At 34.5% G+C, this 72,089-nt stretch overlaps 1 protein-coding gene, 1 non-coding gene and 1 pseudogene across 2 annotated transcripts; 1 reads left to right on the top strand and 2 right to left on the bottom strand.

The window, feature by feature from the left end:
• Window positions 1-26,210: 26,210 nt before the first annotated feature.
• On the top strand, window positions 26,211-30,982 carry LOC139893819 (protein PSK SIMULATOR 2-like; annotated as a pseudogene).
• Window positions 30,983-31,175: 193 nt separating this feature from the next.
• Window positions 31,176-31,284, bottom strand: LOC139895397 (small nucleolar RNA Z279/snoR105/snoR108). Its single transcript, XR_011775850.1, has one exon. It is a non-coding gene; the product is annotated as a small nucleolar RNA Z279/snoR105/snoR108 (small nucleolar RNA).
• A 3,701-nt stretch (window positions 31,285-34,985) lies between these two features.
• Window positions 34,986-39,721, bottom strand: LOC139893818 (endoplasmin homolog). The gene is made up of 15 exons (XM_071877009.1): window positions 39,584-39,721; window positions 39,040-39,160; window positions 38,715-38,868; window positions 38,541-38,621; window positions 38,346-38,457; window positions 38,114-38,240; window positions 37,883-38,021; window positions 37,657-37,783; window positions 37,372-37,571; window positions 37,028-37,243; window positions 36,773-36,938; window positions 36,540-36,681; window positions 36,096-36,246; window positions 35,586-35,990; window positions 34,986-35,442 (listed from the first exon to the last, which is right to left on the bottom strand). The coding sequence occupies exons 1-15, from the start codon at window positions 39,648-39,650 to the stop codon at window positions 35,188-35,190; spliced, it is 2,463 nt and encodes an 820-aa protein (XP_071733110.1). The 5' UTR covers window positions 39,651-39,721; the 3' UTR covers window positions 34,986-35,187.
• Window positions 39,722-72,089: the final 32,368 nt, after the last annotated feature.

The raw sequence follows: 72,089 nt of genomic DNA, 5'->3' as shown, positions 1-72,089 counted from the left end.
AACGATTAAAAAGGGACAAAATATAAAAATATACAAAAAGTTGTAAAAAGTACAATTTTTATAAAAATATTATTTTTATATTATTTATTTTATTAAACTATTAATTTTGTAATTTATAAAAACTAATTAAAATTTTAAATACAAATTAATTAAAACTAATCTAAATAATAAAATAACCTAAACCCTAATTAGGGTTATAATTAATTATAATTAATAATTATACTCCGTAATGATTGCTGGCTGCAGTCTGGCGTGTCAGATGGGCTCATGCGATCGCATGAGTCCTCAGTTGCCCAGCCATGCGATCGCATGGGCTAGGGTTTCGGGCCAAAAGCTGGGCTGCTACAGTGTTCGGGCCGAATTAATTATTATTTTTTTCCTGTTTTTGCTGTAAAATATAAAATATATTTATTAATTAAATAAAACTTATATTTTTACAAACTAAAAAAAATAGAAATAAAGAAACTTTATAAAACTTATTTATTTACCAAACTCTAAAAAAAAATATTTATATTTTTGTTTTTCTTTTTATATTTTCGAATATTTAAAACGTATTTTTATAAAAACGAATTTTAATAAAAGTAAACTAAAAATTCTTTTTTTTTTTTATTAGCGTTGCGCTTCCGGCTTTTAAGCTAGATTGGTCCCCGGCAGCGGCGCCAAAAATAACTTGATGTTTCGCGAGGTGTATATAAAATAGCTTATATTTTTACAGGAAATACTATTAAATACGATACAATTTTACACAAGATATTTATTTATTTAGAGAATGGATATACTTAAACCTTGCTACAACACTTATAGGCAGTGTACCTAATCGTACAGTAGTGTAGTTTTTAGTAAGTCCGGTTCGTTCCACAGGGAAATCTTTAAACAAAGCTTAACGCTATATTAGTTTACTTTTATAAAAATACAAATATATATATAAGTAATATTATTATTATAAAGGGGGGTTTTTACCGTTTAATGACTGGTTTGTCGATTTTAAAACTTTAGTCGCAGTTAAAACCAAATGTAAAATATTAAAAATAAATACAAGACTTAAATTAAAGCGTAAAGTAAATAACGATAATGAAATTGCGAATAATAAAAGTGCGATAAAATAAACTTGCGATAATTAAAAAGTACGAAAATTAAAAGTGTAATTAAATACAATAACAATAAATAAAAATGCGATAATTAGAAGTGCAATTAAATATAAAATAAAGGAAATTAAATATGAAATAAAAGAATTATGCTTATTTAAACTTCCGTAATCATGATGTTTGACGTGTTGATTTTAGGTTTATGCCTATGGGTTAATTATCCTTTGTCCTGGATTATTTAATATGTCCGTCTGGTTTTTGTCCATAACAGTCCATCAGTCATAAATATAAAGTGCGAGTGTCCTCGTCAAATTATCCTTATACCCGAAGTTAAATATTCCAACTAATTGGGGACTTAAACTGTAACAAGATTTTAATACTTTGTTTAATAATTACACCAGGATGTCGACTGAGTGTAATCCAAGGTTTTAATATTTTGTTATCAATTATACCAAGTGTCCTTGTACATAATTTCACCCCTGTTTTAATTATTCTAGTGACTATTAATCCATTCCCGTGTCCGGTTAAATGAACGATTATTCATACATATAAATACCCCGTCCATCGTGTCCGATCGAGTGTATATGGTAATTTATAGGGACGCCCAATTGTAAATCTTTATATTAACATTAACAAACTATCATTTAGTTAAACAAATATAAAGCCCATTAATAGCCCATAGTCTAATTTCCACAAGTGTCGTTCTTTTGTCCAAACCCCAATTATGGTACAAAGCCCAATTACCCAATTTTAGTAATTAGCCCAACATCATGATTACTTCGTTTTAAATAAGCATAATAATAACTTAGCTACGAGACATTAATGTAAAAAGGTTGAACATAACTTACAATGATTAAAAATAGCGTAGCGTTACACGGACAGAATTTCGACTTACACCCTTACAATATTCGCTAACATACCCTTATTATTAGAATTATAATTAAAATTAAAATTAAAATATAAATATATCGTATGAATGGAGAAAAGAGAAAGATAGATTGATCTGTGGTGCACCAAAGCTCGATTTTTATAGGCATGTGGGCTGGAACTGGGGCTCATGCGATCGCATGGATTTATGCCTTCCAGGCCATGCGATCGCATGGCCAGCTGGGGAGGCTCATATTTGGTTGTTTTCTTCTGCCGACGGTTTTATAAATAATATAATATATTAAATAATTATAAGAATTATTTAAATATTATATTATATTTATGTGCATAGTTGACTTGTAATTTTTAGTCCGTTGCGTCGAGCGTTGAGAGTTGACTCTGGTCCCGGTTCCGGATTTTCGAACGTCCTTGCGTACAATTTAATATCTTGTACTTTGCGTTTTGAATCTTGTACTCTTGTAAATTCGAGACGTTTCTTATCAATAGATGGAACCTCTTGGATTGTATTTTGTACTTTTGAGCTTTTTGGTCGTTTGCGTCTTCAATTCGTCGAATCTGTCTTTTGTCTTCACCTTTTATTATTTAAACGAATGTCACTTGTAAATAGAACAATTGCAACTAAAAGCTTGTCTTTCTTGAGGAATAATGCTATGAAATATATGTTCGTTTTTAGCATTATCAACCACCCTTTGTATTAGTTAGGATTTAGACACCAAATGAACTAGTTTTAAGCTCAAAACTCCCTCCTTTGCTGTCCAATATTTCAGCCAGCAGCCTTCCTCATGAGGGAGAGAGTAATTTTTGAACTTTATCACTTGAATTCTTAGTCTCTTACTTGGTTAAAGAGAAGCATGCATGTACATAAGAAGTGTGCACATAGAAAGCAACAACATTAATATGGGTGGTCTTTCTTGGTCACATAAAACTGCCACCTCCCCATTATTTTATACCAAATCAGTTTTTTTTAAACTTGTAATAAAATATCATGCTTATATTATGTTACTTGCATTTTATTTTGTTTTATAAACCAATTTATAAAACATAACACATCTTAATTATTTAAACCTATAAATAATTAAACCCTTTGTAAATATAAATTATCCAAATAATTTATCTCAAGTGATAATATTTTAGAAAACCGATTTACTAAAGTTCAAGTGTCGCGTATTTACTTAATGATCCAATCGTTAAGATTAAACACATATAAAGTGTCGGTAAGCTTGTTATTGGGTATGACCCGACTTGGATCATAACACATTAGCCACATTAATTTAATATGTCTCTCGGGCATATGAAATACCTTCAGTATCGTGTATATGCATTTAACAAATAAGTGTGCAGAGTCCTCATCAAGCTCCTCACAAAATGGGCAAATTGGTTCGATGTCAATACCACGAACCACCAAATTTTTTCTCGTTGCTAGCTTGTCCAGATTTAATTGCCATGAGAAAATATTAATTTTCTTAGGCAAACAAGTCAACCAACTAACTGAGTTTAAATTTGGGTGACACTTAAGAATGTGTGTATCAATAAGCGAGGAAAGATGACTGACTGTGAACGATCCATTAGATTTAAGAGACCAACTCCATGAGTCGTCCTTATCAGATAACATAGGACCCGCAGCGATCGAATCTGAGAGATTGTTTAGATCGCTCAACGCCCTGCCTCGAATCGAATTTGTCCATTCCCAGTATCCCTCCAAACCATGGTTCGAGTTACCAACTCTTTCGGAAACTAGGCAACTTTTATTTGTTTCGAGAGCGAAGAGTCTTGGGAATGTGGAGCAAAGGTTTTTTGTTGAGTTAGGCAACCAAATGTCAAACCAGAAGGAAGTTGTCATGCCATTACCAATAACCCGAGTGAATGAGGATGAGAAAGGGATACCAGCTTTGTCAATTTCTTTTCCTGCTTTTATAATCTTGTGCCATAAACTTGAGGAATTACGAGAAATCGTATCATTTTGGAACCCTCCATCGTCCCCATATAAAGAGGAGATTATCTTGTTCCATAGCGAGTCTTTTTCATTTCTAAATCGCCACCACCATTTAGCTAATAAGCTAAGGTTTTTTGCTCGGAGACTTCCAATACCAAGCCCGCCCCGTGCTTTTGGGTCAAGCACTTTATTCCAATTCACCAACGTTATCGACTTACCATCGAGGTTATTCCAAAAAAATTTCCTCCTCAAGGCTTCAAGTTGATTGATCACACTAATTGGGGCTTTGAAAATTGATATAAAGTAAAGTGGTAAACTGCTTAATACTGACTTTGTTAACGTAGCTCGGCCCCCGATAGAGAGGGTTTTTGCTTTCCATGGATTAAGTTTGGTTAGGAATTTGTTTTTGATTCCCTCCCAAGCGTTTGATTTTGACATTCGGAGCCCGACAGGCAGGCCCAAATACGTAAAAGGAAGAGTACCCATTGCACAATTGAAGGTTTGGCAAATCTCAGCAACCTCCTGAGTAGAAACGTTTATACCAAATATCCTACTTTTAGAGAAATTAATTCTCAGACCAGATGCGTCATCAAAGCATGAAGCAATACTAATTAAGTTGGAAATATTCAATATTGACCATTCACCGAAAAATAAGGCATCGTCCGCGTACTGTAAGTGGGTTAAATTTATTTTTTTGATACCCACTGAGATACCTTTATATAAACCCATATTACTTGCATCTTTCAACACCACATTTAAAGCTTCTCCTACAATGGTGAATAAAAAGGGGGATAGTGGATCCCCTTGTCGGAGTCCTTTTTCTATAGCAAATTCGTTCGCTGGGCTGCCTCGAACTAAAATTGATGCCATGCCCGAGTGTAAACATCCTTTGATCTAGCCTCTCCATTTGTGACAAAAGTTCATTTGCAACATAATTTCATCAAGAAACTTCCAATCTACACAATCAAACGCCTTCGCAAAATCAACTTTGAAAAGAAAAAGTTTCTTCATGTTCTTTTTGAATTCGTTCACCACTTCGTTTGCAATGAGCACCCCATCGAGTATTTGTCGCTCTTTAAGGTAAGCTGACTGAGTTGAACCAATGACTTTCGGCAATACTTTTTTCAGCCTATTCGCCAGGGATTTAGCAATAATCTTATACAAACACCCGATCAAGCTAATAGGTCAAAATTCGCTGAAATTAATTGGGTTTGGCACCTTGGGAATAAGCTATATAAAGGAACAATTGCAGCCCTTGGGAAAGCTGCTTCGATGAGAAAATTCTTGGACACACTTCATTACATCATCTTCTAAAATCCCCCAAAAATTTTTGATGAAACTGAAATTAAAACCGTCGGGGCCTGGGGCTTTTAAGCCGGCACAGCTCCAAACCGCCTTCTTAATTTCATCTTTATCAAATTCTCTGCACAATATTTGGTTATCAAGATCATCTAATCGAGTAAAAGAAGGACTGTAAAAACCTGTGCCACATGCTTCTGATCGTTTAAATTTCTCTGCAAAGCACTTGTATGCTGCCTCTTTGATCTTATCTGGATCAGTGGTCCATTCGCCTTCAACATTGATACCGGATAATCCTTTAGATTTCTCCCTGATTTTTGTAATGGCATGGAAGAATTTTGAGTTTTCATCTCCATCGATTGCCCATCGTATTCTACTTTTTTGTCTTAACATCTCTTTTTTATATTTTTCCAGCTTTTTGAGAAGGAGAAGATCATCCTCATGCTGCTTAATCTTGTAACAACCCTGCTTTTTCCGTCACTTCCGTTAACTTTCTGTTAATTAATTTAACGATGATTACTTGAATTTTATGCGTTTATGTGTAATAAATACATACTTGATCCTTGGAGGGTTACAATAATTAATATGGGTTGATATTAATGCGAATAAACATTTCAGATAAAGAAATACGATAAAAATGATACGGTTTTGATAACTGCTTTTCGAGCAACGAAACGCGCGGGTTTATTTTAATAATTAATTTATTAATTATTAACTTTTTTTTAAATATTTAATTTATTGGGTTTTTAATAAATTAAATGTTTGGTTGCGTTTTAACGATCGGTTTAGCGTTCCGGGCCTTCGGTACGACTAAACGGCACTTGAAACGGACCACGAGTACAAGCTTTTACGTAAAACGAGCCGAGACCCGAGCCCGAGGCCACATGGCCATGACCTCATACATCATCATCATTGATCTCATGAGTAGTCCATGCATGTTGACTATTAGTTTTAGGCCCATGCATGTTGACTATTAGTTTTAAGCTCATGTTTGTTGACTTTTAGTTTTAAGCACTAAATGACTAACTAGATAATTGTCTAGACAATTATTACACTCTCATTCTATCATACATCCACAAGAGTGCAGCTCATTCCTCCTCCCTCTCTTCTTCTTCACTTCAAACACACACATACACAAATCAACCATCAAACTTGCTTGTTTGCTCTTACTCGTTGATCAATCTTGCTCCGATCGTCGTTCTCTACGCGCTAGTATACACAAATTGTGTTTTGAGGTATAATTACACTGATCCCAATTCAATTAAATCTAATTTTATTCAATTACATAGTGTAGTCAAGTCTAGTGCTCAATTGATTGTGTTATTACTCGTTGTTAGTCGTTAATTTGATCAATTGATATTGTTTACATGAAAAACGAATTGTATTTCAAGGATCTGATGAGAGTTCACTTTTGATCTGATCATTTAACATGTTTAGATGTTTAGCTTTCGAAAAACTATTAACTTTAGGCTTTGATTTCACTTGACTTCGTTACCGTATGCTTAAGATATGCTAAATCGAAGTTTTGACTAGTTTATAATTGAAATCCGAATTCTCTGAGATATGTGTTTATTGAATTAGCTAATGAAAAGTGTACTACTGTAATTCTTGTGAAAAATCATGCATGTTAGACTTAAGAATTGCATCAAAAGCTTTTGTAATGCTCCCGATATGTTTAAACGAAGATTCATACGTTAAAGTGTACCGAAACTGTTTTAATGCTAGAAATAATTACCTAGAGTGGACTAGAAATTGATTGAGGCTTTGATATTCTGTATTATGTTATTTCATATGTTCCTTGACATATTTCATTTGCATGTTAACATCTTAAAACGTTAATTGCCATGAGTTATATGTTTGATAATTTGACATGTCTAGTTACTGTCCAAAACTGATAGATCAGTAAAGATCGGTTAGTAGGTACAAATTGGCTAAACAAAAATTGCTCAATTTTTGATATGTGTTAGTTTAACTTGTCCTTGAACCATGGACACTGGTCTTGTATCAATTTCATGTTCCTATCTCCGGTTATAGCCAAAACGAAATCAGTGCGCTGTCAGAAATTGACTTGGCAAACCATAAATATATCCCTTCTGATTCCTGACTTTTAATTATCGTATGAGACTCTGGCCAGACTTTTTGGAATCAATTTTGAGTATACTTATGATCTGGAGTTTTCCATGTTTGCATGAATTTTGTACTATGAGATAATATGCTAAGTTTGCTACATGTACATGAACTTTGTGCACAACGATAAACTGAAATTGTGAAATTGACCATGTATGACCTAGAACGTGTTGTTTGACTTAGGTTTGACATGTTGACCAACATTTGACATGAACCTACTGATGTTGACCTTAGTTGACTACTTTGACCAAGTTTCACTTTTGGTTTGACTTTGGTTGACTTTGTTTGACTTGCATGATCTAGTTGACTATATGTTGACTTTTACTTTGAAAAGCGTCGAGTTGAGCAATAAGACAACTTACACTATGAAACCACATTTGCTTAAGACATATATGTTGACCAACCTGAATACGTATACTTAGGTTGCATTACTCGGCACTAAACCATACAAGTTATTTGTCCACTTTTCAATCCGAGCTTTATTCAAGGTGAGTCTACAGTCCCGCTTTTTACATGTTTTTCAGGGATGAGAATACACGCTGTTATACTTACATTATCAAATGCTTTTGTATTGACACAAGTACTATATATGCATATTGAGTTTGTTCAAAAAGCCTCTAGCTTGAATACTTTAAATACCATCGGTGTAGGCACAATTTAGATGGACGGATCCGTTAGATTGACAACCTCACCCACTATAAAAACTATGGTGCATTTACTTTGAACATTAAGACACTCGAACAAGTGTATAACATTTTATGAGGTAAAGGCGGGTATAGTGGATTCTATACTCGGGTCATTGCTAGTATTCAGGTGCTCATAGATTATGCAAACGTTTCGCAACTTGGAGTTGTACTTGTAAAATCTCGTGGTCAAGGAAATTAAACTATTTTCTGATAACTGTTTTCAGACACTGTTACATTACATTAAACCTGTAGATTCACCAACATTATTTATTGACCTTTTTTTGCGTGTTTTATTCTCAGGTCCTTAAGAGGTAGACTTCCGCTGTGTTTGCTGCATGGTCTGGCCGTGGAGTCAGCATATTATTTAAAGAACATTAATTACTTTCGCATTTAAAACTTTTGTAACTGTTTAAATATTGTTGGCTTGTGGTCACGATCACAACAGTGTTTCTATTTTGGAGTTTATTGACTTATATTTTGAAGTCAATTTTTAATAAAATTAAATGCGATTGCTTTAAACGTCTCATATAGAGGGCGTAACTGTTAACTGTGGGACCTTGATTAACGCGCCATCAGATGGTAATTTGGCGGGGTGTTAAAAATCTAGTCATCAGATGGGGTGGAGATCTCGGCCAAGCTTTCCCAGTTATTGACCTTTTGCTGGAGGTTTTGAATATCACCATCTAATTTCCCAAATTTGTCTCTGGCCCATTGTTTGATCTCTGTCTTCAAAGCTTTTAACTTATTTTTAAAGCATACATCAGCTCGCCCATTGAACGAGTAGCTAGCCCAGGCCCGTTCCACTATAGGACCAAATTCATCATCATCAAGCCAAGTATTAAAAAATTTAAATGGCTTAGGCCCGAAATTTAAAACCTCGTTTAACTTTGAGTCCAGGAGCAGGGGACAGTGGACAGATTCTTTCTTTGGAAGCACAAGAATTTCAAAGTTCGGCCATTGGTTTATTAAGTCTGGCGTTAGCAGAAACCATGAACAACCATGAACCGCTAAGCCTACTAGATACCAGTTACATCGACCAAACTATACTACTCTTGAGAGCTTCAAAACCGATTACCGCCATTTAGCCTAACACTTTCAAATACAAAACTACTTAGTATCACAAGGCCCTTATGGATCATAAGATTTTAAATGATACAAACGATACGGATCACCGTGATTGTGTCCTACGTTCTATTGTACACCACATTTGATTGAGACCCTAATACGCAATTAGCCATTGACTAATTACAACAATCATCATTGAAATAAACCATTACAAACGAAGCTATCATCAAGTCATCCTTTTGTTAAGAATTGATATGCGGAATATTTGATTGTTATTTGATATGATTGAATATTTACAGAAGCTTGAATGCTCGAATTGATAAACACTCAAAGGTTACATTTTTTACTTAGTTGGATTGATTAAACTTGTTACAATGGCCCTATCTTTATACTAGCATTTAAGGCATGGAGCCTTTCATAAATTAAATACAAAAAAGATGTTTATATCTATTTTGGTGACTCCATGTATCCGTTGAAACTTTTGGTGTCATCTAGTGACATGTGACTCTCCTATTCATGAAGATTGTTGACTGATGTCCTGCTGCCTTTGGATCCGTTTATTTGGCACCTTGTTGTTGTTGAGGTGATCTTGTGACTTGTCTAAATTGGGAAAGGATAAAACTAAGTTTCTGATCCCATTAAACCAAATAACCAAACATGGTTATTTTGGTTATTTGGTTATGTTGTTGTTGCGATATCTGATTCCATTATTTTAAATAGTAATCAATAATCAATGTGTAGAGAAAGAAAAAACAATTGGTATAAAAAAGACCAAGTCATAATTTCACATTCAAGATTGCAACCCCATACGGCATTACTTCACTTGTCAAGGGTCCCATTTTTACCAATTCAAAAGCGTCCCACAACATATTTGTTTCTTCATTTTTTATTACCTACGTTTCGTTTCATGCTGGCCGACTTCACATCCATAAATAATACTCTTATCCCAATTCTAATATATATGAGCAGTGTTATAAATAACCTAAACTTGTGATACACAAAAGTAATATTATTGTATTACCTAAACTTGTGATATTTTTGCTATAAATAGCCATGAATGCAAGCATTAAACTTGCACCATTTTCTCACACTTACAAAGTGTTTCTTTCTTTCTCTCCATTATCATCTTTGTTCTTACACTTCATTATTAGCATTCTTAATCAAGAATCAAACCACTAAAGGTAGTTATAAGCCTACTGAATTATAACATCAAGAATCAAACCACTAAAGGTAGTTATAAGCCTACTGAATTATAACACGTTATCAGCACGATAATCTTAATTCTAATTATGGTTGGCGCTACCACCTAAATGATATATGGTCGGTTATACCACCTGAATAATATATGGTCGACACTGTCGCCTAATTATCATTTATGTTACTAACATTTATATTTCTATTATCTAACATTTATATGGTCGGCACTGTCACCTAATTATCATTTATGTTATATAACATTTATTTATGATTGCTTACATATGGTCGACACTGTCGCCTACTTATCATTTATGTTATATTAAATTTATGTTTAATGTTTATATACTTATGAATATAAATTGACTCTAATTTATCATGTTGTTTGTTTTAATTTTTGATAATAGAAAATGTCGAATATAGAAAAGCTTAAATTTACTCCTTTAGAATCAACGGGAAACAACTACATGCCATGGGTTATAAAAGTAAAAATGCATCTTAAATCAATGGGCATTCTTGAAACCATAAATGAAAACAACACTTGTTCTGAAAAAGAACAAGCAACGGCATGTTGCTTTATTCATCAACATATTAATGAATGCTTACAAAATAATTATGTGACTGTAGAAGATCCCCATGTTTTATGGGAAGGTCTCAAAAGCAGATTCAATAATCAAAGAGACATTTTACTTCCAGCTGCTATGGATCAATGGAGAACATTAAGGTTCCAAGACTTTAAGAAAGTAAATGAATACAGCTCAGCTCTGTATAATACAGTCTCACAACTTAAATTCTGTGGACATGAAATAAGTGATGCAGACATGTTGGAGAAAACTTTCTCCACAATGAATGCTGCCAACATCACAGTGCAAAGAAATTTGAGAATGCTAAAGTTCAACACATATCCTGAACTTAATTCATATCTCTTGGTTGCAGAGCAAAATGATGAGCTATTAATGAAAAATCAGCAATCCCGTCCTACTGGTACACTTGCAATCCCTGAAGCAAATACTGCAAATAATTATAAACAGGGACAAGGATGCGGGCAAGGTCGTGGTTATAATAACCATCGCCATCATCATGCCAAAAGCCATAACTATGGTAGAAACCATCCTTATGGTAATGGGAATGGGCGTGGACGTGGCCGTGGTGGTCAAAGAAATAATAATCCACGAAAATATAAATATCAACCACAAAACAAGCCCACTAAACAAGATGTTGAAGAAAATTCTTCTAAAAATTCTGAAGAATCTTGTTACAGATGTGGTAGAATGGGCCACTGGGCTAATACTTGCCGAACATCTAAACATCTTGTTAAGATGTATCAGGATTCGCTGAAAGGTAAAGAAAAGGAAGTAAATTTTGTGGATAATATTAATCCAACAGTCACTGAGCAACCATCTGATTTATATGAAGATTTCTTGAATTAAATTAATATGTTTCTTTTATAAATAAAACGATTTAACCTTTGTCATCATGTTTTCTCAAATGTTTCAGTTCTATATGTTTTATCAAATGTTCCAGTTCTATGTTTGATGTTTCAATTCTATGTATGTCAAATGTTTCAGTTTTATCTATTTGTGTGTAATAAACATTTTGTGTAACATTTATATACTTACTGTTTGTTTCTTATATATGAAGTTTAATATGAATTCTGCTGGAACACAACATCAATCAAGTAGTGGAGATCTCTGTATAGCAGATAGTGGTACTACACACACTATACTTAAATCTGAAAAATATTTCATTGATTTGAAACCAACGGAAGGAACTATACATACAATATCAGGTGCTGCTAACTTGATAGAAGGGATAGGAAAGGCAAAATTCATATTACCAAACGGTACAACATTTTTAATTAATAATGCCTTATTCTCTCCTAAGTCAAGCAGAAATTTATTGAGTTTTTCTGACATATACCTTAATGGATATGATTATCAGTCAGTAACGGCAGAAAATGAGAAATATTTAAGTATCACTAACAAGAATCACGTGATTGAAAAAATGCCAAGACTTAATTCTGGATTACATTATACACATATAAATGTACCAGAAGCACATATGGTGATTAAAGAAAAGTATATTGATCCTGGTGTATTTAATTTATGGCATAACAGATTGGGCCATCCAGGATCAACAATGATGAAAAGAATTATTGAATGTACACATGGACATCCACTGAAGGATAGAAAAATCCTTCATGATACAATGGTTCCATGTATATCTTGCTCTATTGGAAAATTGATAACTAGACCCTCACCACTTAAGGTTGAGAAAGAATCACCAATGTTTCTTGAAAGAATTCAAGGTGATATTTGTGGACCAATTCATCCACCATGTGGACCATTTAGATATTTCATGGTCCTAATAGACGCATCTCGTAGATGGTCTCATGTTTGTCTATTATCAAGCCGTAATGTGGCATTTGCAAAATTTCTTGCCGAAATTATTAAATTGAGAGCACATTTTCCTGATTACATCATTAAAAAGGTGAGACTTGATAATGCTGGTGAGTTTACATCTCAAGCATTTAATGACTATTGCATGTCTATAGGAATTGTTGTTGAACATTCTGTTGCTCATGTGCATACACAAAATGGTTTAGCCGAGTCACTGATTAAACGTTTACAGTTAATCGTTAGACCATTGATAATGAGAACAAAAACTCCCTGTATCTATATGGGGTCATGCAATTTTACATGCTGCTGCATTGATTCGCATCAGACCAAGTGCAAGTCATAAATATTCCCCCCTACAACTTGCTTTTGGTCAAGAGCCAAATATTTCCCACCTTAGAACATTTGGTTGTGCAGTATATGTTCCAATTACGCCACCACAACGTACGAAAATGGGTCCTCAAAGGAGGTTGGGAATATATGTTGGATATGAAACATCTTCAATCATAAGGTATATTGAACCTATGACAGGTGATGTTTTTACAGCACGTTTTGCTGATTGTCATTTTAATGAAACATTATTTCCTAGATTAGGGGGAGAAATAAAAAATAAAGAAAATGATGTTTCATGGTGTGAACCTCAATTAAAGTATCTTGATCCTCGCACAAAAGAATGCGAGATAGAAGTTTAAAAGATAATGCATATACAGGAACTTGCAAATCAATTGCCTGATGCATTCACAGATACAAAAAGGGTGACTAAATCATATATACCAGCAGTTAATACTCCAGCTCGAGTTGAGATTCCAAATCGGAAAACTGATAATGTAGTCACTCAAGAATCTATGCTGTAACATCCCGTGATTTTTCGTTTAATTTATTTTAACACCGTCTTTTTTTTTTATATAATATCTTTCGTTATTCAAATTTGTATCTTTCGTTAACTAACGTTCATAATATTCTCGTTATCTAATTATAAAGTCATCCGTTACTCGAACGTTTTTAAAATATTCGTTGGGTTAATTCCCGCACCCGCTTTGAAACTCGAGGGACCGAGATTGCCAAATGGGCAAACTAGTTGACTAGGTCAACTAGTCAACCTACTTACCACATCCATTCATTTCATCTCCACCTCCCACCTTCATCCTCCTCTTTCTCTCTACTTCCCATTTTTGAACTCAAAACCCTCAAACATAAAATCATCATCTAAATCCGATTGGAGAAGCAAACATCAAAACAAATTACATTTTCGTGATCCTCTCTTCATCCTCTACATTTTGATACCAATATCATCAAGTTTGGGTAACATTTCTAAAACTCTAGATTTCTCTAAATTCTTGTTTTTTGACTTGAAATGGTGTTAGTTAGTGTCTATGGCTCATTGTGATGTCGTGTATGTAATTTGTATGCTCGATTTGTTATTTTTGGTGTAACTAGCTTGAATATGAAAATTGCTTGCTTAATCTTTGATTTTGGATGATTAAAAGTTGTTTAATTGTTAAAGTTCATGTATTAAATGTGTTACTAGCATCATTAGCTTCAAATTGATGTGTAGGTTGATTAAGAAAACTTCAAAAACATGATTATTGATTTTGAGATGTTTGACTAGGGTTTGATAGTTCTTGACATGAATTTTTGGATGCTTGAATGTCATGGAATGTTAATTGTTAGTGTTTAGTAGTAATGTATGCTTCATTACCTTCAAAACGGCATATCATATGTGTGAATTGGTTTCCCGAAACTCAAAATGCAATTGATGAACTTGAAACTTAGGAAATGGACTTTTATTGTTCGCTTGATGAGATTTCGGCTATTGTAAATGATGTTATTGTTGGACCATAAGTGCTTAGTTGTATTCCTCGTCAAAATACCTTTCCAACGATATATGATAGGCATTATAAGTGTTTGCGGGTCAAGTTTTGTGTTAAAATTGATTTTGGCTCGTGCATAGTTTTGCAAAACAGAAAAATGTCTGTACAGGTGGTGGCGCGGCGCGCCCCTTACCCGCGCGGCGCGCAGATTATGCTGGACAGATTCTGACCTCTTGGTCCCAATTCACGCGAAATGTTTGACTAGTTACCGACCTCCGATTCACATGAAACTTGTTTTAATATACTTGTATATGAATAATTAGCATAGAAAATTTGTCCGGGACCCGACCCGAACGTGTTGACTTTTTGTTGACTTTGACCGACCAAAGTTTGACTTTTTGTCAAACTTAACCAAATGATTATGCAACCCTCCTAACTTGTTTATATACTTGTACCTTGCATGAAACTTGACAATTTGATTTCACATGCTACATAATCGAGTCGTAACGAGCCATAGGACTAATTGAACAACTTTGACCTTTCGTGACTATCGTTATTGATACAACCTAATTGTTTAGGTCGAGACTAGCATTGTTCTTTGTACGTTTACTCGTTGAAGTACTTTATTAACTCTTGCGCTCAAGGTGAGATCATAGTCCCACCTTTTCAACAACTTTTATACTTTTAAATCGTGGGCTGAGAAAACATATACTTTGTTACATCTTGTACTACTTACTTTTATGTTTTGAACACAAGTGTGAAAACAAACATTCCACGTGCGAGTTAGAACAAAAATGCCTCAATTCGATTATCATTAGTTACACTTGCAGGGTGTAAGCGAGAACTTATATTGTGTGGCCATACGGGTTTAACAAACCCTCATTCGGACGGTTCGCTACCGTTATGCGGATGAAATATATTTTTGTGTTTTAGTGTGGGTTCTAGCACTGTGTGATGGGGTAACGTTGGTTAAGTTTTGATAATTGAGTGCTCGCGTATAACAACACTTTTGGAATGCAAATGATTTGGATAATCTACGTTATGGAAATACAAAATCTTGTGGTTCAAAAACAACGTTTAATACTTACTAAACCTATGATTTTACCAACGTTTTCGTTGACAGATTCTTCTATGTTTTCTCAGGTTTTGAATGCTTAGTGATACATGCTTCCGCACTCTTTTGATACTTGCTTGGATGTCGAGTATACATGCATTTTGGAGCATCTTTTGAACTTATTTAAACTGTGTCGCATAGTTTTCATTTGTACTTATAACGTTGTAACTTAACTTGTGGTCAATTATCTTTGTAAACTTTGAAACAATCTTTACACTTGAATGGATGCACATATTTTGGGTCAAACGTCTGTTTTAAAGACTTATGACCAGGTAATGGGACCTACGTAGTCGACGCCGTCACTTGACGATTTGTCGGGGTCGCTACAAGTGGTATCAGAGCCTTGGTTGTAGGGATTTAGAGTTCATTTGTGTCCACCCCGAGTCATAGGGTACATAGGTGAATCTAGACTACAACCGGCATATAGACTGAAGTAGGAATTACTTGACTATTTGTGCATTTATACTCGAACTCTTCAATCATATCTAACTCGTATTCGATCTTGATCTTACGTTGATAAATTTTGTTGACGCGCCACCTTGACTTTATGAGGTAATGTTAAATGCACATGAGAATCAGGGTAATATAATTTCCGGGATTATATTACGGTGATTCATATGGACATTCCGACATTATGACATAAAGAATTTAAGGCGAGTCAAGGAAAATTTTCTCTACATCATCATTCCCTATCATGATTAGTATTATTGAGAATACTAATCAACGATATTCTTGTGTCTTGAAGGAACAATGCCTCCCCGTCGCGGACCACGTAATGAAACTTCCGAACAAGCTTTTCAACGCATGATAGCCACCGCCATAGGTGCGGCTATGGCTAGTATCTCCTCCGACATAAATAACAACCACAACCACAACAACCATGGAGCCGGTAATTCAAACGAGGGTTGCTCCTACAAAACTTTCATGGGGTGCAAACCTCACACCTTCGATGGGACCGGAGGACCGGTTGTGCTCACTCGATGGTTTGAGCAAACAGAAGCCGTTTTTAGCATAAGCGGTTGTTGGGACCAAGACAAAGTCAAATATTCCACCCACACTTTTGCCGGTATCGCCCTCACATGGTGGAATACGTATGTGCTGTCGGTGGGTATCGATGAAGCCCACACACTCTCATGGGCCGACTTAAAGAAAAAGATGATCACCGAATACTTCCCGCGCGAAGAGACCCGTAAGCTCGAACACGAACTAAGAACTTTAAAAGCGGTCGGGAATGACCTAAAGGCATATAATCAACGATTTTCTGAGCTATCCTTGATGTGCCCAAACCTCGTGACCCCCGAACCTCTAAGGGTTGAACTTTACATGGATGGTCTTCCCAAGAGCATCAAACAAGGAGTAATGTCATCCAAACCCAGTAATCACCAAGAGGCCCTGAATATGGCCCGTCAATTGATCGAAACGGTAGACGAGATTGAAGTGCCGGCACCTAAAGCCGAGGATGAGTCGGGTGACAACAAAAGAAAATGGGGAGCCCCCCAATCGAGTAACTACAATAACAACTTTTCCAAGGAACCTCTCACCCCCGTCGGCAAGAAAAGTTATGCCGGGACACGACCTTTTTTCAACAAATGCCACAAGCATCATTTTGGTGAATGTGGCAAGCTAATTTGCCATCGGTGCCAAGGTAGTGGTCATATTGCCAAGTATTGTGGAAGTACCGCCCCCGTCACTCAAAAGGGGCCCGACACACCAAAGCCGAGTATTTACTACAAATGTGGCCAATCGGGTCATTTTAGGAATGAATGCCCAAAGAATAAAGCAAAAACCAACGCGCGCCGTTGAACTTACAACATCGACACCTAGGATGCCCGAGACGATGATGGACTAGTCACGGGTACGTTTCTTCACAACAAACCGTATATTTCATACTTATTCGATTCGAGTACCGTTAGACGTTTTATAACCAAGGATTTGACTCGTGCTCTTTATATTCCACCTCTTTCCCCCAGATACTACTTAGACGATTTAAGCGACCAACGGAAAAATATTGTGTGCCTATAAATATTATCGGAGGATATACATTAAGAAATTGAACTCGACACCAATAGAACTAAGGAACTCAAAACCTATTCATTAAGGAGAAATTGTTGCCCTACATTTATGTATAGATTATTGTGAACTAAGAAATTTTCGGTTGGAAACCGATACCCTCTCCCTCGCATCCATGACCTCATGATTATTTGCACGAATCCCGTATGTTCCAAATCGACCTCCGTTCCGGTTATCATCAATTGGGGGTTAAGGGAGACGATGTCTCCTAAGCCATTTTTCCGAACTCGCAACGTTAGTTGTAAATCTCTCTTAGTACCGTTTGATTTATTTAGGACTCCGTCCGTATTCATGAACCTCCTAAACCACGTATGCAACTTATCTAGACAAATCTGTTATCGTATTTATGGATGACATCTTAACTTATTTAAGTAAAGAAGGAAAACGAACAACATCACCATCTTACGCTCGAACTTTGAGAAAAGAGCAACTCTATACCAAATTCTCCGAGTGAGAATTTCTGTTAAACGAAGTCAAATTTTCTAGACCATGATGTTAATGGTCAAGGCATTACAATCAATCTCGAAATCAAGCCACACGTAATCATGAAACTCTCTCAACTCAGACTTGTATTCGTAAAATCTTAGATCTCGCCTGTTATCACCGAAGATTCATTTCTGACTTTTCTCGTGTTACCCGACTTTTAAACTCGTTAACTCACTAAGGGAAAACTTTAAACCTCTCCGTGTTCGAACCTTGAGCGTGATTCTTCACACCAACATTTCTAGTTAAAATCGTATAGCAACAGATGGAACTCAAACATGGAAATATTTCTACATGAACGCCGAAAGGCATACTCTCTCGACTCAAAATTTACGTAACTAAAATTCGTTATTTTGCACGAAGAATTCGAATACTAAATTGTGGATCCGATCAATATTCTTGTCATCACGTACCACACTACATACCTCTGTTATTTCACCGTTACCGTCTGATATTACTGGAAATTAAGATAACACACAATCCAACGATACTTCACTCTTCTTTGACTTAACGTCCTTGTGTTTCTGATAATCGGCCAACTATTATTCAACCCCGAACTATACAATTACGTGTACTATCTTGTTTCTCTTCCAGACTTCAATTTTCGACAACTAGAGGCACGTTATGGCAACCTCGAGATGTAAGCTCATCCTATTCTCAGTCCTCATTTCACTCCTATCTTTATCGCTCGCATTTCCGTTTAAGGAAACTCCTTGTAACATTTCTCCATGGATAGAGAAACTCCCCACATTACATTAGTATTCGCCACGAGGGTGAATAGTCCTAACGAACATTTTTTTTTTGAACCCTAACTAACTTGTTCAAACATATCTTAAGAGATTCTATTCCAACACGGTGTATCCTTATCAATTATTCCGTATCGAAATACTCGTTTCACTTCTAGTTTTACAAGAAACCCTGGAGACCCGCTTAGACATGAGTACCACGTACCACCCACAAACCGATGAACCGAGCAAACGAACGATTTACGTCTTGGAAAGACATGTCACAAACTCGTATTGTCACCTTTAGTAGATCACTCGTACAACAGTAGTTACCACTCGTGTGTTCACCCGCACTTTCCGAAACCCTATATGACCGCTAATGTCGTACCCCTGTTCATTTAACCAACGCATGTGGCAAACAAAACACAGAATCTGAACTCAATCAAGAAACAACAATTGAGATCATTCAAGTCCGAGAAGGGCTCGAGACAACCCATAGTCACCAAAAGAGTTATACCAAACTTAGATGAAAACCTCACAAAATCCCTGTAACAGTGCAATATTGAGAACCCGCACCTTGGAAAGGTGTAATCCGTTTCGGGAATCAGGGAAAGTTAAACTCGCGACACGTTAACCCTTTTGAAACCTTGGGGCGTATTGGAACCGCTTCCTACCGTTTGGAACTTCTGACTCAATTAAGTTTCCGCTTACCCTGTGTACCATGTAACAAACTTAGAAACGTGTCCTGCGGAACAGGAACGTGCAATCCTGCTAGATACATCAACTATCGATGACAAACTTCTCTTCATAGGAAAACCAGTTGAAACCAGGGATCGTAAAAACCAAGCCCTAATACAACGTAACACCCCGACTATCCGGATTCGTGGAATGTCCAAGAAAGTACCTTCAATCATTCGTAGAGTTACTACACTAAGTCTCGAGTAAGAGACATCGACTATTACTTCCAACTAAATTTCGGGACGAAATTTCTTTTGAGGTGTGGATAATGTAACATCCCGTGATTTTCCGTTTAATTTATTTTAACACCGTCTTTTTTTTTTTTATATAATATCTTTCGTTATTCAAATTTGTATCTTTCGTTAACTAACGTTCATAATATTCTCGTTATCTAATTATAAAGTCATCCGTTACTCGAACGTTTTTAAAATATTCGTTGGGTTAATTCCCGCACCCGCTTTGAAACTCGAGGGACCGAGATTGCCAAATGGGCAAACTAGTTGACTAGGTCAACTAGTCAACCCACTTACCACATCCATTCATTTCATCTCCACCTCCCACCTTCATCCTCCTCTTTCTCTCTACTTCCCATTTTTGAACTCAAAACCCTCAAACATAAAATCATCATCTAAATCCGATTGGAGAAGCAAACATCAAAACAAATTACATTTTCGTGATCCTCTCTTCATCCTCTACATTTTGATACCAATATCATCAAGTTTGGGTAACATTTCTAAAACTCTAGATTTCTCTAAATTCTTGTTTTTTGACTTGAAATGGTGTTAGTTAGTGTCTATGGCTCATTGTGATGTCGTGTATGTAATTTGTATGCTCGATTTGTTGTTTTTGGTGTAACTAGCTTGAATATGAAAATTGCTTGCTTAATCTTTGATTTTGGATGATTAAAAGTTGTTTAATTGTTAAAGTTCATGTATTAAATGTGTTACTAGCATCATTAGCTTCAAATTGATGTGTAGGTTGATTAAGAAAACTTCAAAAACATGATTATTGATTTTGAGATGTTTGACTAGGGTTTGATAGTTCTTGACATGAATTTTTGGATGCTTGAATGTCATGGAATGTTAATTGTTAGTGTTTAGTAGTAATGTATGCTTCATTACCTTCAAAACGGCATATCATATGTGTGAATTGGTTTCCCGAAACTCAAAATGCAATTGATGAACTTAAAACTTAGGAAATGGACTTTTATTGTTCGCTTGATGAGATTTCGGCTATTGTAAATGATGTTATTGTTGGACCATAAATGCTTAGTTGTATTCCTCGTCAAAATACCTTTCCAACGATATATGATAGGCATTATAAGTGTTTGCGGGTCAAGTTTTGTGTTAAAATTGATTTTGGCTCGTGCATAGTTTTGCAAAACAGAAAAATGTCTGTACAGGTGGTGGCGCGGCGCGCCCCTTACCCGCGCGGCGCGCAGATTATGCTGGACAGATTCTGACCTCTTGGTCCCAATTCACGCGAAATGTTTGACTAGTTACCGACCTCCGATTCACATGAAACTTGTTTTAATATACTTGTATATGAATAATTAGCATAGAAAATTTGTCCGGGACCCGACCCGAACGTGTTGACTTTTTGTTGACTTTGACCGACCAAAGTTTGACTTTTTGTCAAACTTAACCAAATGATTATGCAACCCTCCTAACTTGTTTATATACTTGTACCTTGCATGAAACTTGACAATTTGATTTCACATGCTACATAATCGAGTCGTAACGAGCCATAGGACTAATTGAACAACTTTGACCTTTCGTGACTATCGTTATTGATACAACCTAATTGTTTAGGTCGAGACTAGTATTGTTCTTTGCACGTTTACTCGTTGAAGTACTTTATTAACTCTTGCGCTCAAGGTGAGATCATAGTCCCACCTTTTCAACAACTTTTATACTTTTAAATCGTGGGCTGAGAAAACATATACTTTGTTACATCTTGTACTACTTACTTTTATGTTTTGAACACAAGTGTGAAAACAAACATTCCACGTGCGAGTTAGAACAAAAATGCCTCAATTCGATTATCATTAGTTACACTTGCAGGGTGTAAGCGAGAACTTATATTGTGTGGCCATACGGGTTTAACAAACCCTCATTCGGACGGTTCGCTACCGTTATGCGGATGAAATATATTTTTGTGTTTTAGTGTGGGTTCTAGCACTGTGTGATGGGGTAACGTTGGTTAAGTTTTGATAATTGAGTGCTCGCGTATAACAACACTTTTGGAATGCAAATGATTTGGATAATCTACGTTATGGAAATACAAAATCTTGTGGTTCAAAAACAACGTTTAATACTTACTAAACCTATGATTTCACCAACGTTTTCGTTGACAGATTCTTCTATGTTTTCTCAGGTTTTGAATGCTTAGTGATACATGCTTCCGCACTCTTTTGATACTTGCTTGGATGTCGAGTATACATGCATTTTGGAGCATCTTTTGAACTTATTTAAACTGTGTCGCATAGTTTTCATTTGTACTTATAACGTTGTAACTTAACTTGTGGTCAATTATCTTTGTAAACTTTGAAACAATCTTTACACTTGAATTGATGCGACATATTTTGGGTCAAACGTCTGTTTTAAAGACTTATGACCAGGTAATGGGACCTACGTAGTCGACGCCTTCACTTGACGATTTGTCGGGGTCGCTACATATGCCACGTCTGAAACGTGGGAGACCAGTTGGTTCCAAAGATAAAAATCCTCGAAAAAGAAAATCAGCTGATAATAAGGTAAAAGAAAGTGTTCAAGAAGAACCACAAATCAGTACTCCTACTGCAGAGGAGATTGATGATGTCAATACAGAAATTGCAATCAATTATGCACATTCAAAAATATTATGGAACCGAAATGAAATGAAAAATCTTGATGAGAAATTTTCATTTAATGTTGCATATGATATCATGAATAATGATGATGATCCAGAACCAACATCTATGGTTGAATGTCAAAATAGACATGATTGGGCTCAATGGAAAGAAGCAATACGAGCTGAATTAGAATCACTCAATAAAAGAAAAGTTTTCGGATCCATCATTTTCACTCCTAAAGATGTGAAACCTGTAGGATACAGATGGATTTTTGTCCGAAAAAGAAATGAGAAAAATGAAGTTACAAGGTATAAAGCTAGACTTGTAGCTCAAGGTTTTTCTCAAAGACCGGAAATTGATTATGAAAAAACTTATTCCCCTGTTATGGATGCAATTACTTTTAGATACTTAATCAGCCTGGCAGTTTCTAAAAATTTAGAAATGCATCTCATGAATGTTGTGACTGCTTATCTATATGGATCACTTGATAGTGATATATATATGAAGATACCTGAAGGATTTAAGGTACCAGAAGCATCAAATGCAAAACCCAAAGAAATGTATTCGATTAAATTACAAAGATCTTTATATGGGTTAAAACAATCGGGACGTATGTGGTATAACCGATTAAGTGATTACTTGATAAGCAAAGGGTATACAAATAACCTTACTTGTCCTTGTTTTTTCATTAAGAAAACAACATCCGGATATGTGATCATAGCTGTTTATGTTGATGATCTTAACATCATAGGTACAAATAAAGAGATCCATGAAGCCATTCAACTTCTAAAGAAAGAATTTGAAATGAAAGATCTCGGAAAAACCAAGTATTGCCTTGGTTTACAAATTGAGCATATGCCTAATGGTTTACTTGTACATCAAACAACATATACTAAAAAGATTCTGAAACGTTTCAATATGGACAAGGCAAAACCATTAAGTACTCCTATGGTTGTTAGATCACTCAATGTTGAAACTGATCCATTTCGTCCATGTGAAGATCATGAAGATATTCTTGGACCAGAAGTACCATATCTTAGTGCAATTGGAGCTCTTATGTATCTTACAAATTGTACAAGACCTGACATTTCTTTTGCAGTTAATTTGTTGGCAAGGTTCAGCTCTGCTCCTACCAAAAGACACTGGAATGGGATCAAACACATATTTCGATACCTTCGAGGAACTACTGATTTAGGATTATTTTATTCTAACGAATCAAAACAAGATTTGGTTGGTTATGCTGATGCAGCTTATTTATCTGATCCACATAAAGCTAAATCTCAAACTGGATATGTATTTCTAAATGGAGGTACTGCAATATCATGGCGTTCTCAAAAACAAACACTTGTTGCTACATCATCAAATCATGCCGAAGTGATTGCATTACATGAAGCTACTCGGGAATGTTTTTGGTTGAGATCAATGACACAAATCATTACTGATTCTTGTGGACTAGAACGCGATAAAAGTCCAACAATTATCTATGAAGATAATGCAGCTTGCATAGCACAGATGAAAGAAGGGTATATCGAAAGTGACCGAACCAAACACATACCTCCTAGATTCTTCTCATACACTCAAAATCTCATTAAGGACAACGAGATTGAAATGAGATATGTTCAATCCAACAAAAACTCTACTGATCTTTTCACGAAAGCACTTCCAACTGCTATTTTCAGAACACACGTTCATAACATTGGTATGAGACATGTTCAAAGATGTAACAACTGAAGCGATGTCTACTTGAGGGGGAGTCAACTCCATGCTGCACTCTTTTTCCCTTAGCTAAAGTTTTTTTCCCACTGGGTTTTCTTTAGCAAGGTTTTTAACGAGGCAGTAACTTACAGTTGATCTTCAACAAACAAAATTGTTATCCAAGGGGGAGTGTTATAATATATAAATATATATATAAATGGATAGTCAATTATTGATACACAAAAGTAATATTATTGTATTACCTAAACTTGTGATATTTTTGCTATAAATAGCCATGAATGCAAGCATTAAACTTGCACCATTTTCTCACACTTGCAAAGTGTTTCTTTCTTTCTCTCCATTATCATCTTTGTTCTTACACTTCATTATTAGCATTCTTAATCAAGAATCAAACCACTAAAGGTAGTTATAAGCCTACTAAATTATAACATCAAGAATCAAACCACTAAAGGTAGTTATAAGCCTACTGAATTATAACAAGCACAAGTCAAATGTTGTTAATTACTCCATACACATTAAGATAATAATTATAGTACTCGTATTATATTAGAGTAAAATTTACCAATTGTTCATATTTTTTTATGAAACTATACCAATTATTTTTAATATTTCGAAATTATTTATTATTGCATGGGATTGTCCATATGAATTCCATGGAATATCACTCATTATTATCTTATAAAAATTACACCGATCGTTTATTACTTAACTAAAAGTGCACATTGATCGTACCTTCCGATAACGTAACTAGTGTTCAAAATTTTCATCAAGTCTTGGCCGTGTGATCAATCCTCTCATTAATAAAATTTTAAAGTACAAGTCACTAGTTCGTCCGTCCAGTTAAATGGTGAAGTTGATGATGGTGTTCGTAGATATCAGCAGTGAAAGTTGCACATGGTCTTGGTATTGTGATCGTACCTCCCACTGAAAGTTGCACTTGTAACATGTGAAGTTGATGGTGGTGTTCGTAGATAAAACTTACATGTAATTTAAGGTTAACATAGAAGTAAATTGTGTAAATCTTGTATATGATATCATTCTCGATAGTTATTTCAAGCTTATGAGAGTTATTTTATTTTATCATTAACTCAACTAACATTATTTAGGTGACAATAATGGTAGAATTATGAAAAAGATACGTTCTACAAATAAAATGTAGTGAAATAAGTTCTACATAAACCATTCAGGCTTGCCTGAGTGGCCATCGAGTTGCCCAATGAAACACACCACCTGGGTTCAATTTCTAGCTATGTCAAATTGTTCAAAAAGGGAGTGTGACTAGAAGGTGCGCATAATGCGCAATTCACCCGGTACCAGGTCTCGCACTCGGGGAGCTTGATTACTCGAGGTTTTACCTTCTATTGGGGAGCCAATGTACTCGTTCATAGAAGGATTTCCTTACTTACCCCAAAAAATAAGTTCTGCATTATTTGCTGAGCACTGGACCGTTCCTATTGATAATTTAAGTACCACCTATCACCTATGTTTAGTTGCACCTATGTTGTGTAATAGAGAATAGAAAATGGTTTGGCGGTATCGAGGTCACTTTTATAACCTTGAGGTTGAGGATTCGAATACTGTTTATGACATTTTTGTAATGTACATATTCGTGTTAGTATATGTGGATGTGTGAGTTTGCCTTTCAAAAAGAAAGAAAAAATAGAGAGTAGAAAATGTAGTCAAAACTAAAAAAAAAGTGAACAAAGACTTTGATAAATCTTACTCTTAAAACCCTTGGAAAGCAATTGTGGGGCCCTAAATACAAAATTTGGTAGAAAAAATATGGAAATTTTAGATAGAACAAAATTTAATAAAACTCCAAATTTTTGAGAGAGAACAAAATACAAATTTAAATATATATTAGAAATAATAGTCAAACTCTTCAATCTTCATATTCTTGTTTTTTGTTTTTCTGTCATCATAAATCTCAATTTCCCCCAAATTCTGAAATAGAGCCCTAATTTATCAATTCTTTGTACATTTTACCATGTTGAACAGTTAAATATAACTAATTTTTTTTTTTTTTACTCCAATTGATTGTGTAATAATGGGAGGTGTGTGTACCGGTGGGACGATGAACTAGAGCGCGGTGGCGGAGTACGGCAGTGATAACGGTAATGTAGGGTTTTCAGGAAAGTTAAAATCAATGAAAAGTTTTGGTAATCATCAGATGAAGAAGAAGAAAAATGAGCATGATGATGATAATTATGCACATCATGATGATGATAATGATAATGGTAATGATGATGATTTTTATAATGGAAGGATTACATCTTATGATTCTGGTGAACTGTTTTTTCAATTTCAAGAGAACTGAAACCATCTACTCCTGCTAGGGTTAGCAAGGTATGATTCACATATAACTCTGTCCCTACATATATTATATATTAAATATTATTATTTGAATTAACAAGTAGGTAATTTTTGTAATATTTGAAAATTAATAAAAGATATCATTATCAATTCTCCATTAATGTTTCGATGGATTTAGGTGCGAATTAACATGTAATTGAACAGTTGTCGCAATTCTCGGCGTTTTTGCGGTTCTTGTTAGAACCTTTCATTGTGTATGTAAAGTGAAGTTTGAATCAAATAAGAGGAGGAGGAGGAGGAGGAGGGGGAGGAGGGGGAGGAGGGGGAGGGGGAGGGGGAGGTTGAGGAGGAGGAGGAGGAGGAGGAGGAGGAGGAGAGGGGGGGGGGGGGGGGGGGGGAGGAGGAGGAGGAGGAGGAGGAGGAGGGGAGGAGGAGGAGGAGGAGACAATCCTTCCCTTATCCGAGAATAAAGACAAGTCATTTCTCCACCTAGAGTGAAACACTCTCAAGAGTAGAAAAAGTCATCCCTCTCTTTATTCAACGGATAAAGAGATTGCTTCCGAGAGAGTAGGAAAAAGTTTTTAAAAAAAATAAAAAATAAAAATAATAATAGACGCCACGAAAATGGTAGAATCAAATTTCCATGGGTTTTAAATCCTGCATGAAATTTAATTTAGGCTCTAGGAGTCAGTCAAGTTCGACTCAATAGAGCCACGAAATAAGAAGAATAAATTCAGTAAAATTTTGAATTTAAAACATATAAGTTGAAATTTTTTCTTAAATTTCATATATTTATGTGTGTCAATTGAAGTGGTTGATACATTTTAAGAAATTACAAATCATGCGCTTGTTGGAACCTTGTATGTGTGAATGTATGAGATTGTTAGTTAGTTTCGTAACACGATTCTAAAGTTCACTGCTTTATGACATATTTTTTGCATAGATGGTTTTGTTATTGTATTAAAACGGTTTTTGTTTTAAAAATTTTGGTAGGTGCCTCAAGTGAGTACATTTTTTGGAAAAACTGGTAATGTAGGTCTTGAAGTTTTAGACACATTAGGTAGCAGTATGACAAATTTGAACGCTCCTAGTGGATTTGTATCGAATATAGCTTTACGAGGAAATAAAGTATCGATTTTGGCATTTGAAGTAGCTAATACGATTGTTAAAGGGTCTAATTTGATGCAATTGATTTCCGAAGAAAGTATTCAGATTCTTAAGAAAGAGATTATGCATTCGGAAGGAGTGCAACTTTTAGTGTCTACTGACACAAAGGAGTTGTTACGTATTGCAGCTTCTGACAAGAGGTCGCAGCTTGTCAAATATTTTGCATTATTATCGTTTTAATTTTACTACTTATATATTCGTCTTATAGTACGTTTTATTTATCATTTTGTAGGGAAGAACTTGATGTTTTTCCAAGAGAGGTTGTTCGGTTTGGAGATATGTGCAAAGATCCACAGTGGCATAATTTGGATCGTTTCTTTTCAAGGTAAAACTGTTACTTTATGTTACCTGATTGCCAATCTTATACTACGTAATATATATTGACATCTATTAGAGGTGGCTATTTGTGACCAATTTACTTTTGGATGAGTCAATTCTGGTTATTTTTTATATTAAATAGGTAAAACTAATAATTTGGGTAAGAAATATGGGGTATCAAATGGGTTGAAAGTCACACTAAGTCACTAAGTTTATATTTAATGCAAATTATATATTTGATACAGCATACCCTTGCAAGGGAATATGAAAATTTATTGTTGGCACTGTTATTTTATCAATGATAGCCGTATGTGCATCTAGCGGGCTTGAGATAAGTATATAGGAATTAAATCAATAACCTTAAAAAAAAAATTGAAAAACCTTTAAACACGCACTATTAAGTATTGAGTAGTTAGGCATTTCATCTTATTTTGAAGTTTTGAGTTTGCAATTAATGCAATGACTCAATGTTTTTTAATTTATATAGTTACATATGATGCTATTTATAGATATGAGAAGCTACAAACATATTGTTTACCAACCAATGCGCGATCACTACTTGCGTTGAGTTTCAAAATTATTAGCAATATAGTATTCTAGATATTCTACATTGATAGTTAAAGCAAACCAATTTAGTTTAAGTGATACTGGAGTTACAATTTAGGACATAAACACGATACATCATGTGTATAGATAGATATATGGATAAGATGTTACGAATTGGACAAAATATGTTAATGCATACCTAACCTTATCTGTACCTAAACCCATTTTGATATGTTGACCCACCCATTTTGCTACCTCTAACATTTATGATAGTGGAACTAAATTATGATTGTTGATGGATAAGGTTGGACTTGGATCTCGTAAATGACAAACAGTTTAAAGAAGAGGCTGAAATCACTATGCATGAACTAACCAATCTTGCTCAGTATACTTCTGTAAGTTGCATTCTTCTTGTCACTATGTTTATTTTTTTTAATTAAGTCTATCTAGTTCTTATGCCTTTTGTAAAAGTTGCTAACAACTTTAGCTATTTTGCAGGAATTATACCATGAGTATCATGCTTTAGATAGATTCGAGCAAGATTACCGACGTAAGCTCGAAGATGTGGAATCTTTGCATCTTCCTCGTAAAGGTTAGATTGTTATGATTTGTTCTAGTAGAACGGCACTCAATATTTTATTTTGACAAATTAAAGATCCATTAAATGTGGTTGATTATATTGGTTTACATCTCATCCTTGTTTCCATTTTAGGAGAAAGTCTCACAATCTTACATAATGACGTAAAGCACCAAAAAAAAACTCGTGCGGGGCCTGAAAAAGAAATCTCTTTGGTCTAAAAGTCTCGAAGAGGTGTTTTACCAACTTATATTAACTACACATTTGCATTGGAAATGAATTATTTATATTGATTCTCGCTAATGTGTAAGTTTTTCGCTTTGATTTTGCTAGATTGTGGAGAAGCTTGTAGATGTTGTTACCTATATCCATCAAGCAATAGTCGAGGCTTTTGAAGAGAATGGTATTAGTATTTTATAATTTTCTCACCAACTTAAAATGCGCAGGAAATATTATTATTTATTATTCAGAGATAATATTAATGTGTCTTACATTTTTTTGTTGCTTTGTTTTGGATCCAAATTTAATAAAGAAAGTGAAGGAGGCTCATAAAAAGTCGGAAACGCTCGGTGCTGCAGGTCTTGCTTTACATTATGCCAATTTAGTCACTCAGATGGATAACATTGTAAGCGGCTCTCTATTTATAATTCTTTCTTTTGCATGTTTTTATTATTACTGTTCATCAGTTAACATACCGTTTTTAACTAATCCAGGCATCTCGACCCATCTCGTTACCTTCTAATATAAGGGACAATTTATATAACGGCTTGCCTGCAAGTGTCAAGGCCGCTTTACGTTCTCGTTTACAATCGCTCGATCCCAAAGAAGTGGTAAGCCTTATATCTACTATATAATGCGCAAAAAACAAAACCGCCTTTAAAAAAAAATGAGCAAAAATTTCACACTACCAATCATTACAGAAAAAGTTTCTTTTTTCAGATGCCTCAAATTAAGGCGGAAATGGAAAAAACACTTCAATGGCTCGTTCCAGTAGCTACAGATACTACCAAGTACGTTTTACATTTACACAAAATAATATTATTTTGTTCAGTAAACAATTTCGTTTATTTTGGATTTTTATTAATATTATGTGATTTTTTAATTACAGAGCTCATCAAGGTTTCGGATGGGTTGAAGAATGGGCAAACACAGGGTAAACCACTTATTCTAAGCTCCATCTCTTCTTAATTTTTTGTCATTTAAAATTAATTTATTTTCTATAATTTTTTAATTTTTATCAGTAACGGGTTTGGGAAGAAGACAGCCGGGAGTAATAATATTGTTCATCTCCATATCATGCTGATAAACAGAAGATGGACCAATACATTCTTGATTTAATTATTTTGCTTCACCGTTTAATAAGTCTAGTCAGATTCAGAGACAAGGTTCCAAAATACGCTCCACCTCAACGATCATCTCCTTTTACGTCAACAAAAACTAACGGTAAACCACAAAGGGTCCAAATATCTTTAGAAGGTCGACATCTTTTGGAAAAAGTTATGAAACGGAAAATGTTGGTTCCAGGAATTAGCAAAAGTCAAGAATTCGTTGTTGTAACGAAGAAGGGGAGAGGTTATGTTTTTGTATCGAGTCGAAGTATGGGAAGCTCTCCAAGGAGGGAAGCGGGATACACAAATGTTGATATGACGTTTTGGATGGTTTAAGTACAAATTTTTAAGCCGTCGGTACATATTTCTAGTGCAAGGTTTTCGTGTTGATTTCAAGCATTTGAAAATAACATTATGGATAGGTTGGGTACAACAGTTTGAGATGGTGGTACACATCCTATGCGATTGTTAACATATACTACATATGCTTGCATATACACTCTCTTGTATGAAGTGAGTCCAATAAGTTCTTTTATTGTTTTGGCGAAAAGTATTTTTTAACAAGTAAAATATTTTGTAGACTTGTATACATGTTTCATATAAAAGAACTTGATTTTAAAAAAAAATTAATTATAGCGATAAATGTTTACAACAAAAGATAAATAATTTAAATTTAAATAAACAAAATAAAATTTTAAGAAAATAAAAAGACTATTTTTTTCTCAGAATTGAAAAAAAAAAAAAAAAAAAACGATGTAAAATAGGGATCAGATGTGTTTAAGAATGGAGGTGCCTAATTGTCGTAAGGCTTTAGGCAGACACCCCATCTTGCATATTTAAATAATGCAAGTAATGACCACTCATCACTTCCCATTAAAACTTGCCTGAAGGATCATATTTTTATAAATACACCCTTAATCTCTATTTAAAACACCGTCCCAACCTCTCCCTTTTCTTCTTATTTCGATATGGGACCAACTCACCACCTCATTTTCTTCATTTATATGTTTCTCTTGCATATATATCAGCATATATTATACGCAACTTCGCATTCTTATTTGTTGTGTACAAATAAATTAAATAATAAACAGTGATGTTTCATAACATTTCATTTGAACCGATATAAGTTATGTTTATACGAAATCTGCTAATCATCTCTTTTTTTTTTTTGAAAAGCAAGAAGGAATTATATTACCAAGCACCAACGAAAATACAATAAGAAGATCGGCAAAATAAAGCCGAGACAAAACGAACAACGAAAAAAAAGAAAACACTACTTAGCTATCTAAGAAAAAAGAAGGATTTGTGAGCCAAGTATGCCAATCGATGCTTTTGCCTTTGATTCTATTCGAGATCCACTCAAAAGATTTGAGCTGAATTTCAGTAATCGCAACCGGTGTAGTCCAACCTTTGTTATTGAACACCACCATATTACGATTCTTCCAAATGTAGTACGCGCATACCCACTCCACGGCTTGCCAAATTTTCTTCCCGAGATTAGACATGTTGCTTGACGAAATTCCATGAAGAATATCATTAAAACTTAGACTTGAAAACGAAGCAAAGTTCCACCATTTGAAGATCCTAGTCCATACATCAAGCGAGAATTTGCAGGAAATTAAGGAATGCTCGACCGATTCAAGATCTTCATCATAAACGGGACAACGAATAGTATGTAAATCCACACCCCTTTTGTCTAGTTCAACCCGAACCGGTATTCTTTTTTTCAAAAGTCTCCAAACATAAATTTCTACTTTTTTAGGAATGAGATTGTTACGTAAGGTTTGTTGAGAAACAAGATTTGAAGTGTTAAGAACCTGCTGATCGATAAGATATGCGAGTCTTTTAACAGTGAAAACGCCATTGCTAGCAAGATTCCACGTCCAAGATTCGCCAACATTAAAGTCCAACGAAAATGATCGAAGCAATCTGCACAGATCATCGAATTCACCCGCTGTACGACCCCTTGGTTCGCGTGACCAGCACCAATTGAAACTGCCCGAATTGTTGCCGATGCCATCTGCCATGTTTCTATCTCTGTTGATGTCGTCTACTATAATTCTGTCTCTTACCATCGCATCTTTGTTGCAATCAAGCCTATAAAGCCTTGGAAACGAGTCTTTGAAACACACCGAACCACACCAAATGTCCTTCCAAAATAAAGTCGATCTTCCGTCACCGATTGATTTTTGAAAAGATTGAATGAAAGGCACTTGAGCTTCCTCAATTTTGTTACCTGCAAGAATTATGTTGTTCCAAGTACCTGAGGCCGAAAGATGGTCATGCCCACCTCCCGACCGCAAGCGTCCGTCAATTCCATATATGCTACGAATAATTTTGGTCCATAAGCTATTGGATTCGGTTTTAAACCTCCACCACCATTTGCCCAAAAGGGCTAGGTTTTTGCTTTTTAACGACCCAATATTTAGCCCGCCCGACCCGTAAGGTAAAAGAATAGATTCCCATTTAACCCAAGACATTTTAGAGCTCGTAAGATCCCCTCCCCAAAAGAAAATGCGTCTCACACTCTCGAGTAATTTAAGCACACAAGGCGGGGTACGAAAGAGCGAGAAGTAATACAAAGGAAGACTACTAAGAACCGATTTTAAAAGAACCAATCTTCCACCATAGGACAACGTTTTCATTTTCCAAGCCGATAATTTTTTTTTGAATTTATCAATTACCGGCGCCCAATCGCTCAATTTCTTCATTTTTGCACCAATAGGAAGACCGAGGTAAATAAAAGGAAATTTCCCGGCTTTACATCCCATACGTCTAGCAAGATCTGCTAATCATCTCTTATGTCTTTGGTTAGATAAAAAAATAAATAAATAAATAAAGGAAACTTAGATGTCTTTGGTCACATACCATCATCCTATTGGCTATGAATGAGTATTCGCTCATTCTTTTTTTTTTTTTTTTTTTTTTTTTTTTTTTTTTTTTTTTTTTTTTATAAAGGTATAGTTGCTTTAATTATTTTTTGTTATATACAAACTTCACCTTACTTTATTGACCATATCAGATGTTTATTTATTTTAACCTGATCCAACAATTTTATTTTCATGGACCGCCACTTTTTATTTATTTCATTTTACTTGTACAACGAGGCACACGATCTTTGTTGTTTTTTAAAAAATTAACGTTTTTTGTTTAGGTTTTTTTCGTTTACATTTTTCGTTTACGACTTTACGTATACAAATATTATTTAATTTTACGTTTATCTAACATTTATGTTTTCCTTTTACATTTAGAGGTTTTATTTTTCACTTTGACTTTAAGTATTGTGTATGTTAAAAAATTTCTTCTTATAAAAATATTATTTATTATTTATTTATCTTATAAAACAATTTTCATTTTACTCAGTATCTGATCTTAATTATTAATTTTATTTTTAGTGAAAAAATATTATTTTATGATTATGAAGACCATATGACGGAGTATTATTATTATTGATAGCTACAAAAGCATGTAGCCAACTTCCCTACATATAGTACTAAAAAAGTGCACTTTTTGATGTTTGACCCTTTTTTTTTTTCATTTTCTCATAGTAACTAAAAGTTTTAAATTTATTATTGGTGTCTTGTATATAAATAAAAGGTGTGGTGAAGTTAAAATTGTATGCTATATTACGCATACATGTTTACATGCATAGTGAGGATATAAACTTCCATGTGTATAAAATGATATGAAATTGTGTTAATGGTGAATGGATTCTTTTATTTTGTGTTTACATAGTCGAAAAATTGAAAAACAAACTCCAAAAACATTAAAAAGTTTTTGGAAGTTCTTGCCTTTCAAAAAAAAAAAAAAACATTAAAAAGTGCACTTTTTTAGTAGTACATGTAGGGAAGTTGGCTACATGCTTTTGTAACTATCATTTCCCCTAATATTAATATTAATTTTTTTTTGAAAGGCAACAGTCGAATATTAATATTAATTAATTAAGTTAATATCAAAAATATGGTTGTGCTGGGTAATGAGAATCTTAAACAAGCTACGACAATAATGAGACATAAATGTTTCTACTGGTGTAACTATTTAAAAAAAAAAAAAAAAAAAAGTGGGATCTTTAGAAAAAGCTGAATATTGTGTAGTTCAATAAAAAAAAATTTTGACTTTGCCGGTAGATTTAGCATCATCCAGCATTCCAGCTGAACTAATACAGAGTTGTTCGTGTATATACGTGCGTACTGAAACGGCACACACAAATCGACTACGAACCTAAATCAAGAACCATAAAACTTGAATAACTCATTTAGTGCAGTTTTTCAATTAACCAAATCGTTATTTAAAAACAAACTCACGCACTCTAAACGAATATTCAAAAATATTTACACATGTCAAGCCCTAGACTCAAAACTGCAACCTAACGAATATTCACAAATATTTACACATGTCAAGCCCTAGACTCAAAACTTCTACTTCCGCTTGACCAATAACCATTTGGCTTCAATAAGCAAATAACTATTCATCAACTAACTAATAACACACTTACATAATTAGTTTAATTAATCACTTTGACTAAAATACGCTACAAAACCAGGTGTGGTATGTGAAAAAGTAAATGACAAAAATTCAAAATCTATCCGAAACAAACTATCCTGCATTAATTAATTTTACCCAAACAGACACAAAATTCCTGCTAATCTTTTATCTATTACATTTTCCAGGCAGAGAGAAAAATCAATGTATCAATGTCTCGTCTCCAACACCAAAATGTTCATACAAATCTAATGTGAGTCAAATGTTTAAAAACACAAATTATTACAAAAAACCTATAATTCATCCTTAATATCCGCTTCTTCTTCTACGGGTGTGGAATCAGTTTCCTCCTTCGGGATGCTCTCAACCTCGGGGACTTCTTCTACTTCCTCTTCCTCCTCGACTGATGCATCCGGACTTATACTTAGACTCGTCTTCACAGAATCATATATACGTGACGCAAAGTCCTTGGGGTCACTTAACATAAATCCACTCTCCATCAATGCCGTTTGGTACATAAGTTGTGCAGTTGTCTTTACACTAGCATCCTGAAATATAAAACATAAATAATCACTCACTATACTAATTGTGAACCATGTTGAATTACTAAAATGCCCCTGCGAACAGTAACGTTGTATGCGCAGGGGTATTTTAGTAATTTCACATTTTTACTAATATATGTATTTCCTACCTCTGGGTCCTTTACAACTCTCTCACGAAGCTCCTTAATAATCGGATGCCTTGCGTTAATTTCAAGAACCCTTTTGCCACGCATGTACGCTTGTTTGCTAGCATCGGATAAAGTTTGAGATTGCATGATTCGTTCCATATTAGCACTCCATCCGTATTTGGATGTCACGACTACACAAGGCGTGTCGGCTAAACGGTTACTGATCTTTACGTCATCGACGTTTTCGCTTGCAAGGGTTTCTTTCCACCACTTGGTCAACTCTTTGAATGATTCTTTGACTTCTTTATCTTTTGAATCTTTGCCTAGTTTCAAACCCTCCTTTGAAACATTTTGGAATTTTTTGTCTTCAAAGTCCATCAAGTATTGCATCAGGTACTCATCCACTGGATCTGTAAAAAGAATCACCTGCAAAAGAATAAACATTTTTTTTTCAGTTATAGCAATTGCACAATTAAAATTAAAACTGAGATAATTATTATATTTAAAAATTGGAATATATATAAAAGATACCTCAAAGTTTTTCTTTTTTAGCCTTTCGAGGAAAGGCGAATTCTCGAGCTGTTCCTTGCTGCTGCCGGTGATGTAAAAGATATCCTTCTGTCCGGATTTCATTCTTGAGATGTACTGCTCAAGCGACGTTAGTTTGCCATCTGACTTCGTGCTGCAACATATGTAAAGAAAGGTAAGATATCGGTCTATCATATCATACAAGTATTATGGGCATGTTGGTAAGGAGCTTTTTGGAGCTTTTAGAAGCTTTCTAGGTTCTATGAAAAAACTATTATTTGATGAAAAGTTCTGTTTGGTTTGAAAAGTTTAAAGCTTTTAGAAGAACGAACAAAGCTAGAAGCTTCTAGAACTAGCTTTTGAGAAAAAGCTCATAGCTTTTTGTCATTTCACTTTTGGTAAAGCTAGTTATAACCATTAATGAAAAGAAATCGTCAAAAATCATACGTCTCAAATCTAAGAAGTTTGGCCAAACGGTTCCTATTTGCAGCATCTTCAATGATACCAAGTTTAACCGACTTTCCAAATTCATTCCAGAACTTGGTATATTGGCCTCTCTTCTCGTCATTCTCCTTTGTTTCTTCCACCTCTGCAACGAAAACGAGTTTACATATCAAACTCAATAGATTTAGCATACGGTGATAAGAATACGTGAGCGAAACTTTGAGGTTTTTAACTACCTTCTTTATCTTTGTTATGAGATTCATCAGGGTCCTCTTCAGCAAGTTTACGAATCATGTCAAGAGCCTTCCTGATAAGTTTCTTCTTGATTGTTTTCAAGCTGCTGTGTTGTTGAAGCATTTCTCGAGACACATTAAGTGGTAATGTGTCGGAATCAACAAGACCCTGATCAAACAATCGATAACTGTTACCAACAAAATCTAAAAAGAAAACAAATTTGAGTATTATATAGATTAGATAGTTAAAGACATTACCAGCAAGAAACTTAGATATTTAGGTAAAAGCTCGTCAAATTCATCCGAGATGAATACTCTTCTAACATAAAGCTTCAAGTTTGATTTGTTGGCGTTGTAGTAACTCTCGTACAGGTCAGTAGGGGCCTTAGGGGGCACAAACATAACAGCCTTGAACTCAACATCACCCTCCGCGTTAAAGTGACTCCATGCCATTGGCTTCTCATCACCAAAATCCTGTAATATTAAAAAAATATATATATACCATTAAAAAAGCCTTAAACCCATCTTGAACCATTTCGTCATTTCAGCCGATATAGTTACAACAAACAAGAAGCAACATCAAGAGATATATGGGGATTTACCTTAGCGAGAGAGTGGTAGAATTTTGTGTACTCTTCTTCGGTCACCTCCTTTGGACTTCTTAACCAAATAGCTTTAACATCATTCAAACGTTCCCATTCGTATGTCGTTTCCTTAATGGTTTTCGTCTTTGATTTTTGTTCATCTTCATCCTTGTCAGTATCTTCCTCTTCTTTCTCTTCACCCTCCTCAGTAGACTCAGCTGCTCAATCCATTAAACAAAGAATTTTAAAATATGGTCTGTACAGTACATTTAATGCAGATGTCATACGTTAAAAGAGACGTACGTTTTTCTTCATCATCGCTAGAGTCGCTAGAGTCATCTTCTTCAGCAGGAACCTCAACATCTACTTCTTTGGTGGCCCACAGGTATATCGGGAAGTTAATAAATTCGGAATACTTCTTCACCAAATCCTGACAAAATGTACAGACAAAGTATTTTAAAAACTGATTTCAAAACTAACACCATATAAGACATGAATTGATTCAACAACGCACACACAGATAAATTACCTTCAATTTTGACTCTTCTAAGTATTCTCCAGCTTCTTCTCTAAGGTGCAATCTGATTTCGGTACCACGGCCAAGTGGCTCGTTGTACGTATCTTCAGAAATAGCGAAGGCACCATCAGCCTTCGACTCCCACACATATCTAAAGCGTCGAGAAATTTAATTAGTAAAGCTAAAAGTCGGCATACTTCAGATATACTACAAACATAATGGCACAAAACTAATAAGACATACTGAATATCATCGTTGTGTTTGCTGATGACTTCCACGTAGTCGGCAACAAGATATACAGAATAAAACCCAACACCAAATTGACCAATTAGGTTCAGATCTCCTCCTGTCTGCATTTTCTCCACAAACGCTGCATACAACAAAAAAAGGACAATATCATTATTATACAATTTAACTTGTACCATGTTTACATTTTAGGCCAAATTCAAGCTGCTCAAACACAAATACACAATACCTGAAGTTCCAGACTTGGCAATTGTTCCCAGGTTCTTTATAAGATCCTCCTTTGTCATACCAACACCTCTATCACGAATCGAAAGAATCTTCTTTTCTTTGTCTAACTTAATCTGCAAAACCAAAGTTGTTTAAACCACATTTCAAAACTCCAATATAGCTTTTAAATTCAAGAAACAATTATAACAAGTTAAACCTGGATCTCAAGCTTGGTATCATCACCTTCGCCCAAAACCTCCTTATCAGTAAGAGAAAGGAACCTAATTTTGTCCAAAGCCTGTAAATATTCGGTTTACAAAGTAACAAAAGTTAAAAACAAAATCACACTAAGATATGCTCCAAATTAGGCTCCCCGAGATCCAAAACTTACATCAGATGCATTGGAGATTAATTCCCTCAAGAAAATGTCCTTGTTACTGTAAAGAGAGTTGATAAGGATGTCCATAAGCCGAGATACTTCAGCCTGAAACTCGAACTTCTCCGCATTGCTGCGAAGGCTCTTCCTCGACATCGATTCAGCCTCCCTGAACAATGACAATGAGAACACTTAAAATACCTAATAGTATCACAATCAGTCAACTAGTCAAGACAACAACTTCTAGCTAAATCCTGATTTAATCAATAGTATGGTACCAAACACTGCATGTATGAGCTAGATACATACTAAAATACACATAAACATTTCAGAAACAAACCTCTTGGCAACATCTGAATCAGTTGATAAACCATGTGGAACAGCACCAAGCTTATCTTCGATCTTCGGAGGATCCACCAATTCATCCGTATCCGACTCTGCGTTCGCGTGTAACTTCCTGCCTGTAATAATAACCAATTTAGAACCACAACAAATGAACATTTACAAAAAATAATTTCAGATGCCAAAAAATGAAATTAAACTAATCACTGAAAACAATTGCATGATAATTAGTACTATCCATACTAGTAATACTGCGTAGTAACTCCAAAGTGTAATCACACGCATTGATCAACTTGCATTAATCGCGTTGAAGATCAGTCAATTTTTAATTATGATCTATTAGCATACCACATGAATATGATCGGATAACAAAACATGAATTATACTCCCTAAAGTCAACAAGTCAAGTAGAGACTAAATCTTAACTAAAAAACTATTGATTTCTTAATAAACAGATATTAATCTAACAAACACATAATTCACATAACAAATTACATATAACATTACTGATTTAAAAACCCTAACCAAAGTTTTAAGCGTACCTTGATCTGGAAGAAGGAATAACAGACATATCAGAAATAATACAGACGGAAGAGTCCACTTCCTCATTGCGATCGATCTATAGATACACAGTTTATAAATCTAATGTTTGTGTGTGTTTTATATGGAGATTTTTAGTTAGGATTTTTTATTTTTATTTATACTGAGACTGAGAGTGCAGAGTGTGAGAGGGGAGGGAAGGCCACGAGAATGGAGGGTGGATGATGGTTGGTGGTGGTGACGTGGAAGATCTAACGGTTGATTTTATACGATAGTGTTACGTGGCAGTGTGTTATTGGTTGATAGTGCATCAAGCGACGTGGAAATAAAAGGGTTTTGTTTCTAGAAGAAGTGTATCATGAACGAAGACTTGAACGGTGATTGGCGTGTGTTTTACACTTCTATGTAAGGTTGTTCAAAATATCCGAATCCGAAATCCGAATCCGAATTATCCGAAATCCGAATCCGAAAATATCCGAAAAATCGGATATCCGAAAATTCGGATATCCGAAAATCGAATATCCGATTTTTCGGATTCGGATATCGGATGGAGTTTTTAAAATTTTCGGATATTCGGATATCCGAATATCCGAAAATTTCTAAAAAATCCGAAAAAATATCCGAAATATCCGAAATATCCGAAAATTATCCGAAAATATTCGAAGTTCTTCAAAAATATCGGATATTCGGATAATCCGATATCCGAATCCGAAATTTCGGATATCCGAAATTTCGGATTTGGATTTCGGATGGGGTTTTTCACTATCCGAATTTTCGGATATCCGAATTTCAGATATCCGAAAATGAACACCCCTACTTCTATGCATGATTATTGGTTGGAAAAATATTAAGGAAATATTTCAATAAATTTGTATTTGTAATATTGGTATATTTAGTAAAATTAGCTATATTTAGTAAAATTAGCTTGTGTGGAGTAACTGATAACTTTTAGGTAAAAACTTATCTTTGTGTTTTTTATAAGTATTTAAGTAATAAATACTGTAGAATTATTAAAATAAATTGTAAAATGACAAAAACTATAAGTTTTTTGTCAAACGATAATGATTTCCGTTCATACGAAAGCTTTAAGCTCCTTTTATCAAACAAAGTTCTTGATAGTATTAAAATACAAAACTTTTCATGAAAGTTATAAGTTAAAAACTTAAATACCATTGGAGGCTTGCCTCAATGGTATCCTCACACTTTTTATGTCTGACTTGGGTTTTAGGTCATGGGTTCGAGTCTCGTTGTGCCCATCCTATTAACCAATCTTTCTGAAAGATGGAGCTCCAGATTGACCCCCAGGGGTTTTCTTCCGGATCAATTCAGGAATTCAAATTCGGTTCGCCTGCCTCTCGGGATGGTCTAAGAATCGGGTTCCTGCAATGTGATTAAAGTTTCCTCTCAAAAGTGCGTGGGTGCATGACAAATGAGAGTATTCGATGCCGACTACTAGCCTTTCAAAAAAAATTCTGAAAACTCATAGCGATACGTGCCCCAAGTATAGTTTTATCACTAAGCCTCAAATAAATTAAGCGAAATATAAAAAAATTGTTACTTCCTTCGTCCCGAATTAATTGTCCTTAGACAAAAAAATACATAATTTAAGAAATGTCATTATCACGCTATACTAATTTGTATTTTTTTTCTAACTTTACTAGTTTGTACTTCATTAAATTTACTTTTCATATTTAGAAGTGGACAATGAATTCGGGACATCTTGAGAAAAAAAATATGACAACTAATATGACTAAAACATACGGTTTTGTTTGTGCGGTGTCGTTAGGTCGTAAATCGTTAGTCTAAGTTACCAGAGGGAGGCAATGGTTCTATTATTTATATTTAGCTGGGTTTCCTGGCTATATTTCACCTACTCATCTTCCTATAACGAGCAAACGATAAGTATAACTCAGGTTCGTATTTTTGAACACTAAACCTCAATTAATCGGGTAATTAACCTAATCAATTTGTCACTCAGAATTCATGCTTTGGAGATTCTGACCAAGACAGATATACCCATTCCCAACGTTAACCGGTTTAAACGACCTTGTGGATGGAATCTTAGGTGTATGAATAAAGTGGTATACCCCAAGGAAGGTCTTAGCTTTTCTTAATCCGAGTTGATTCAACTGCTATCACAATTTCCCCTTAATACCTAGTTATGCTTTAACGTTAATAGATGTGTAATCTCATGTATCATAAGGTACTGTTAACTAGGCTAAAGGTCTCTCATTTGCGATCAATTACTCAACCTCGGATCATCTTACAACATCGTAAGAATCTTGTTTCTGACGCGAATCATGCTTTTGAGCAAATCAATGTTCACTCTCTTTTTGGTGATACAACTTTAACTAAAGTATTTATTGGTGGGCTTGCTCGGGGGACTTAGAGTAAACCATACGCCAATATGTTGAATATGATTTTTGATTTTATGAACCGATGATGTAATAAAATATGGATTTGGTAATGATGTGTGAGAAGTGATCAGTTAGAGATTTCTTGTTTTTTTTTTTTTTTTTTTTGAGATGGAATATAAAAAATATAAAATAAATTAAAAATATATAAATTGTAAGAATTTTATGTGCATGTCAAGATTTAAAGAATATTGCTAAATATCCCAACCTAAAAGACATCTGGAATGTTACTAGCAGACTTTAAATTGCTGATGTGGTTTACCATATTTGGATTAGAAGAAATAAGAGAGTATTTGAGAATTCAAGGAGATCAATTGATGATATATGTAGCCAAGTTATCATGTATACCAAGTTGAAGCTTATCAGTCTTAAGCTCAAAAAGACAAAAAATGTACTGCGTGCTGCCCGTATTTGAGGCTTGAATTGGAATGATAATTCTTTATCAATGTAGTGTATTGGTTGATGGTTTTAGTTCCCATTGTTAGCGCATCGTGAAAGATGAGACGACTTGATTTGGGTAGGTTTTATCATCTTGGTGGGTTGTGTTTTGAGTGGTGTTTTGTGTTTGTATTGATGGTCTGATGTATTTTTTTTCTTTGGCTTGGGTATGTCCAGCCTTGTATTGTAAGTGTTTATAAATAAATAAAAATGTTTATTTGCTAAAAAAAAAAAGATTTAATGAAAATGATGATGAAGGGTAAAAGGAAAATTTACCCTCATATGTAATGCACATATTAAATTTAACGGATTTTATTAATGACAGTATGAGAAATGATGATTGCACTTTTTAGAAAATAAAATAATTTTAACTGCAAAATAAAAAAATTGGAGTAAAGCTGATTGCAATATTGGATTATTGGATATAAACTAAAGGATAAGGATAATCGGAGAAAAAAAGTCTTTTATTTTACTAGCTAAGTACGAGTATATAAATTTGACCGCTACCAATGAGATATCTACTGTACAAGCAGCTGCGTTATAAAATACCCTATCGTGCATCCCCTTTGCTACACAAACCTTAATTTCAGCTAAAAACGCCTAAAAGGTAATAGGGTTTTTACTCGATCTACATAAAACATGGAGGCTGTAATGTCAATGAAAGACATTACAATTGAAAGCAATCGTTTAAACATCGATTTATCATCAATTGATTTGAACTCCGTTCATCTCCCTCCCGTCGAAGTTTCCGACCTTGTTTGGTTAAGGTTTCCGTCTATTTATGCATTTATATACAATTGAATTATTTGTATACATATACCGCCAGAACTACTCATCATACATGAATTCATTTCGTATAAGCTGTCAATGTTACACTATACAACAATTATATAGATGTATTTAAGGTTTTGAATTAAATTGCTAAGCTTTATGTTCCTTAGAAATCACAATTTTGATATGCATTATGTATCTGCCACTATCTCTTTTTTCATCAATGGAGATGTTATGATCCCACATCGGATGGGATGCACACCAAAAGTGTAGTGACCCGAACTTTTCTATGATTATTCCATGATTATATATTAAATGAAAACTATATTTGCATGATTAAATGTTTCCAACATGTTAAGAAATCAAATTTGTTAAGACTTGATTATTTGAAATGAGTTTCATGTAGACAATTGACCACCCAAGTTGACCGGCGATTCACGAACGTTAAAACTTGTAAAAACGACATGATGATATATATGTAGACATATATATGGTTAACATGAGATTATGATAAGTAAGTATCTCACTAAGTATATTAACAATGTGTGATATACATAAAAAATGAGAATATTGAATTATGAAGCTCGAAACGATATACATAACGATTATCGTTATAACAACATCTTACTAAATACATATGTATTGTATTAAGATATTGATATACTATATTTAACATGATAACATGATAATTAAGTATATCATTGAGTGTATTAACAATGAACTATACAAGTAGATGAGACTACTAACTTAAGGATTTCGAAACAATATATATATGTAACGATTATCGTTGTAATAGTATTTTAACATATATATATATATATATATATATATATATATATATATATATATATATATATATATATATATATATATATATATATATATATATATATATATATATATATATATATGATGTTAAGATATATTCATACACCATGTTATCATGTTAACATAACAATTTAACATCTCATTTAAGTATAATAACAATGAATTAATTACATTTAACAAGATCGTTAACTTAAAGGTTTCAAAACAACACTTACATGTAACGACTAAAGATGACTTAATGACTCAGTTAAAATGTATATACATGTAGTGTATTTAGATCTATTAGTACATTTTTGAAAGACTTCAAGACACATATCAAAGTACTTCTACTTAACAAAAATGCTTACAATTACATACTCATTCATTTTCATCAACAATTCTACTCATATGCAACCGTATTCGTACTCGTACAATACCCAGCTCCTAGATGTACACACTATTGATATATACACATAAAAATCTGCTCCTTAGCAGCCTTAAATGATTAAGAAACATGTAGAACTAATCATTTATCAACTAGCATGAATTATTTAGCAAGAAAATAAACTTAAGAATCTTTTCTTTCTTTATAATGAGTAAAAACGTTTTTATGATTTCACCTCATTTTTCCATCCCATTTTCTCATACTTACACTCCAAATTCTCTCTCAAAATACTCCTAACATCATACTTGATCATCGCCAAGCATTTTCACCATCTTTTATCTTCAATTACAAGCTTTAATTATCATAAAAATAACCATTCAAGAACACTTCAATAAATCTTTCAAACTTGCTAGATTACTTCCAAGCTTTCAAATTCATTCCAAGTAATCATCCAAGATCAAGAAACTTTTGTTAATCTCAGTAGTTTTCATTCTAAATCAAAGGTAAGAATCATATTCAAGCTTTTGTTCAATTTCTATAAACATAACTATCTTAATTCAAGTAGTAATCTTACTTGAACTTGTTTTCGTGTCATGATTCTACTTCAAGAACTTCCAAGCCATCGAAGATCCTTTGAAGCTCAAGTTTATTTTTCATCATTTTCAGTAGGTTTACCTACTACACTTGAGGTAGTAATGATGTTCATAACATCATTCGATTCATATATATATATATATATATAACTATCATATTCGAAGATTTAAACTTGTAATCACTAGAACATAGTTTAGTTAATTCTAAACTTGTTCGCAAATAAAGTTAATCCTTCTAATTTGACTTTTAAAATTAACTAAACACATGTTCTATATCTATATGATATGCTAAATTAATGATTTAAAACCTGGAAACACGAAAAATACCTTAAAACCGGACATACGCCGTTGTAGTAATGCCGCGGGCTGTTTTGGGTTTGATAATTAAAAACTATTGATAATGCTAAAACCGAACATATATTTCATAGCATTATCCTTCAAGAAAGACAAGCTTTTAGTTGCAGTTGTTCTATTTACAAGTTATATTCGTTTAAATAATAAAAGGTGAAGACAAAAGACAGATTCGACGAATTGAAGACGCAAATGACCAAAAAGCTAAAAAGTACAAAGTACAATCCAAGTGGTTCAAATTATTGATGAGAAACGTCTAAAAATGGCAAGAGTATAAGCCGCAAAAAGCAAAGTACAAGATATTAAATTATACGAAAAGGCGTTCGAAAATCCGGAACCGGGACATGAACCAACTATCAACGCGCGAGGCAACGGACCAAAAATTACAAATCAACTATACACAAGAATATAATATAATATATAATTAATTATATATATTATTATATATTATAATTATAAGCAGCCCACGTTTAATTCACTATGGTGAGCTGGATTCCAAAGCTCCGCACTCGCAGAGCTGTGATGAAGAAAACCTCCGCACTCGCGGAGTACAACAGTTAAACGTGGGCCTATAAAAGGCCGCGCATTCTGCTCGATGAAAACACACCTTTTTCTATCTATCTATCTATCTATCTACGATATATTTATATTTATTTTATAATTTTAATTTTAATTTAAGTTTAATAATAATAAGGTTATAGTGGCGAATGTTTTAAGTTTGTAAGTCGAAACTCTGTCCGTGTAACGCTAAGCTATTAATACTCATTGTAAGTTATGTTCAACCTTTTTAAATTAATGTCTCGTAGCTAAGTTATTATTATGCTTATTTAAATCGAAGTAATCGTGATGTTGGACTAAATATTAAGATTGGGTTATTGAGCTTTGTACCATAATTGGGGTTTAGACAAAAGAATGACACTTGTGGAAATTAGACTTTAGGCTATTAATGGACTTATATTTAATTAACTAAATGATATATTGTTAATTTAATATAAAGGTTACAATTTGACGTATATATAAATAACAACATACGCTTAATCGGGTACGGTGGGCGGGATATCTATAAATACCAATAATTGTTCATTTTACCGGACACGTGGATGGATTAATAGTCAATGGACTCGTTGAAATAGGAGTGGATTACATTCAAGGGTAATTGGTGTAATTGTTAACAAAGTATTAAAACCTTGGACTACACGCAGTCGATAACCTGGTGTATTCATTAAACAAAGTATTAAGACCTTGTTACAGTTCGAATCCCCAATTAGTTGGAATATTTGACTTCGGGTATAAGGATAATTTGACGAAGACTCTCGCACTTTATAATTATGACTGATGGACTATTATGTACAAAACCATATGGACATATCGAATAATCCAGGACAAAGGACAATTAACCCATGACAATAAACTAAAATCAACATGTCAAACATTATGATTACGGAAGTTTAAATAAGCATAATTCCTTTATTTTATATCTCATCGCACTTTTATTTATTGTCATTTTATTTATTGCACTTTTAATTATCGTACTTTTAATTATCGCACTTTTATTTATCATCATTTACTTTACGCTTTAAATTAAGTTGTATTTATATTTAGTATTTTACATTAGGTTTTAATTGTGACTTAAGACATAAAATCGACAAACCGGTCACTGAACGGTAAAAACCCCCTTTTTATAATAATAATAATACTACTTATATATATATATATATATATATATATATATATATATATATATATATATATATATATACAAATATAGTTTAAAAATATAGCGTTAAACTTGGCTAGCTCCCTGCGGAACGAACCGAACTTACTAAAAACTACACTACTTTACGATTAGGTACACTGCCTATAGTGTTGTAGCAAGGTTTAGGTATATCCACTCTATAAATAAATAAATAACTTGTGTAAAATTGTATCGTATTTAATAGTATTTCGCAATAAAAATATAACTATTTCGTATACACCTCGCATAACATCAAGTATTTTTGGCGCCATTGCCGGGGAACTTCACTTAACGCCAAAGCGAAACGTCATAAAAAAAGAGATTTTTATTAAGTTTTAATATATTTTTGTAAAAAAAAATATATAAGTTTAAAATATTAAAAACAAAAATATAAAAACATAAAAAAAAAGAAAAATATATATCTATATTTTTAAGTTTATTAAAAAGTTTATATTTTTATTTATTGTGAAAAGTTATAAAAAAAAACTAGTAAGCAATTTTTAATATAAGTGTTATTTAAATTACATTTTCTATAAAATAAAAACTGAAAATAATAAAAATAAAAAGTAAAAAAAGTAAAAAAAAAAAACGTTGAAACTGTACGAATTTGAACAGACAGCTCGTTTGAATTTGCATCCTTCGCATTCGCGGAGTTTTTGGGCAGAAGACATCCGCACTCGCGGAGCCGTCTGACATCTGCGACCTGGTACCTCATTTATTACGAAATTAGGGTTGAAAATTAATTATTATTAATTATAATTAGGGTTTAGTAATTTAATATAATTAGTTTTAAGTTTTATTTAAATTTTGTTTTTTTAAGTTTTAATTAGTTTTATTAATATATAAAACTAATATTTTTATAAAATACTTTATATAAAAATAATTTTTTTTATAAAAATTGTATTTTTATAACTTTAAGTTTTATTTTTATATTTCGTATCATTTTAATCATTCAAGCGTAATTTTGTATATTTTTCGTTCGCAATTAGTTTTAAGGTTAGTTTTTGCCGTAGTTTATTTTTATTTCTAGATTTTTAGGCTTTGCCGTAAAATCCCTTAAGTACTTTTTCTTTAGACTAAGATTTAGGTGCTTTAGAATTTTGCGACGCCGTTTTAAGATTTTAGTACTTTTTAAGTTATTGTCGTTTTAAATATAGAATTCCTTTTAAGCTTTAATACCTTTAGACGTAAGTTTTAATTTTTAGACTTTTAAGTTTCGACGCGCTACTCTCTTATTATTTTTTGACCTTTTATTTTTCGACGTTTTTCGACGCAGTCTTTTTCTTTCTTATTTCTCGACGCTCTAGTTTTTAGGACATATTTTAAGCGGTTAAATTTCGACGAAAAAATATTTTAAGCGGTTAAATTAATAGACATCCAAAATTTTCTGGTTCGTAGTAATAGTTGGATTTGTTAGTGGCGAGTTGTGGGCTTTCGATTTAAAGGGTCCTGGCTACCTGCTGCATCTATTGGCTATTCGAAACGTGGGCAAAATCAGAAAAGTCTATTAATTTGATAACTTATATAATTTTTATTTTTATAACTAATAGGATATTCTGTGAATGCACCGAGCAAAACGTTCACCACCTTTCATACGTTCACCACCTGTAACTCAATCAAGATATCTAGCCAACATTTTCGCCGTTGATATTTCTTTAGAATCGTCATCTAGTCGACCAAGTACTCCAATTCAAATTTTCGATAATCTATTTTTTGAACCCGACCTCACAATTGAGAATCCGGAGGATATTCAGGGACAATTCAGAGATCTTGAACCACTAATCATTCCTCTCGAACCACAAATCACTCACCAAGAGATTGTCGAGGAAGAAACCATTAAGTCAGAATCCTCTAGTGATTCATATTCAACAAACTCAATCATGTAAAATCTAGAACCTTTAAGTATGGAAGATCGAATGAGAGCAAAACGCACTGGCCAAGGTCATGCAATTACTCAACCAGACATTAATGCACCAGATTATGAAATCAAAGGACAAATCCTACACATGGTAACTAATTAATGCCAATTTAGTGGTGCGCCGAAGGAATATTTAAAGGAACATCTTTGAACCTTTAATAGGATCTGTACTCTATTTAAAATCCAAGAAGTGGAGGATGAACAGATATATCTCATGTTATTTTCCTGGACTTTAAAGGGAGAAGCCAAAGATTGGTTAGAATCGTTACCTGAAGGGGCGATTGATACATGGGATGTCTTAGTTGAAAAATTTCTTAAACAATTCTTTCCGGCATCTAAAGCTGTGAGACTTCAAGAAGAAATAGTTACGTTCACACAAAAGCCAAATGAAACTCTATATGAAGCGTGGACAAGATTTGGAAAGTTGTTGAGAGGATGTCCGCAACATGGTTTAGACACTTATCAAATAGTACAAATATTCTATCAAGGATGCGATATTACTACACGAAAAGACATCGACATAGCAGTTGGTGGTTCCATTATGAAGAAAACCGCAATTGAAGCTTACAAAATTATTGATAACACTGCTTCCCACTCACATGAGTGGCATCAAGAAAAAGATATCGTTAGATCATCTAAAGCAGCTAGAGCCGATTCTGATTCTAGCCATGACTTTGATTCCATTTCCGCAAAGATAGATGCTTTCGAGAGACGAATGGAAAAGATGACTAAAGATATTCACGCAATACGAATTAGTTGTGAGCAGTGTGGAGGACCACATTTGACAAAAGATTGTCTTAGTATTGAACAAACAATGAAACAAAGAGAGAATGTTTCATACATGAACCAAAGGCCTGGAAATAATTATCAAAATAATTATCAACGCCAAGACCAAACTACAATCAAAATCAGAATTATAACCAAAATATTCCATACAACAACCAACAAGGTCCCAACAATCAACAAGTATCTAATAATACTTACAACCAGCAAAGACCAATTTTTCCAATTAAACCACCACAAACCAATGATAAAAAGCCAAATTTAGAAGATATGACGTCGAAGGTAGTTGAATCTTGATATCGGCTAAAAAGTCACGTTTTCACCCCGGTATTAAGGCCCAAAAACAAGAAAGATTCGAACTTTATTGGCAAAATACCCACTTCGTCGGTTAGAATTGAAGAACAAGTAATTACGAAGGCGGTGCAAAAAGAATCAAGAGAATCGGAGCTAAAACGAAGATTCTAGAGCGAAAACGGTGAAAGACAAGAAATTAAGTTACGATCCAGGGAATCAAGGCTGACAAGAACATCATACGGCTTGCCATACGGCCTGCCATACGGCCTGCCTCTATAGATACGGCCTACCAGATGCGCCCCACCAAGTGCCCTCACCATACGGCCTGCCAAATACGCCCCACCATATGGTATGCCAGGCGTATTTTGGCAATTTTCAAGTCTATTTAATGGGTCTTTTTCATTCATTCCAACAGACTCTTCAATTCACTTCTTTCTCTCTCTCTCTTGTACAATATTAGTCATACTCTCAAGGCCTTCAACTCCGTGCGGGAAACCTAGTACCCGGAGAAGAACGCTGAAGATTGTATTAGGAGCGGTCTGGAGTCTTGAAGTTGTCACTTTTGTATTCGGAACTCATTTAATCTACTGGTACCTCTATCCTTTATCTTATATAATGTTTTATTATATTGTTGCCATAATTAGCGAGTAGTTATCTTTAGTGTATGCTATGATGTAAGCAGTTATAATGCCAAAATAATATTATGGTTTGTGTATGCTGTCGAAATGCTTTCCGATTATGCTTTAAACTCAATCGCTTTTCCAACTAATAGAACGTAGTTATAGGCTCTGTTATTGGGAAGTCGCGAACCCCGATTCAGAGTACACTATCTGTGTCACCCCTTGGTAAGAGAAGTCTATCGGATACAACGTAAGATCGACTGAGGCACACCGGTTGTAGTAAGTCTATCAAGCTTTGGATTCCGACTGAGAACTCTTTCGTAGTGAAACATCTGACTAGACCCTTAGTACATTGTCGGTCCCAGACCATGCTAGTGTAGTCACCAAGCATATAAACTTCGTACGTGCACGCTGAAGCACATCGGTTGTTGTAAGATGTACCTCTGCTAAGTAAGGCCATGGAACACGGTTAGTGTTGACCAGTACACTGCACCATAACGCGGTCTCAAGCATTGCACCCCGCTTGAGGGATTCTTAGTTAATTAAGGAACTGTTTGTTTAGACACATAAAGGATTGGACCGTTAGGATAACCGAACGTGTTCATGGAAGTCATCTTGACTTGGCCATGGTGTTCTTTATGGTTGAACTCTTTTTTAAGGGCCTAACTATCTTTTACCAATCATTAACGAAAGCATTGAAGCACATCACATCTCTCGGATATGGTAAACCATGTATTCTATTATGCTTAAGAAAGTTTAGACCATTTTGGAATGTTAATACGTCACCCAACCGAGTCGCTCAATTGAATGAGCCATCTGAACGTGTATGCCTGTAGTCAGACTGCACGGGTGTCGGGTGTAAGGGACGTTGCTGTCTATTCAGAATCTTCAAGCCTAACGCAGTACCCAGTGACATGTCTTATGACAGGGGCGTTTAGGACCAGTGTAATGAGTACAAGGCCTCTGCCTATTCATGAGCCAGCATTCCATAATCTCGGCAGAATAACTGATGAAATCATAGTATGCGCTTACTTTAACCTTATCTGAATTACAAATTTTATCGCATTTACTTTATATGTCTTATAAATTAGAAAATCCCAAAATAAATATTCACTACTCCCTAACTATCTTGGGGTAAAATATAGGTTTGATGTTACTGATATCTCAAAAATACGACTCTAGGTCATACTTCCCTTACTCATAAGGAGTAATAATATTTAGGCCCCGCTAAATATAAATTTAAAACTGTACCCTCTCCCACGAGTGGCTGATCCTGGCGGGCAGCGGCCTAACGACACCGCGCAAATAAAAACCGCCCGTTTCGGCCAATTCAGGAGAGAACCTAGTTTTTGGCGCCGCTGCCGGGGAACTGGTATCAGGCAATATTGCTCTCTATCAAACTTATTCACAAGCATTTAGTGGTGTCTAAGAAAGACAATTATACACGGACTTGGTTATTGGATTTTCCGAACAGTCACCAATTATATTGGGACCAAAAGGATCCTGCCTCTCCGTAGTCGGCCTGACCACTTGGTTTGTTGAATAGTTTGTGCGAAGCTCTGTTACCGAAATACCAGGGAATCAGTAGCCAGAACCAAAAACATATTCCACCATAGGATAGTTAGTTAATTAGCTAGAGAACTTTAGATTACCTTAGACTACCTTAGATTAGACTACCTTAGATTAGATTACCTTAGATTAGATTAGATTACCTTAGAATTAGATTAACTTAGTTTAGTTTAGATTATTATAATTTAGCTTATTTGTGAAAATTAAAAACAAAAAGGCATACCTAGTGTATGACCCAAACCCGATCTAGACTAGGGCCGTTGTTATTCGTACCTGATCCAGACGCAATAATCTCTAAAGCACGCAAGGAAGCAAGAATCAGAAACCAAATGGCGTTACGCGTTACTTTAGCAGAAAATACCAAACCCTCGATTGAAGGTCGAGGAGGACCAATCAGATTTCCAGAGATTCAAGGGCACTCGTTCGAGTTAAAACATCACATCATCCATCTCATTTAGAATATCTGTCAGTTTCACAGATTACCGAATGACGATCCTAATTCTCACCTTGATAAATTCATATCTCTTTCGAACTCCTACAAACAGCCAGGGATAAGACAAGATATAGTCCGGCTATACTTGTTCCCCTATTCTCTCACTCTTCATGCTCAAACTTGGTTTGAAGGATTGGAAAAAGATTTCATCGCATCATGGACGGAGATGGCTACTAAATTCCTAACCAAATATTTCCCTCCTTCTAAACAAACCAAACTGAAGAATGACATCATTAACTTCAAGCAAAGTTATGATGAATCTCTTTACACCGCATGGGAGCGTTTTAAAACCCTGCTGAATCACCAGCTAGAACGGTCAGCCCAAATCTGCACCTTCTACAATGGTCTTACGGTAAATCATAGGATGATGATCGATGCAACAGCTCAAGGGAATATGATGAACCAAACCGCAGACGAAGCATGGGAATTGCTCGAGAACATGACGATGCATCATCATGACTGGAACAGTGGTGAAACAACTTCATCATCTGCACCACTCTCCGCACTTAATAATCAAACGGAGGCCATTAAATCCCTCACAGATAAGATGGAATCTCTTGCCAAACAACTCGGAGAATTGAAGACGCAGCCGCAGCAGGTTAACCAAGCTCAGGCTTGTGTTAATTGTACCAACCCGCAACCTACTGAAGATTATCAAGTTGAGTATGAAAACCCTGACGGTTCAGTCTGTTACGTCCAATACCCAGCTCATCCACCAAATCCCGGATTCAATCATCCACCTAGGGTTAATCAATTTCAGCGAAGCAATCAACCTTTTCACTATCGCTATCCACTTACCCAGCCCAACAATCTCAATTGACCTACGATCAACCACTTTCACTCACTGGTCCCCTAGTTGAGAAAAATTCCCCTACCACCCAGATTACAAAAGCAACTAACCCCACTCTCGGAGCTGATGATCAGTTAACACAGTTCATCCAAGGACAACAACAGCTAAATCAGAGAACTGCAACCAGACAAGATCAGACGAAGATACTAATGAGAAATCAATTGACTCTGCTTAAAAGTTTGGAAACGCAGCTCAGACAGTTATCACAACGCCTTGAAACCCGACCGCAGGGAAGATTGCCAAGTAATACTATCCAAAATCCCTACATAGAAGAAGCAAAGCAAATGGATTCCGTAATCCCAGAGGAAGAACCAAGGAGAAGGTCAACTAGGCTCAAGCACAAATCGACATATACTCAGAAGCTGACTCCTGAAACTCCAGTTCGCGTACCTTATCCTGGAAGGCTACAAGAAGAACCATCCAAGCTTGATTCCTTCAAACTTGACGGCAGATTCTTGGACACCATGTCCAAAGTTCCCAACCAGAAGAGATACATCCGAAGGCTTCTTTCTACAAAGGAGAGGATACCAGACTCTAACAAAATTCCACTGAATGAAGAATGCTCTGCATAACTCAGAAACTCTCTACCACCAAAGCTAGGAGATACGGGCCGATTCATTTTTCCGTGTTCAATCTACCAATCTGGAACCATTCATGCGCTAGCAGATTTAGGAGCAAGTATCAACCTAATCCCCTACTCTCTCTACAAGAGATTAGAGTTAGGAGACTTGTCACCAACCAAAATGACAATCTAACTTGCTGATCATACAATTCGATATCCTAAGGGCATAGTTGAGAACGTCTTGGTGAAAGTCGACAAATTCTTGTATCCTACGGATTTCGTAGTGATGGATATCATGGAAGACCTACACACCCCAGTAGTGTTAGGAAGACCTTTCATGAATACGGCTAGGACTGTCATTGATGTGTACAATCAAACCATGATCTTACAATCACATGGGGAGAGCGTTACCTTCAAAATTGACCGACCAACCGATCTTTCTGGGCAGGTAGAGATGTTTGCTATTTCCACTAGACGGATCACTTCCGATGTCGAGTCATCACCAGCCAATGATATCGAAATGGGTGTCGAATCACAGTCTGTAAACGACCCAGAAATGGAAGAAGAGGATCCCCGCAAAGAAATAGGGGAAGAGGAAGAATCTGAGGAGGAAGAGCAAATGGAAGACATAAAAGAAACTGCGACAATACCTGTTCCAAGCACTTAGCGTCATGAAGAAATAATGAGGCTTGAGACGGCAGATCACAGTTTAATCATTTGCTTCAAGAAGAAGACCGAGAAGGCCGAGGTTAAGGATATAGAAATTGATCCTGTTAGTATCAAAGTGGAGAGTCAGAATACTGAAGAAACTCGTTCATCGGACGCATCCTCAGAGGAACCAGATACCGATAATGACGAGGAAGAGCATCATAGAGACATTCTGACTAACTCACACTCTCCAACCGAACTAGATCAAGGGGAGCTGGACTCTTCTTCAGATCGAATTCCAGTTATATCCACACATGCAGACATGATCACCTTCATCAATGATACCGATGAATTTGAAGACATTCTCGAAGCCATCCGGAAGTCAACCATCGACTTTTCGCTACGCTTAACAGAATGAATTATGGCTATCAGAGAAGAGCACCACCTCTATCTCCGAAGAGAAGACAATGATGAAATCCTAGAAGTACGCATTTAAGACTTTATCAATTCTCTTCACGATCATATCTATCACGAAGAAAGGTAACGAGAGCATAACTCAGTATTTCGCACTATTCTCGAAACAAGATTCTGTCGAGATCAGAAGATCATTTACTCTAGGGTTTATAACGCCTTAGCCGGATCTGCACTTTCGTTCTCACAAAACCAATGAGCACTACTGACTCTCATCCGGAAGCATATGGATCTTTCCACCGGCCGCCCGACTTATCACTCTGATTTGCAAATGATCGAGGAAATTCACAGTCTTTTCGCTCTTCTGGATAGAGATAATTTTGAAAGCACACCAGACAGACTAGTGATTTACGTAACAATTGATCACCACGCTGATCTGATTATCAAAGAGTTACAAGACGCTGTTATGGAGGAAGCAAGGTGAAACAATCCGTTCTCTCATCTTGAACCATATCGAGTCAACATTGCCACCTATGTTACGAAGCAGCTATCACGTATCTTCCACGAGTCCACGGATCCTAGTTTCACATTTAAAGCTGGATGTCAGGAGATATACTCAAAGACAGTGAAACTAATACTCGGATCAGGATTGATGTTCACTTCTTTCCAGCTTCGTCTCTTAACTAATCTGTGCAAAGCTACAGACTCCTACTGTGGAGAACACCGTTCCGAAGACTTCGAAATTCTAAAGATACAGTTTCTGACATTGTTTGAAGACCTCCGAAATGAGCATCCCGTCAGAGAAATCATCAACACCAGTAATGCTTCTATGATTGACATTCATGGGTCAACCAGCAGAGCTGTGGATCATATTCTCATCGAACTTCAAGATTTGTCAAGAGCCGAAACTGCACACTACTTATCTTTCAAAAGATCTTCAAGAGAAGTACCGGACTTGTTACCACTATTGGTCCGACACTTTCTCAGGACTTATCCACCAAGACTCACATTCCCTCAAGAAGACCAAGGTCACAACCATCAGCGAGGAATGTTCACTTTTTGAAGCATCACTACGGTCGAGCCAACGACCTTAAACAAAAGCGCTTCTCGGGAGGCAACCCGTGCAATAAAGTAGAGTAGAAGAATAAAAGATGACAAATGAGCCGATAAAGAAGCAAGGAAGCCAGCCGCATCTGCTAGGGGTATTTCTTTCTTTTCGCTACTAGCTCAAGATTCAAAATATGCCACATCCTAGCTTATCACTAAGTGTGGGATAACACCCAATAAAAACACTAGACAAATACTCCCAAATCTTCAACTTCAACTCCTAAGTGTGGTACACTAGGAACATTGAGGACAATGTTCGTCTAAGTGTGGGATGTTGGTATCTTTTTATGCTGTATTATAATAAACCATTACGAAGATTCCAAGTCCTTAAGCCAAATTTCAAAATTTTTGAAAAAGAAACCCTTTTCGAAAGAGTATTTTTGAAAACCTAAAACGTTTGTCAATAAAAATAAGGCTTAAGTAAGCTGGAATTCTTGTTAGATTGAAATCTCTAATAGAGCATTGCATGACTAAGGCATTATCGACCTAAATTGATTATGGTGAGGCACCCCAAATAAGACCAGCATTCATCTTTAATGCTTCACTATTTTCCATTGAGAGTGCCAATGTCTGTGCTCAGAATCAGAACTTGCTTTAGATCTACATCTCCAAGCAGCGAAACGCGATTTGGTTGTAATCAAAATAGCTACACATTTATCAAAACATAAACCTTCCGCACCTCCACTGCTTCTACTCCACCACCACATCCATATCACCTTTACCATCTCTCGAAAAATCCAGAAAATGAGATTCCTTCCGAAAACTCGATGTTATAAACCTCTCAAGTATCATGGCAAAGGTCTAGAAAAAGTTTAGCGACAAAACGTTTCTCGAGATGAAGTCTAAAAAAAAAAAATGATGATATTTCCAAGTTCTGAAAAAAGGAGCAGAACTAAATAAGAGAAATGCCGAAGAGAACTCGACCGAAAATGATTATCAAATGAAGAAAAAGTTCAAAAGTGCTTCTCAAAATACTTCAGCACTCCTATCTATCCGAATAAAAGTCTGTATAAAGACTACATTACCCGTTATGTCACCCTTCGAAAAACAACTTCACTACCACTCCAAAATTCCTTCTCCATCATTGACAAATGACCTATAAAGCTGAGATTACTACCGTTCTCGCATTAGCAGCAAGGATTTGAGTCTTTATCAAGCCTACGACGATGGGTACAGCATGACTGGCTATGAGCGTACTTCATTTCTTAGATCCATAAGGAACCCTAAACACTTGAGTGATTTGAGTGACCCGTGAAAGCTAGTCTATGTCATGTAACCTCCTCGCATGCTTGCAGAGATAATTTCAAAATCCTAACATAGATGACTCACCTTATCTTTTTGCTCTTATAATAAAAGCAAACCGCTTAGGCTATTAGAAAAAAAACACCAAAAAGATTCTTAAAAAATGAGAGTTTGCTTGAGGACAAGCAAAGTCTAAGTGTGGGATATTTGATATCGGCTAAAAAGTCACGTTTTCACCCCGGTATTAAGGCCCAAAAACAAGAAAGATTCGAACTTTATCGGCAAAATACCCACTTCTTCGGTTAGAATTGAAGAACAAGTAATTACGAAGGCGGTGCAAAAAGAATCAAGAGAATCGGAGCTAAAACGAAGATTCTAGAGCGAAAACGGTGAAAGACAAGAAATCAAGTTACGATCCAGGGAATCAAGGCTGACCAGCACACCATACGGCTTGCCATACGGCCTGCCTCTATGGATACTGTGATGACCCGGAAATTTTCGATCAAATTTAAACTTTAATCTTTATATATTTCCGATACGATAAGCAAAATCTGTAATGTTGAGTCTCGAAAGTTTTGAAATATATATTCATGTAATCAATTACCCTTTGACCATGTCTGACGATTCACGAACAATTATGTGTAAATGGATATATATGTGTGTATATATATATATATATATACATATGTATGATTATTAGATTGAGATATATTAATAAAACATTTAACGGTTTAGTTAATATGAATATAAGTTATGAGATCTATTTACGACTTGAAAACAATAATAAAATAGTGAATGGATAATACTTTAAATGAGCGTATTGTTTCAATATAAGTTATTAGAGTTATCGACGAGATTAAAAGATAATATCATATGATTGAATTATCAGATACATTGAATTATGATTACGAGTCTCTGTTAATGAGGTCCGCTTTGAATTAGGAAACTCTTATTTTTAACGGTATTCGAAATAAATGGTAAAGTAATTTACAAGTGAGAACAAAGTGTCACTTATCGGGAGTTAGACAAATGTTAGTGGAAAACTGATTTTCATATTATTCAATTGATCTATTTTCTAAACATGCGAGAACGCTTTATGATATAATGGAACTTGATAACTTAAACGCCCTTGTTTAAATAACGTGAACTAGGAGATTAGTTGTTAAAAACATAGAAAACTCGCAAATGGTATATATATGTTTTCAAAATGAATGATTGTAACAATTGGTTATTGTTTCGATGAATACTTAGTCATATTATTTAGAACGTTTTAGAAGTTAAAATAATGGCGCATAAACGAAGTATATCAAAATTAAGTATAAACGATAAGTATTATAATATTTTCTAAACGAAATTTAAAACAAACTTTAAATTATAATTAGTAAAAAAAACTAAATATTATATTATTAAATAAATATTCCAACTACATACAATACGTACAAATTTATATTTTTAAAATATATATATATATATATATATATATATATATATATATATATATATATATATATATATATATATATATATATATTACAAAGTGATTAATATAATAGTAACTGAGTCATAACAGGTTTAATTTAAAATGTACATTTTGACAAACAACGAAACATTGATTTTTAGAAGTAAATGACCAAAACACTCAAAAGATTAAGTTACACTTTGAGTGGGTTAGTTTTTCATTAATTTAAGTCTAATTATTGATAAAGGTACGTGTCACGAAACGTAAAGTACAAGTTTTCTAAACGTACGAAAGTGCGCTCGAAAAATCGAAAGTGGTACATGAGTCGAATGACAACGTACTAGTCATTTGAACAAAAATTACATTTTTACTACGCACGTAAATATAATATAATATTTAATTAATTATATAAATTAAATATATTATATATATAATAATAATTAATAAAGCATAATGTAATTGTAATATGAATGAACTTTGAAGTTTAGTCCGCAAATTACGGACTTCTTATTTATCAATACTTCGAAATTACGGAGGTGTGGAGCCCAGAAAACTCCTTTAAAGCTCGAACGCATTTGATCGAATTCATTTAACTTTCTGTTTCTCAATCTCTCATTCTCTATATTACTCCGTAACATATTTATTTTATTTATAATATGATTATTATTAATTATTATTATTATTAATCCAAATATATTATTAGTAGTATTAATATTAGTATTATTATTATTACATAAAATACTACGAGGAAGTGCTGCTCAATTGTTCTAAAACAAGTTTTCAAAACGGGTTTCATGAGTGGGATAGAGTTCAGGAAATTATGGGTTATAGCTATGGAAGTTATGGGTAATGTTCGGGGGTATGCTCGTGAGGTCAAACTAGTGTTTATCATCTCCGTTGCGTCTACGTACCTTTCCTGCAATATTGAATCTCAATATTGATACGTGAGTACTCGTAAATAAATTTTTACATACTAATAGTGTATCCCTGACTAGTGCTCGAGAATATAGGATTATGCATGCTTGTATTTTTTATATTACCCTTAGATAGATTATGTTGAATTTTGAATTAGTTACACCTATGGTTGAGATAATGTGTAACGACCCTACTTTTTCCGTTATCTTTTACCGTTAAGTATTTAATGACCGTTAACTGTTATTCGTGCCACGTCATTTCTATGACCTATATTATTAATCTTGTAATAATATATTAATTATTATGTGTTATATGAATATTTGTATTCATACTTCAAGTTGTACGTTTCTACGTGTCGCGGGTTTCTATCCGGCGAATCTTTTCAGTTTTCCAACCAACGGTCGAGCTTTTGGAATTTTTTAAGTCCTAAATATTTTAAATATGATATTTTAATGTCATATGACCATATATAGTGTTTATATATTTTATCCGTCGCGTAGTTGTTATCTCTCCGAAAAATCAATCGCGTAGTAGCGTTTTCGCGTTTCGGGCTTCGATCGGGCGTTCGGGCCACAAGCAATTAGTCATTTTATCAAAGTTGGGCCACAAAGGGGCCCACCCCCTCAAAATTTCGGCCAAATGGGACCCCCCCTCCCCATTTTTCATTTTTCCAATTTTCCATTTCAATTTCATATTTCACTTATTATTTTTTTTTCCCTAAACCTAAATTCTCTCTAATACTCTCTTTCTTTTTTTTCTTTCTTGGCCGCCATTTTTATCACCATCATCACCATCAATTAATCATCAATTATAGCTTGGATCAAAGGGCTTTTCACATATTCGGATTCTACACAACGATCTCTACGCGTTCTTATTACTTGATTCTTGATTAGAGTATAAACCCTAACCCTAGCTTTTTAATTTCTCATATATTTTACTGTATTTTGATGTTATTATGATAGCATAGCACTTGTGTATTGTTGTATTGATGATTGTATGCGTAGAATTGCTCGAATATACATGTTTTCGGTTTGATTAATTTGGAACAGCAGCTTATTCGTTCATTTCTGGTTGTGTAACTGATATAAAAGTGAAATTAAAGTATCTAGATGAGTTCCTCTCATCAAGACATTAATTTTAGACTCCGGATTCATGTCGTTTCGATTCCCGGAGCTCTAGATATGATTAAAATAGTGTTTTGTTAAGATTAAATTGTAAAAAACGAATTGGTTCAGTTATGGTCCGATTTTGTGACCATTTCTGGAGTCTTTAGGGTGTACTAGTGTGTTAGGATTGATGATGGGATGAACTTTCATGTTCGGGTCATCGAAATCCGAGCCACGGATCACCCGTTATGACTAAAATACGTTTTTGAGCGGATTAAAGGTACAAACTGATTAAGAGCTGTAAGTCACGACTTGGTGACTGTTCTTGGGATGTTCTTGAGCACACTAACGTGTCGGGTGGGTTGGTTAGGCGAAGATATATATAAGGCTCGCCGAAAACTGATTCCCGGGGCTCAAGTTATGACCCGATGAACTTTTGAATTAAAACTTATGGTTAAATATTAAAACTTATGATAAAAATAATGATTTTCATTATTGATTAATTACTTATGATATAAGAAGTAATTATTATCATTTAAGACTTATGATATATATTTATTATATCATTTAATTATTACTTATGATTTAATTAACATTTTAATTAAACTTATGATTAATAATACTTTTATTATTAATGAAAAATACTTATGATAAGTATTAAATTTATTTTATGAGAATATTATTTTAAGACTTATAATAAAGATTAAATAATTATTTAATTATTATAAGACTTAATTATTATTTAATTATGATCTAATTATTAAATACTTATGATTTAATAATTTTAATTAGAAACTTATGAAATGATTAATAATTCATTATTAATTAATAATACTTATGATATGATTTAAAATTTATTTTTAATTAATAATACTTATATTATGACTAATATTTAATTAATTAATTAAATACTTATGTTATATTAATTATATCATTTAAACTTATCTTAACTTTAATAATTCATTTTTATTTAATTAAACTTATGTTATGACATAATTATACATATTTAACTTTAACTAACATTATAACTTATGTTATTATTATACTTTACACTTTTAAAATTAATGTTGACTATGTTTGACCAAGGTTGACTTTTGAGTTGACTTTCAGTTGACTTTGACTTTCAGTTGACTTCTGTTGACTTTCTAAATAAGGAAACTTTCCTAACTTCAAAACTTTCTAAAAATAGAACTTTCTAAATTTGGAAACTTTCCAAAAATAGAAACTTTCCAAAAATAGAAACTTTCCAAAAATAGAAACTTTCCAAAAATAGAAAACTTTCCAAAAATGGAAACCTGCTAAAAATAGAAACTTTCTAAAAATAGAAAGTGTGTGTCCGTACGCTGTTCCGATCAAACCGATGCATGTTGAGTGTTGTTCTATGTCTACTTGCAACATGTACAATAGCTATCATACTAAGACTTGACCTAAGTTAGTTATTTATATCGACCTGCTTTATTTATAGGTCGGCGTTGTGATCATTCATGATCACTTTACTTCATTTGCTGTTCGCATAATTGTGTGGTTACTTCGGTTGCTATTAAGGTGAGTTATAGTCCCATTTTTCTATTTTAAATCTTTTGGGATGAGAATACATGCAATTTATTTTATATTTTGGACACATGTGGAAGTTGGTTTAAATTATTCATTGTGAGTTGAACAAAAATATTCCCTAGTCTGGTAACTGTAATCACTGGTTTCTACTGGTGAACGCGAATCCTATGGATAGATCTATCGGGTTTGACAACCCCATTTCGAGCTAGTCGCGCTAGCAATTTATAATCGGAATGTTTAGTACTTCGTATTTTGTTGTAGATACACTTGTTCGGTGTATATTATTTATTGTGTTTGGCAAGGGTAAATAAAGGGTTAAGTGGTTACCAGGTGGCTCACGGAAAATGGAATAATGTTTTATTATATGTTTTCTAGCATATAATTTGGTGGTTTAAAAAGGTGTTTTATGTTTTCAAACATAAATTTTTATGGTTTAAATTAAATAATGTTTGCAATATTAAACCTATAATTCACTCAACATTTTTGTTGACAGTTACTCGCATGTTTTATTCTCAGGTTCATGATTGATTGCTTCCGCTGTGCTTAGAGAGTCTGCATATTTATGATGGCAGCTTTTGATAAACATTAACTTGCATTCTATTTTGTTACATTAAATAGTGGGTGTTTGTTGACACTGTTTTGGTCAACCTTTGGTTAAAGTATTTATGTATAGTTTTTCTAAACTTATACATTTTAGTAGATTTCCTTTATAGGAAATCATTTTTAAATAAAGAATGCAAGGTTGTTTTATTAAATTCATATAGAGTTTCGATCAAGCTGTGGGACCAAGTGACGGAGCCGTTAAGTGTTTTGACGGAGTCGCCACAGTTGGTATCAGAGCGTTGGTTGTAGGGAATTAGGCTGCATTGATGTCGTTACCCGAGTCAATAGGGTGCATTAGTGAGTCTAGTCTACAACCCAACCTATTATATATTATTATATGTGATTATTTGTATCGTATTGGTATGTATATGGTTATCATACATACATTTCTATTATGTTCTGAATCCGGGAGGAACTCCCATTCTGATTTAAACGTATTCTCCGACTCATGCGAGTTCATCTTTTATAGGAACGCCTCGGTTAGTGAAACCGAGGGGGTGTCATTCTTGACTTCTGAAATTTTTGACATTTCTATGTCATAATTTGTCTTTATTGATATAACGTTTGAGTTACATTACGTGTTCTAGGATTCTAGGCATTTCTATGTCATCTATTATGGTTATGTATATAACGTTTGAGTTATATTACGCGAGATGTCATTCTTGACTCCTAAGGGCTCGGCATTTCAATGTCAGCTATTATGTTTAGGTATATAACATTCTTGTTATATTACGTGCCTTTGTGCCGTTGTGCCTATGTGCTTTGGTTTTTGAATCGGGAAACGTCATTCTTGACTTTTAGAGATTCTTGGTACTTCGAAGACATTTTTATGTCATCGTTACTCATATTCATTACTTTCGATGTCTTTGTCTCTTGTGCTATCCTTAGCACATTGTTAAGAAATTGTTTTAGGGGAAATTGTGTTGAAATTCGAGGTTGACCACGTGTCCTGACCTTATGTAGTGATATTGGAATGGAACTATGAGTTAGTGAAATATAATGGCGTCAGGCCAACGTGATTATATTACGTTAATTCATAAAAAGTCCCAATATTGTGACATGAGGAATAGAAAGCGAGTCAAAGAAAATTTGTACACCACTCATTCGGAAATTCTAACGTTGTTACATGAGTAAGGAAGATACTCATTATCCTATTTGTTGATATATGAGAGACTCGTCTTAACCGAACTACTTACCCCATGTTTTATCATTCATAACTCGCTTGTTAGTGACAGCTTCGCACGTGAAGAGTTTTGGCCCAAGGACTTATGTCGTGATAATAGTCAAAACAATATTTAACTCATTGGTTTTCATGACCTCGTAGCATTTATTGATTAGATGTCGCAAGACGATTCAAGTCCTTCACCCGAACTTCAACGATCTTACTTCAACTCGTAACCTCTGAAATGCGGATACCCTGTTTTTCATTAAAATTTTTACACATTTGTGTAATTGGGCGGTTCTCACGAGATTTATGGGCGAATAGAAGTAATGAAATATTTTGTCATGTATACTATTTATAAAATCATATATGTACGTATGAATTCAAATGGATAAATTTACCCTTACCTATTTTGGCTAGTATACACTAGATTATACCTTCAAATTTTTTTTTTTTAAAAACCACTCTTGTTGAGTTGTCTAGTTAACTCAATTTGTTTTACGAATAATGGTACACGTTGTACATACTTCTAAATTTACTAAGAGCTTCGTTCCATTTATGGGGTTACATCAGACATTTAAAGCTTTTTCAAAACTTCTTTGATTGATTACATTAGAATTTTCGCATTACTCTACAGAGTGCTTGGATCACAGTTCTTCTCATCCTTCGTTTAAGGATGAAATTTACCATTAAGTTCATTGATAGAAATTCTTACACCAGTTTGGATGCCGATTTTATAAAATTTGTTGGAAAGCCTTTGCGCTCATAAAGTTTTCTCTCTTATGGTTTGACATGGCCGAAACGCGGACTGATAAATCAATTTTCTGGGGTACACTCGGTGGTCACCCTATTGTAGAAAAGGTGCTAAGTGGGTTTCTACCCCAACTGTTGTTATGGCGGGTATCATGGATATATATTACACTAGACTGATTGAGGAGTTTCTACTCTCAATATTCACTGTCAATCGCAACACCCTCGTAAACATCAATCCTAGGATTCAATACTTTGAGGTACATGAAATTATTTTTGGAGATTCATCTCAACCGGAGTCGACCATTCTTTATAACCCATGATTAGCATTCTTTTCATCCTCACATAAATTTAAGAATATGGATGAATCCTAGATTTCCTCGCTCGTTGTACAAGGAAGTTCACTCTCGATGAAATATCACACCTTTCGTACGCATTCCTTTCGGGAATGTAATGAAAATTTACTTTGAAGACCATGATCCTCGTTATCTCCTTTGAGAGAATTGCCTTATATATCTATGTCACCGATGTGACTACTCCATATAGTTCTCCCTTCGTTGTTGCAACTATATTTTATTCGTCCCAGTTCGTCCCCTTGGGGAGCTCCTGTTCTTTTTGTTAAGAAGAAAGATGGTTCGTTTCGTTTGTGTATTGGTTATAGCGAGTTAAAAAAAAGCTTACGGTTAAGAATCGTTACCCTCTTCCGAGAATTGATGATCTGTTCGATCAACTTCAAGGTCCGCCCGTTTATTCTAAGATCGATCTTCATTCTGGCTATTCACCAGTTGCGTGTTAAAGAATCTGATGTTCTGAAAGCCGCTTTTCGCACCCGTTATGGTCGCTACGAATTCCTTGTTATGCCGTTTGGATTGACAAATGCACCTGCTGTGTTCATGGACCTCATGAACCGTGTGTATAGACCCTATCTGGACAAATTCGTTATTGATTTCATCGACGACATCTTTATTAATTCCAAGAGTGATGAAGAGCATGAAAAACATTTGAAGTTAGTGCTTGATATGTTGAGAAAAGAAGAGTTGTACGCTAAGATCTCTAAGTGTGCTTTTTGGTTAAGAGAAGTTCAATTCTTTGGACATATTGTTAGTAAACAGGGAATACAAGTTGATCCTGCTAAGATTTAGGCGATTGAAAAGTGGGAAATTCCGAAAACTCCTACTCAGATTCGCCGGTTCCTAGGTTTGGCAGGCTGTTATAGAAGGTTCATTCAAGATTTCTCTCGTATAGCGAAACCTCTGACTGCTTTAACGCACAAGGGGAAGAAGTATGCGTGGGAGGATGAACAAAAGACTACTTTTCAGATTTTGAAGAAGAAGTTGACTACCGCTCTGATATTGTCACTATCTGAGGGTAATGATGACCTTGTTGTTTCTTGTGATGCTTCGCGTCAAGGCTTTGGTTGCGTTTGATGCAACGAAAGAAAGTCATCGCTTATGTGTCATGTCAGTTGAAGATCCATGAACAGAATTATACAACCCATGATTTAGTGTTAGGAGCTGTTGTGTTTGCACTTAAGATTTGGAGACGCTATTTGTATGGGATTAAGAGTACTGTGTACACAGATCACAAAAGTCTTCAACATATCCTCGATCAGAAACAGCTGAACATGAGACAACACAGATGGATTAAGACGTTGAATGATTATGATTGTGAACTTTTATATCATCCGGGTAAGGCCAATGTTGTGGCTGATGCCTTGTGTCGTAAAGAAAGGGCTGAACCTCGTAGGTTTAGAGCCTTAAATATGACCATTCGAACAAACCTCGCAAGGCAGATTCTTGCAGCTCAACAAGAAGCCTTGAAGGATGGGAATTTTGTAACGAGAAGGTCCGAGGCTTGAGTAAACAGTTAGATGTACGAACCGATGGTACTCGGTATTTTGCGGGACATCTTTGGGTTCCAGAGTTTGGTGACCTACGACAACTTGTTTTAGATAAGGCTCATAAGTCTAGGTACTCTATTCATCCTGGTTCAGGAAAGATGCATCATGATCTTAAGGAGCTGTATTGGTGGCATCATTTGAAGGCTGATGTGGCTATGTATGTGGCTAAGTGTTTGACCAGTGCTAAGATTATAGCTGAACATCAGAAACCGTTTGGACTTTTGGTGCGACCTGAAATTCCCGAGTGGAAGTGGGAAGGTATTACGATGGACTTCATTACGAAGTTACCAAGAGTTGTGGGTGGTTATGATACCATTTAGGTGACTGTTGACCGACTCGCTAAGTCAACTCATTTCTTGCCAATTAAGGAAACAGATTCGATAGAGAAGCTTACCCGTTTGTATTTGAAGGAGATTGTTTCTAGACATGGTGTTCCCGTATCTATTATTTCGAACCGAGACAGTCGATTTACATCGAGGTTTTGGCGATCCTTACAGGAAGCTTTGGGAACTAAGTTGGATGTGAGCACCGCTTATCATCCTCAGATGAAAGGTCATAGTGAAAGGACCATTCAAACGTTGGAAGACATGTTACGAGCATGCATCATTGATTTTGGTAATGGTTGGGATAAGTACTTGCCACTGGCTGAATTTTCTTATAATAATAGTTATCATGGAAGTATTAAAGCCGCACCGTTTGAAGCTCTGTATGGTAGAAAGTGTAGGTCTCCTATCTGTTGGAATGAGGTTGGGGATGCTCATCTCACAGGTCCAGAAATTATTCATGAGACTACCGAGAAGATCGTACAGATTAAGGAAAGATTGAGAACCGCCAGAAGTAGGCAAAAGAGTTATGCCAATAAGAGAAGGAACGATATTGAATTTCAGGTCGGCGACCGTGTTATGTTGAAGGAGTCACCTTGGAAAGGTGTAGTACGTTTTGGTAAAAGGGGAAAGTTGAATTCTCATTTTGTTGGACCATTTGAGATTATTGAGAGAGTTGGACGGTGGCGTATCGTTTGAAGGAGCCACAAGAGCTTAGCGCTTTTCATAACGTTTTCATGTATCAAACTTGAAGAAGTGTTTGGCCGAGGCCAATGAAACCATTCTTTTTGATGAACTTCATGTTGTTAAACAACTCCATTTTTGAGGAACCGGTTGAGATTATGGATCGAGAGGCTAAGACTCTTAAGCAGAGTAGAATTCCTATTGTTCGAGTTAAATGGAACGCCAGATGCGGTCCCAAGTTCACTTGGGAGCGTGGAGGTCATATGAGGCAGAAGTACCCGCATTTATTCCCAGATGCCGAGTCAACCCTGCACCTGCTTAAATTTCGGGACGAAATTTCCGTAACGGGAAGGTACTGTAACGACCCTACTTTTTCCGTTATCTTTTACCGTTAAGTATTTAACGACCGTTAACTGTTATTCGTGCCACGTCATTTCTATGACCTATATTATTAATCTTGTAATAATATATTAATTATTATGTGTTATATGAATATTTGTATTCATACTTCAAGTTGTACGTTTCTACGTGTCGCGGGTTTCTATCCGGCGAATCTTTTCAGTTTTCCAACCAACGGTCGAGCTTTTGGAATTTTTTAAGTCCTAAATATTTTAAATATGATATTTTAATGTCATATGACCATATATAGTGTTTATATATTTTATCCGTCGCGTAGTTGTTATCTCTCCGAAAAATCAATCGCGTAGTAGCGTTTTCGCGTTTTGGGCTTCGATCGGGCGTTCGGGCCACAAGCAATTAGTCATTTTATTAAAGTTGGGCCACAAAGGGGCCCACCCCCTCAAAATTTCGGCCAAATGGGACCCCCCCTCCCCATTTTTCATTTTTCCAATTTTCCATTTCAATTTCATATTTCACTTATTATTTTTTTTCCCTAAACCTAAATTCTCTCTAATACTCTCTTTCTTTTTTTTCTTTCTTGGCCGCCATTTTTATCACCATCATCACCATCAATTAATCATCAATTATAGCTTGGATCAAAGGGCTTTTCACATATTCGGATTCTACACAACGATCTCTACGCGTTCTTATTACTTGATTCTTGATTAGGGTATAAACCCTAACCCTAGCTTTTTAATTTCTCATATATTTTACTGTATTTTGATGTTATTATGATAGCATAGCACTTGTGTATTGTTGTATTGATGATTGTATGCGTAGAATTGCTCGAATATACATGTTTTCGGTTTGATTAATTTGGAATAGCAGCTTATTCGTTCATTTCTGGTTGTGTAACTGATATAAAAGTGAAATTAAAGTATCTAGATGAGTTCCTCTCATCAAGACATTAATTTTAGACTCCGGATTCATGTCGTTTCGATTCCCGGAGCTCTAGATATGATTAAAATAGTGTTTTGTTAAGATTAAATTGTAAAAAACGAATTGGTTCAGTTATGGTCCGATTTTGTGACCATTTCTGGAGTCTTTAGGGTGTACTAGTGTGTTAGGATTGATGATGGGATGAACTTTCATGTTCGGGTCATCGAAATCCGAGCCACGGATCACCCGTTATGACTAAAATACGTTTTTGAGCGGATTAAAGGTACAAACTGATTAAGAGCTGTAAGTCACGACTTGGTGACTGTTCTTGGGATGTTCTTGAGCACACTAACGTGTCGGGTGGGTTGGTTAGGCGAAGATATATATAAGGCTCGCCGAAAACTGATTCCCGGGGCTCAAGTTATGACCCGATGAACTTTTGAATTAAAACTTATGGTTAAATATTAAAACTTATGATAAAAATAATGATTTTCATTATTGATTAATTACTTATGATATAAGAAGTAATTATTATCATTTAAGACTTATGATATATATTTATTATATCATTTAATTATTACTTATGATTTAATTAACATTTTAATTAAACTTATGATTAATAATACTTTTATTATTAATGAAAAATACTTATGATAAGTATTAAATTTATTTTATGAGAATATTATTTTAAGACTTATAATAAAGATTAAATAATTATTTAATTATTATAAGACTTAATTATTATTTAATTATGATCTAATTATTAAATACTTATGATTTAATAATTTTAATTAGAAACTTATGAAATGATTAATAATTCATTATTAATTAATAATACTTATGATATGATTTAAAATTTATTTTTAATTAATAATACTTATATTATGACTAATATTTAATTAATTAATTAAATACTTATGTTATATTAATTATATCATTTAAACTTATCTTAACTTTAATAATTCATTTTTATTTAATTAAACTTATGTTATGACATAATTATACATATTTAACTTTAACTAACATTATAACTTATGTTATTATTATACTTTACACTTTTAAAATTAATGTTGACTATGTTTGACCAAGGTTGACTTTTGAGTTGACTTTCAGTTGACTTTGACTTTCAGTTGACTTCTGTTGACTTTCTAAATAAGGAAACTTTCCTAACTTCAAAACTTTCTAAAAATAGAACTTTCTAAATTTGGAAACTTTCCAAAAATAGAAACTTTCCAAAAATAGAAACTTTCCAAAAATAGAAACTTTCCAAAAATAGAAAACTTTCCAAAAATGGAAACCTGCTAAAAATAGAAACTTTCTAAAAATAAAAAGTGTGTGTCCGTACGCTGTTCCGATCAAACCGATGCATGTTGAGTGTTGTTCTATGTCTACTTGCAACATGTACAATAGCTATCATACTAAGACTTGACCTAAGTTAGTTATTTATATCGACCTGCTTTATTTATAGGTCGGCGTTGTGATCATTCATGATCACTTTACTTCATTTGCTGTTCGCATAATTGTGTGGTTACTTCGGTTGCTATTAAGGTGAGTTATAGTCCCATTTTTCTATTTTAAATCTTTTGGGATGAGAATACATGCAATTTATTTTATATTTTGGACACATGTGGAAGTTGGTTTAAATTATTCATTGTGAGTTGAACAAAAATATTCCCTAGTCTGGTAACTGTAATCACTGGTTTCTACTGGTGAACGCGAATCCTATGGATAGATCTATCGGGTTTGACAACCCCATTTCGAGCTAGTCGCGCTAGCAATTTATAATCGGAATGTTTAGTACTTCGTATTTTGTTGTAGATACACTTGTTCGGTGTATATTATTTATTGTGTTTGGCAAGGGTAAATAAAGGGTTAAGTGGTTACCAGGTGGCTCACGGAAAATGGAATAATGTTTTATTATATGTTTTCTAGCATATAATTTGGTGGTTTAAAAAGGTGTTTTATGTTTTCAAACATAAATTTTTATGGTTTAAATTAAATAATGTTTGCAATATTAAACCTATAATTCACTCAATATTTTTGTTGACAGTTACTCGCATGTTTTATTCTCAGGTTCATGATTGATTGCTTCCGCTGTGCTTAGAGAGTCTGCATATTTATGATGGCAGCTTTTGATAAACATTAACTTGCATTCTATTTTGTTACATTAAATAGTGGGTGTTTGTTGACACTGTTTTGGTCAACCTTTGGTTAAAGTATTTATGTATAGTTTTTCTAAACTTATACATTTTAGTAGATTTCCTTTATAGGAAATCATTTTTAAATAAAGAATGCAAGGTTGTTTTATTAAATTCATATAGAGTTTCGATCAAGCTGTGGGACCAAGTGACGGAGCCGTTAAGTGTTTTGACGGAGTCGCCACATAATGTGACAACCCGAAAATTTCCAACCAAATTTAAACTTTAATCTTTATATGTTTTCTACACGTTAAGCAATATTTGTTAAGCTAAATTTCAAGAATTTTAAACTATGTTCATACATTCATTCAACCTCGACCAAGTTCCAACGATTCATGAACCATTAAACGAATCTGATTATATATGTATATGTGTATATATATATTATAACTTGAAACGTAAACAAAATATTAGATTAAATACTTTATATGATTGTATCTGTTTCAAAATGTTTATCAATGGAACTAGAAGATAAGATCAAATGATTGAATTATCAGATATGTTGAATTATGATTACAAGTCTCTGTTGAAAGGCCTACGTTGATTTGAGAAATCTTTCTATTTTAACAATATTCGGAAAATGGT

Source organism: Rutidosis leptorrhynchoides, chromosome 2 (genome assembly GCF_046630445.1).
Source record: "Rutidosis leptorrhynchoides isolate AG116_Rl617_1_P2 chromosome 2, CSIRO_AGI_Rlap_v1, whole genome shotgun sequence".
Classification (NCBI taxonomy): Eukaryota; Viridiplantae; Streptophyta; class Magnoliopsida; order Asterales; family Asteraceae; genus Rutidosis; species Rutidosis leptorrhynchoides.
Note: the sequence above shows the minus strand (reverse complement) of the source record. Positions and strands in the feature narration are given on the sequence as shown.

What these genes read in the sequence shown, in the direction of transcription:
- LOC139893818 (XM_071877009.1), bottom strand. Translation starts at nt 39,650, where the DNA reads ATGAGGAAGTGGACTCTTCCGTCTGTATTATTTCTGATATGTCTGTTA. An exon ending in GATTCAGATGTTGCCAAGAG is followed by an intron (nt 38,869 to 39,039) that starts GTTTGTTTCTGA and finishes GTCATTGTTCAG; the next exon opens with GGAGGCTGAATCGATGTCGA. An exon ending in ATACCAAGCTTGAGATCCAG is followed by an intron (nt 38,458 to 38,540) that starts GTTTAACTTGTT and finishes TTGGTTTTGCAG; the next exon opens with ATTAAGTTAGACAAAGAAAA.